Genomic DNA, 72,089 nt, shown 5'->3' with positions numbered 1-72,089 from the left:
GCCAGAAATGCCCAATTTTCTTTTCAGTCCTTAAATCTGCGATTTAGATACGTCTGAGGGAAATTCTGTCCAAGAATCTTGTGGAGACTCAGCTGGAGATGGGAAGACTCATCAGCAGTAACTGACCCTTCAGCACCGCTTGCTGCTTGTCCTACACACGCACCCTCCCATGGGATAGACAGACAGCAGGTTACTCAAGGCCGGGAGGGAGAGACACACCTCACTCATTCCCTGCCTCGGTCACTCATCTAACTGGGGTTTACTGAGCCCCTCCCATGGGCCAGACCATACCATGTATTGAGAATCTGGGGATGGGCCAGACAGTCGTGGCCTTTTCCTCCGAGGACTCAAACCAGCGTCTCTCTGGCAGAGATTTGCATAGAGACTGTCAGACATGGAAACAAACCAGAGAGCTCATTTCACTAACAGGTCTCACCCAGACTGAAGCGGATCAGAAAAGGCAAGGCAAAGGCACATTCGGTGAGCACCAACATCAGCCAGAACCAGAACCATGTGGAATCGCTGATGGATGTAGACACCTACAAGGAACATTCCCAGCATCCTGGCCAAAGGGCTGGTTCTACTGGTGAAATCCCTCTACCTGGATTTCAGGGGGACTTTTCCCTGATGAGAACCAGTAGCAATTATTTCTGTGGTGATTACTTCCGTTTATTCACAGTACCAGCTGACCTTAGGTGATTATATCATACAATATTCTTAGGGCTTTTCTTGGTGGGAAATGACAGGACACGAGGAAAGCCATTTGCAGACAAAATTCTGACACTTAGGTAGACCTTCCCAGTGAAGTAGTCAGTACCAAAGCAGCAGAGGCCCTGCGAGTCCAGTGAGGCCCCTGCTCTGTCACTGCAGGCACCTCGTCCTCAACCTTGCATTGAAGTCCACATGATCCCATAGATAGCCTTCGGCTCACAGGGTGGCCCTCTTCAGGCGAGGGAAACCTCTGGATTTCTCACTGCCTGTAGAAGCAGGGAAAGATCCACGCTTGGGTAGGGCCCCTCAGGACACTGAATACTCTGTCCATGCAGGGTCTCCAGGATAGGTTAGCCAATCCACCCCTCTTGACGTCCTCAGTTTCTCCAAATGAGAACACATTTCCACAGGTAGCAACTTATTAACAAGCCTCAAGCATCACTCCAAATACACATACTCATTAGCCAAGACCTGGTGGTTGTGACATGAATGAGAGAAGCTCCTAGAATCGCAGAATCAGGAGAGGGTTGCCTGTCTGATGGGAGGCAGAGATACAGCTGGATGGCCAGGAGTGATGGATCTGTATCGGCGACTGATCTCAGAGTGTCTGGGCTGACACACTGAAGGTACAGTGCAGGTGCCTGCTCTTCATGTTTTTAATAATTCGCTCACACAACCACTGAGAATTTGGGGGAAATGAATTTTTTTCAAGTGGAAGTGAAAAGGTGAAGCATAGCAGTAACCAAATGCAAAAAAAAAACCAACAACCTTTAAATCCCCTGAAACACCCACACAGATAGACGACAGGGAGAGAGAGTTGACAGATGATGATATATAGATAAACAGACAGCCAAAGGGATAGATAGATGCTAAAGAGATGATAGATGCTAAAGAGATGATAGAGAAATCAGCTATGGTGAATAAGTTAGGTCCTAGACAGAGCAGCTTGCAGTGCTCATTTCTGAAATGTGCGCAGCATGGACTGTCAGCAAAGGCTTCATCTTCACAGAACCAGTGAACCACAGTGAAATCTGAACCCAGAGTATCTGCGGGTGCTCCATCGACTGCTCTACAGCCAAAGCTGCAAAGCAGAGACAGAGCCGTGATGTGGTGGCTGCTTGTTCGCACTAAATGCTTTCTGCCTCCTACTCCCATGAGTCCTCTCCACAAGCCTACATGGTGAGGACTGTCGGGTCCACACCTGGCATCACAGGAGACGGGCAGATACTCAGCCCTCTGGCCAATGTCCTCCAGGTGTGGATGGCTGAGCTGGATGCTAGCCCCGCCTGGGTGACTCGAAGCCCACAGTCTTTCCATGCCACTCCATGGAGCTTCTTGTTGCCTGCAAGCAAAGGGACAACCAGGTCACCCAGCTCCTTTGAAGTCACGTGTGGACATTTGCCAAGATGCACGTGCTTTGACAATGTTCATCTGATCCTTGATCTTGGTCTAGATGTGCCTGCGAGTCTTCACCATGTGAGCTGATCCCAGCTGGATGCTGCTCAGACAACTGGAGGTTCTAACAAGAAGATTTATAAATGCTCAGTATTTTGTCAGATCATTAACAAGACCCATTACAGTCTGCCATGGGTCCTATTTTCCCCTCTCCCTGAGTCCCCATTTCTAAGCCTTTTCTCACAGAGGATGATCTCATTACTTCTAGGAAGCTTGGAATTTTTATTAAGACCTTTGTGAACTTCGCTTATTTCCAGTTCAGATTCTGTCATCATTGATTCCTTCATTCTCTGCCATAGTCAAAGAGTAAAGATCTCTTCCCTGTCAAAAAGAATCCTTTGAACTCAGCTGTCCTTCCTCCTTAAGACCACAACCCATTCTTTAACAGTATTTATTCTTTTTTTCCTTTGAGTCTTTCTCCCCTACCAGGAAAACATGACGCACTCTGATAGAAAGCAAAATTTCTTCTACCCTCACGACTCTTTTCTCCTGCTTTTCCTCCCTCCTAATTTTTCACTCACCCGATTTTTTACTCATCCTGAAGAAGGAAGTGACATGGGCTTTAGGAAGCATTACTACAAACAAAACTGGTGGAGGTGACAGAGTTCCAGGCAAGCTATTTAAAATCCTAAAAGATGATGCTGTTAAAATGCTGCACTCAATATGTCACCAGTGGCCACAAGACTGGGAAAAGTCAGTTTTCATTCCAATGCAAAAGAAGGGCAATGCCAAAGAAAATTCAAGCTACAGCACAATTGCACTCATTTCACATGCTAGCAGGGTAATGCTCAAAAGCCTTCAAGCTAGACTTCAACAGTATGTGAACTAAGAGCTTCCAGATGTACAAGCTGGATTTAGAAAAGGCAGAGGAACCAGAGACCAAACTGCCAACATAGAAAAAGCAAGGGAATTCCAGAAAAACATCTACTTCTCCTTCTTTGACTACGCTAAAGCCTTTGACTGTGTGGATCATAACAAACCATGGAAAATTCTTAGAAATGGGAATACCAGACCATCTTCCTGTCTCCTGAGAAACCTGTATGCATGTTAAGAGGAAACAGAACTGGACATGAAAAAACAGAGTGGTTCAAAATTGAGAAAGGAGTACATCAAGGCTATATATTGTCATCCTGCTTATTTAACTCTATGCAGAGTACATCATGCTAAATGCCAGGCTGGATGAAGCACAAACTGGAATCAAAATTGCTGGGAGAAATATCAATAACCTCAGATACGCAGGTGACACCACCCTTATGGCAGAAAGAGAAGAGGAACCAAACAGCTTCTTGAAGAAAGTGAAAGAGGAGAGTGAAAAAGCTGGCTTAAAACTCAACATTCAAAAAACTAATATCATGGCATCCAGTCCCATCACTTCCTGGCAAATAGATGAGAAAACAATGGGAACCAGTGACAGACTTTTATTTCTTGGGCTTCAAAATCACTGTGAATGGTGACTACAGCCGCAAAATTAAAAGACGCTTGTTCCTTGGAAGAAAAGCTATGACAAACCTAGACAACATATTAAAAAGCAGAGACATCACCTTGAAGACAACAGTCTGTACAGTCAAAGCTGTGGTTTTTCTAGTAGTCATGTACAGATGTGAGAGTTGGACCTTATTAAAGAAGGCTGAGCACCAAAGAATTGATGCTTTTGAGCTGTGGTGCAGAAGACTCTTGAATGTCCCTTGGACAGCCAGGAGCTCAAACCAGTCAATCCTAAAGGAAATCAATCCTTAATATTCATTGGAAGGATTGATGCTGAAGCTGAAGCTCTAATACTTTGTCCACCTGGTTTGAAGAGCTGACTCATTAGAAAAGATCCTGATCCTGGGAAAGATTGAAGGCAGAGGATGAGATGATTGATAGCATCACTGACTCAATGAACATGAATTTGAGCAAACTCTGGGAGATAGTGGAGGACAGAGGGGCCTGGCTTGCTGCAGTCCGTGGGGTCTCAAAGAGTTGGACACGACTTAGCAACTGATAAACAAGTAGAATAAAAGCCACTGTGACTCAGAGGCATCTGGCATTTAATAGACACACACACATTACAGAGTGTGAAATCACCACAATAAGACTCTGGTTTGCGATCTTGGTAACGTACTAATTAATGTTCTAGGGTACTGGTATTTATGGCAGGCTGTGAGGTACTACCATAATTTCTGAAATATAGATATCCCCTTGGTGACCTCCAAAGCCTCTGAATGTCTTTTCTGCGTTCAGAAAAGTTTGTAAAAATGATCAGAAAAGAGTCCTGCTCCTGGAGGTGAAAAGGTATGAACCATGTAGACTCTACCCTGGGCAGCAGATAATACCAACCTCAACACCTATGAAGTTGGCAGTGGGCATTCCATATTCACATCCCCCTGAACTCCCCCCACCTCTCCACCCCATTCGTTCAGTATATGATATCCAGTTCCTTGGGGGTCTCTCTCCAGTTCTTATTCTACTGACCCACCACAGAGCTGGGGCAAGATCTGACCCTTCAGAGATTTTTGAGTTGTTGTATTTCATACCTGGATAACCCACCTTCTTGAACTCTAAATGTGGGAGACCCTTGCCACTCAGTCCTGGGCTGCCTTCTCTCTTTCTGTTTCTCTTTCTAGGTGACTCATCCACGCGCATGGCTTTAGTTACCAGCTATGTGACTCTTTCCAATATTCTATGCTAACTGCAAACCTGATATTTCCACTTTTCTCATGCTGCTTCAATTTAAAATGTTCCTTTACGGGGGCAGCTGCAGATCTTTGTGCAGAGAGGTTGTGGTTTGTAGCCACAGTGAACGTTCTAGGAACATCTGTGAGTGCTCTTGGTCCTAAAGAAGAATAACAGGATCTTGGGGGAAATATCACGCATGAAAATGCTCGTGGCCTTGGGGGCTCTGATGATGAACCCATCAGCCCAGAGTTAACTTCTGTCTTCCAATCAAGCTGGGTTTGGGAGCTCATGAAAACACCAGGGTATCCCAAGACACTCCCTGCCCAACATCCTCCCCTTCTATTTATCTGTTCACATAATCTGAAGAAACAGCAATGAAAGTGAAAGCACAGAGGCATAAAGAAGAAAAAACTCTGGCCAGCATTCCAGGTACCTTCTGTGGAAACAGCTGAATAAGCAGTGGTCTTGAGGCATTTTCCCATCTCATTTGGACAGCAGTGAGAGTTTTGAAAGAATTCATCTTTCGCACTCAGAGTGGAGCCAGATACAACACGGGTAAGGAGCAGAGTCTAGCGCAAAGTGGAGACGCACGGTATCTCGCCCAAAGTCCACGCAGGGCCATGTGTCCCCTCAACTGTCTCTTCACCAACATCTCAAAGAACATTCCAGCTTGTCTAATACGAGTGAAAGACCATCTCTTTGTTCTGGAAACTCCTTTCTTTCCAGATAGTTGACATCACGGAGACATAAATTTCAGATTCAAATGTCCTGATTTCATTCTACAGATGGAGTTATGATCCATATCAACACATTCATAAATCTTGACAAGCTTGATTTTTCTAGGGCATGTCTTTGAGCGTGGACTCCACCCAGAGCTCAGTTCTAAGGGGTCCCGTGTTTTTAGTTAGGAAGCTGTGTAAAAAAGACAAAGGTGCTATTTTTCTTTGGTGCCGCCTCGGGAAAGATGCTGGTGGTTCTGGGAAGAGTGAGTGAGGGCTGGCAGGCAGGGGAGGCAGGGCCAGGATGGTATTGGGAAGAATTTTATTTGGAAATGAATTGCAGCCAAGCGACAGGACGCTGAACTATTTGAAGATCTTTTTTTTTTTTTTTCCTTCACCCTCCATGCACATTAAACAAACAACATTTTTTCTGTTCTTGTCTTTTTTTATGCTTTTTGTGCCCAGAAAAGCTGTGCCTGGTGCCTTCCATCTTAAATATTTTACCCAAAATAAGAATATGTTCGTATTTTCTCCTTCAATGAGTGAGGTGTTTCCATCAGATCCAGAAAACAAGATGTAACTTTGGGATACAAAGGTAGTGTCTAAAGATGTGCTATTCTCTTTTTCTCGAAAGGGATAGTCTCATCCTGACCCCACTTGGGCCACCTTCTACTCACCAGGCAAAACTTTTCCCAGGAGCCAGACTTTTTTTTCATGACTCCAGGGCACTCTGGTGACCAGTGGACCTGCGTCACGTGTTTCTCAGAGAGCCAAGAATGGCTCCATCCTCACATTCAACATTCACTGAAACCTATGAGGCAGGAGCCACATAATCGTCACTTTTCAGATGTGTGGACCAAAATCAGAGGCTCCAGAAGCCGTCCCTGGTGTCAAGGCCACGCAATCAATAAGGGGCAAAACTGGGTCTGAAGCCCCCGACTAGGGGGGTCAGCTGTTCAGCTCTCTCCAGCACCCCCACCCTCCACGCCACCTCGCTCACGACTCCTTTCAGGCTTACTCTTTTATCTCCAACTAGACCGTGAAGCCCTCGATGACAGCTCTCGTCTTGGGCTTTCTTTACATCCTGATGTTGCGTCACAAAAGGAGATGTGCAGGAATGTACCAGAAACGCCAGCTGACGGAGATGAAAGGTAGTGTAGCGACAGAGAAAACCAGAGAGTAAAAACATAGGAAGATCAACTTTGAGATAAAGGGGGTCATTTTATATCTTGTTCATACTAGTTTATATTCATGGTCGTGAAAATCATGTGGCTTCCAGGTAAGTTATCAAAATAAGAAAATAAAACAACTCAGAAACACACATTAGCTTTGATGAATGTACTGGGATCCTTAGTGTGTGTGTGTGTGTGTGTGTGTGTGTGTGTGTTTTATGACCACACTGCTATAGGGCATGGGGGGATTAGGGGAGCCATTCAGACACTCCAACTCAGATCATGTCAAAACCCAGCCTCCCCTCCAAGCTGAGTGTCTGTCCTGGATGCCACCCCAGCAAGGACCGCACACTCCAGCATCTGAGGATGCAGGGTGCCCTTTTCCTAGAACCCACCTGTCCCTGTGAGGCCCTTGGGTCTCCCACAGGGTCTGTTGGTCTGGACTATCCTGGGGCCTGGCCAGCTCCCAGGATAGGCAGAGAGGGCTTAAAGATGGGGTGGGAAATGAGGCCACTATTTGTTTACGCAAATGGCCACTGTCCATCTGGGGAACTTCTGGAACGATCTGAAAGAGCCTCTTGGACCCAACGAGTACCCCCTACTCACTCAGGCAAACTGGCCTTAGATTAGTGTCCTGGACCAACCAAGTAAGTGTCACAAAGAAAGGACCAGAGAGACGGCACAGAAGGGAAGTGGGCTTTGTCTGGGCCTGGGGCAAGTGAGCAGGCTGATGCGAAGGAGAGTGGCGTGTGGAGTGGGGGCAGGTGGAGAGAAAAGGCGAGGGCCCGGAGGAGAGCGGAGGCCGCGCCAAACCACACAGCCCGTTTGGACCCCACCCGGGGCCCAGGCGAGCAGGAGCTGTGGGCAGAGGAGTCAGAGCCCAGCTTGTAGGAAGGCCGCCTTGACAGGTAGGGAATGTCAGCTTTCCATAGAGTAACTCTCTGGTCACCACTTGTCCAAATAGTCATAAATCACCAGTGAATTCCTGGTGCTGTTGGGAAGCTTTGGACTTCAAAGCCTACAATTCACAAACAGGAACCTTTCATTAACTCTGGAAAAAGAATTTCACTTTATTTCAATTTGTGTATTTTGGTTATTTAGTGGAAGCAGGGATTTGCTGACCAACACGACACACTGTTTTGAATCAAATGCCTTTTATTGTATAACCATCAGACACCAAAATGATTTGCTTACATGCTTGACCAGCTTTCATCTATAACAAATGTTTGAAGTTGCTTTCTTAAAAGATGAGACAACTTTGCTTGTTAGTTAAAAAAAAAAAAATGCTGGTTTTATTCACTAGGTACCGTGAGACCAAAATAAAAAAATAAAAACCTCAAAGCTGTAACATTTTGATTTTCCCGGAGTTCAAAGTGCTACCTCTCTCCATTAAATAATCTAAAGCATCCATCTTGAGAGAACAGAATACAGGCAAGAAAGAGTCTGGAGTTAAGTGCCTGCTGGCGTGTTGTTCTGCTGAGGGAATAAGTCTCCTCCATCTCAGCTGTGCTTGGATGTTTAAGTCAGAATCATTTATTTCATCAGACACATGTAATGGAATACTATTCTCTCCACTGAACATCACTGCTGCCTGGACCTCTTAAAGTTCAGGTCAAGCACCTCTTTTTGTTTTTATTGAGAGGCACTGCATCACACAAAGAAAATATTAGACATTGATTTTGAGTAAGTGCCTTGAAAAGCGAACTGAGATCCAGGCTACTTTCAGCTGGGACAACCATTTCCTTCAGGCTTGACCTGAGTGTCAGATGTTTGACTCTTCCGGGAATCAAGGTGAAGAAGGATAAACATGCAACTTTGGGGGTGGAGAGGGAGGCAATCCAACTTGCATTCCTTGTAAGCTGGCAGCAGGACATTTAACTGCTAGCCGTGGACAGAGTTTGGGAAATTCATCAGGAGCAAAGTAGCCCAAACGCTATTCAAGCAGGGTGGTCACCAGTAGCAGGAGAGGAGACAGAGAGAATGAAAGAAAGTCTTGGCACAAAGGCTACCTGTTTTTCCATGTGGCTAAGACAGCAGAACTGTCACCCTTCTGCCGGAAGCTCAGATGAAGATGTAGCAAAGAGGAAGCATCTCATATAAACTAAATGAAACACAGAGGACACTGTCATTAATGCAGGCTGGGTGGCTGGCGGGCACCCTGCATCCTGACTCCTACAACAAACTTGTTGAATTGCATCATATACCATCTCCCCAAAAACTCATGGTCACATGGATTTAACTATCAACCTGGGGTAAAAGTCCCTTCCACCACTGCAGTCTGTTTTACTATTGAGTCTGGCTGCGCACTGACAGGGAGACAGAGACACTGATAAACAGTACACATGTCAGTGAGCTCCATGATGAAAACAACTCAGCCTGCCGTCCTTCAGAAGCACGCACATATGGAGCAGTTTGAGACGTTTGTTAGAAATACAAAGTACAGGGACTTCCCTAGTGCTCCAGTAGCTAAGACTCCATGCTCCCAACGGAGGGGCCTGGGTTCCGTCTCTGATCAAGGAACTAGATCCTGCATGCTACAACTAAGACCAGGCCCAGACAAATGATGGAATAAATTAGAATATTAAAAAAAAAAATACATTCTTTAGGTAAGAATTCCTGTTAAGTTAATCATGATAATAGTATTTATAGACATTGGGACTCTCATTTTGTTTTTTTAGACTACATTGCTTGCAAATACTTTTCTGTTTGTTTGGTTATTTTATTAGTGAGATGTTGTTTACCTTTCTGGGGAGAAGGCCGGAAGGCCCTGGTAAGGCCTGCAGCCTCAGTGTGGCCTTAGTTTCTGACTTGCACACATAAGGTGGCCGCTGTATGGTGGGCGTGTCAGAAGCCCATGCTATGATGGAGTGAAAGCATCCAAAATAAAGTTTGAAAGTCATATCCCCCCAGTGAACATTTTCATTTGTACTGGAAAAAACTAAAAGACTACTATTTTTTGTTTTTGATTTTTGGGAGGCTGCTGCAAGGGCCATTTTTTAATGAAGTTCTCCGCTACCTTTACCTCTTGGACCAAAAATCAAGGATTTTCTGATGAGCCCCATGCTTATAATGTTTTTGTGCCTGTTTTAAAAAACAGATTTATATACTTGGCTGTGTCAGGTCTTGGTTGCGTCATGCAGGAGCCTCACTGCTTTGCAGCATGAGCATGTGTGGGCTCAGTAGCTGCAGTGCTCGGGTTTAGCTGCCTGGCAGTATGTGGGATCTCTGCTCTCCCACTAGAGATTGACCCCAGGTACCCCACTTTGGAAGCAAAGTCTTAATCCCTGGATGACCAGGGAAGTCCTTCTGTTCACTCTTTAGTAAGTCTGTGATTTGGTAACCTAGCCCTCACCTCTCACTGGACCTAATGAAGCAGCCCTGGGTCCTGCCTCTCCACTTTGAGAGAGCAGGGTAACACACAGCTCCAGGCCAAGGGCAGTATGTCATCCTCATGCTGTGACGTCGTCCGTGACCAACACTGGGAAGGCTCAAGACGGATTCCCTGATGATGCTTCTCCTGTTTCCTTTGTCTGCAAAGGCACAATATCCAACTTGAAAAGTGGCAATAGCCCACATTTTTTAATGCTCTACAGTAACGTCAGGAAAGCTACCTTGATTGCGTTACACAATTGCTTAAAGTAGTGAATGAAATAATCCACATTAACCTTTAGCTCAGTGAAAATATTAAGAGATAACTACTGTTAAGAAGTGTTACCTCATTATTTTGGTTTTTATAAACAGTTCTTTTTCTTGTATCTGGATGTGCATAATTCCAAATGTACTGAAAAACCATATCTACAGGCAAACTTCTTTGGCGGGGTATAATTTAGGGATTCTTTGGAAGGAAAAAAACACATTAAGCCAAAATACCTTGCTTCTCTGTCTTCTGGCAATTTTTATGCAACAAAAAAATATGAATGAAAACCAATTATAAGTTTTCCTCAACACATCCTCTACCAAAATAATAAAATTACTCATTAAACACTTTGATAATCTTTAAATGGAGTGAGACTGATATTCTTGTCAAGGAAAGAGACAGGAACAGCACTGTGTGTCACAGACGAAAGCACCCTGCTTAAAAACGAGAAGAACTGAGTGCAAGTCTTTCGTTTGCCCTAAACTAGCTGAGTGATCCAAGGCAAATTAATTCTCCATTATTTTCCTTTCTCTGCAAAATAAGGGAAAAGATGCTCCTATCTTGGAATTGCTGTGTGGGCTGAGATAAGAGTTGCACAATTACCCTTCCCATGAGATGGAGAAAAAGAATTGTTGAAATCAAAGACAATTTCAGATAGTTTATTCCAAAAGCATTTGTGTGACAGCCTCATCTTTTCAGTGACACACGCTGCCCCAGGACAGTAACACAGAATGGATGTCAGGGTGGCTGGACCGGAGCTGAAATTCTTCCAGGGAAACCTCGCCTGATACTATTACTTTCACGGCTTCTACTCCTCAAATCCCAGGCCAGCTGCGAGTAACCATTAAACCTTACACCTTCTTTTTACCTTTTTGGATTTCAAAAATACAAATATTTAATATTATGATTTGTAGTCAAAGCTCTTTGGGTTACAAAACAGCAGATTTAGTGGCAGGGGGTGGGGGTGGAGGCTTTGGGGATTAAAAGGAAGAGGGATGAGTTATCAAGAGGCAGGGGCTCTTGGAAACTGTGAGCACAGATGCCCTGAGTCTCTGGACGGTAATAAACCATAGTTCAGAGCTTTCACAAGACCCCAGGACATTTTCTGTGTGTCTCTCAGTCATGCTTCCCTCTCTGGGGCTGCTCACTCTTATTTCTGTGCAGTTCAGCCTTTGATTTTCCACTTCCCAATGAACAAAGCCATTCCTAGCAACTTCTGGACTACACAGGCCAGCAGTCAAGACTGAGCCAGTTCAAGGATGTGTTCTTCTCCAGATGTTTGTGACTTTCATAGGGAAGAGGCTCATTGGCCCAGCTTGGGTCATGTGCTTCTGCCTGGTCCAATCAGAGTGGCTGGAAAGGGGAGAGTCTCATTTGATAAACAGGCTGCTCTCCTTATAACCACAGTGGCTGAGGACTGGGATTTGGAGCTTAGTATTTAACCATCCCCACTTGGAGTAGAAATGTATCACGCACACTGTGGCCGTGAAAGTCCCAGAACAAACAAAAAACAAAACCCTCCTGTGATTCTTGCATTTTGTCGTTCCAGAGTGAAACCCCATATTTAGCACAGAGATGGAAAAGTTTAAGTTTTGCCTCTTACCACCATGTGTGCTGGAGTTAATTATATTTCATACCAAAGTTTATTCTTTCTGTTTCAAAGCAATGCACTGGGGTCACTGCTGAAAATGACAGGAGAAAGCACAATTTGATTTTTCCAAGACAGAAAATTTTTTGTTCATTCACAAATTTAAAGAGATTGTACATATAAAAGTTCTTTCTAGGTGGTGCAGTGGTAAATAATCCACCTGCCAGTGCAGGAGATACAGGAGACATAGGTTCGATCCCTAGGTTGGGAAGATCCTCTGGAGCAGGAATTGGCAACCTACTCCAGTATTCTTGCCTGGGAAATCCCATGAAACAGGAGAGGAGCCTGATGGGCTACCGTCCATGGGTCACAAAGAGTTAACACAAATAAGCTACTGAACTGAACTGAACTGAGAGTGAATGCTAGAAGTCAGTAGAAAATCATAATTTTGGATAAAGAGAAATAGGAAGTACAAATATGGGGTAACAAGAAATGGAAAGCATAAAATATGAAATCATATGATTAAAAGTTACATGGATATCAGTGAAACTGCTACATAATAAATAGAAAATTAAACTCCACATCTTACTCGCAGTATTTGAAAAGCAAACAAATCAACATACAGTAAAGTTGACTAGTTATTTTCTGAACATAATATATATTTTATGCCATGTATTAAGGCCATCTATCAAGCAATTATGTCACTTCGCTCAGTTTGTAGTGATTGAATTAAGTCAACTACATCATATTTTGATTAAATACTGATGAATATTTTCTAGTTCTTTGTTCAAAGGAAAAATGAATCCTCTGACCCAAGTGAGAATGCATACAGGTATTTATTTTTAGCTTAAAATCCCACAGAGAAGATGAGATGGCATCCATAAACTTGGTACCTCGTTCTCAGAGCTGTTTCCAAAAAAACACCATTAACTTTATCCTCTCTCCCATGGCTATGGAAATTCTGTACAAGATTGTTGTCAGAAAAAGAACAGAAAACCCCTCCTCCAGCCCTGCTCCCACCTCTGCCCCTGCCTCCCATCCTCCTCCTCTTCCACCCCATCCCCCTTCTTCACCCTGCTCCCCTCCTCCACCGCTGTTCCCTCCTCCACTCCCGATCCCCACCTCTGCCCCTGCCCCCCTCTCCCCCTCCTTCCCCTCTTCCATTGATCCCCTTTATTCACCCCGACCCCCCTCAACTCCTGCTCCCACTCCTTCACTCCTCCCCCTCCCCTCAGAGGTGCTGACTCCAAGGAGGCTCCACCAACATCCTACACACTAGATCCCATCTCTGCTCTGCTCCTGGAACCCTTTCTTTGCCACGGGTCTTCATAATCCTTACCTGGCAAATAAAGACTAACAGCATTCTCCTTTCATTCTGGGAGGATGTCTGAATTGTGGAAAGGCCCCCTTTCACCCAGGCTTTCCTCACAACCTCAAGCGACTGTGGCCCTCTCAGTTCAGGACCAGCAGGGATGCAAGACATTGTCTGGGAGCAGACAGACACAGAGGCCTTGCCCACTTTCCTAAGTCCTATCTTATTGATCAGTTTTGAAATGTTTTTTTTTTGTAAACCGCTTGTACTGTTACTCAAAGTACCTTAGGAAAGTCATTCATCACCTTTGAACTCAAACATCTTCATCTGTTGACTGAAGACCAGGGATGTCCTTTTAGCCTTTGCTTATTCAGTTATCAGAATTATTAATAAATTGTAAAATGTACAGGTAAACAAAGGAAATCTTACTAGATGTCCGTTACAGCCTCATTTTCAGTAATAAAGCAATAAAAATGCCTTAAACGTTAGCCGCTGAGTCATATCCGACTCTTTGCAACACCATGGACTGTAGCTCGCCAGGCTCCTCTGTCCACGGGATTCTCCAGGCAAAAATATTGGAGTAGGTTGCCATTCCCTTCTCCAGGGGATCTTCCCAACACAGGGATCGAACCCAGGTCTCCTGCCCTGCAGGCAGATTATTTACCATCTGAGCCATCAGGGAAGCCCCACAAATAGCTTAAACACTAGGACAATTGTGGTAGACTCATGAGGGAATATTATATATCCCTTCAAGTCACATTTCATAAGAATACATAGTAACCATTTCTATCATTTTTAACCAAAATAAACCATTTTTGCAAAACACTATGAATGATTTGACTCCCAACTCTGTAGATACAGATATGGATAAAGAACCAGAGATGGGGAAATAAATATAAATAAATTTTTTAAGAGTTCTAAGAACACACAATAAAATACTGGATGTTGCTCTTGCTGTGTAGTAGAACCCAGTGACTCAATTATTCCTCCCTATTTTTTATGTACTCCATAAGTTTTCTACAGTGAACATATATGCCAGCACACATACAGGTCATTTAAAAGTATGGCAGTCCTAGACCATGAAGGATTTATCTTATGTATTTTCAAACATCGGCCTTAATTTTTTGTTACATCACAGCCAGGCCCTCCTTTTCCAAGGGCAGGAAAAGATGCTGTGGGGTTAAGGGAACTCACGGAAGTTGGAGAAAGAGATCGTGTCAGCCTCAGCATCTCAGCCACAGAAAGTGGAGCTTATTATATGTCATCCTCTGGAGGCCAAATGAAACACATAGGGCTGAAAAAGCGAAACCCATCCAGTTTTCCCCCTGCTGATGATAAAAAAAAAATAATAAATAAAATCATGCAGGCACTCAGAATACTAACTCAGGTGGTCTCACTCTGAAGTTTTGGAGCAGAAAACATAAGTGAATTCACACATCGCTAAAATGTCATCACATTTTATGAAAATGCACCATTGTTGGCCTGCTTTTCCCACCTACACAGTTTCTCTTGGCTGCATTTCAGGATAGCATCGTCTTGTTTCTCCACCTTCCTTTGGTTCCTCGGCCCCCCTCCCCCTTCCACTGAAGACCCCCACAGTTCCAAGCTTTGCCCACCTCCACTGGCCCTGCATCTCCAGACAAGTGTTCGAGTCCCGACCCCACAAATGGTCAACATCATCCTTGGTGTAAGATAAACACAATCCAAAGACAAACATTTGGTTGCTTTCTGGACTCACTCTTTTCCTACAAAAGTAGTCAGCAAAGGACTTTACAGCTAGGCTGAGGCCAGTAAGGTAATGACTTTACAGTCATTCAGCATTGTGAGCTTGTTGCTGGCTTCTTTGCAAATGGATGGCCTCCACCCAATCAGGATGAGAGTTTCTTGGGCTTTTGAGCCTGGAAAAGGGCAGCCAGGATGCCCAGCTCCAGGTATCAGTTGACTAGGAGCTAAAGCTCTCCTGGGGTGGGGCCTCCCCACCAGAATGAAAATGAGTCCAGCAATAATGAGAGGTCACAGGCAGTTATGGACTGAAGCCAGGAACACCTAGAAGACAGGGGGAGCATTAGAAACATAGAGGGAGCGTGATGCCTGATACATAACTAGAGAGTGAGCTCAGGTGGGCTTTCAGCGCTATGCATCATGGTGCTACAAACATTACAGATCCAAGAAAACGGTCAGCATTGGCTCCAGCCAGAAGTCGGCACTGCAGTTGGAGGCGTGACTCGCTGGATCTATGCCATCCACTCTGTTAAGTTTCCTCTAATCATGAGAAAATTGGCACCTTTTCCGAGACCCCAAGGTTTCACAACTTCTGTTGGATCAACCACAAATAACACAACTAGTTTCTGGGTTTCCAAGTTCTTTTTGGTGTAATACCTGGAGTTTCCATTAGAGGTCAGCAGTCGCCAATTCCCTGAGAGGTGGTGCCCACTTGACCAACTTCAAAGTCTAGATAGAACATTCTTCAGGAAAGTTTCTCTGGCTTTCACGTCTTCACCAACAGCATTAGTATCAGTAACTTGAGCTTTCCTGATATTTACATTCCATGTTTGCTTCTAAAATAATATGTACAGCAATTCAACAATCTATTAAGATGCAAGGTTTTCATTAAGATACAAATAGATGCTGATACGGAGAAGGCAATGGTACCCCACTCTAGTACTCTAAAATCCCATGGGTGGAGGAGCCTGGTGGGCATGGGCTATTAACAGGGGACCTATGCCCCAGGAGGTGGGGTATCCAACAGGTCAGGAGCAGAGCCTGGCCATAAAACCCATAATACAATACTGACTGGAAACAAGGGTGTGGGCCATAGGCACCACCTGTAACATAGACAATCTTACGGCCGGGAAAACAATTCTAAAAAGAGGTCATCGGTGTATAGACATGAGAAGGTGCCCAAGTCATATTGCTGAGTGGAAGAACCAGTTTAATGAAAAAATCCTGGGAAGTATGACCTCCCTCTGTACATTCATACATACATAACTTTTTAATATGCAATTTCAGAGCCCAGAACCTAATAGTAGCTATGTCAGAGGAGTGAGGCAGTGATGGGTTTCTAAGATTGTTCTGTGCTTCTCTGTGACTTAGATAACTGTGTGTTCCTTTCATAGTTAAAGAAGTTTCCCCTGGAGATAACAAAGAAAATGTCATCTTCCTGGTGACTTTCCTGTGGCCTCCAGGAGGTCCTGGCTTCTTCCCTATCTCCTTCATCTCCAATTTTGTCTCTCTAGCTGGAATGCAAGGAACCCAAGGCTGGGACTGAGTCCCATCCCAGACTGTGGTCCCAGCACCTGGCGCAACTGGCCACCCAGGTGGGAGTTCTCAGTGTTGCTGAATGGAAGAGAGGAAGAGGGGTCTGTAACATCAACCTGCTTGAGTCCCAAGTGGAGTGTGAGCTGTGTCACTCCCAGCACTCCTGTGAGAGCGGGCAGCTCTCCTCCCCAACGTGGCCCCTTCCCAAGCCCTCCTCATGGAGAATCGTTCACAGACAGCCACCTGGAGAACTGTGGGAGTGGCCAGGTAGGAGCATCTCTGGGCAGGGCAGGCGGGGAAGCTGCAGGACCACCCAGGTGGGCAGGGCAGGGTCCAGGTCAAGGTAGGGCACTGGTTGAGCTGGCTCCACAGCTGCCACTTGGCACTCTCATCTCAGCACCTCCAGCTGCTTCTGAATATAGCAATGACCCCATCATCCAGCAATCCCACTTCCAGGAATTTGTCCAAAGAAAACACTATTTAATGTCACACATGCTTTGATACATGTGACATCATGAAGAAAAATGAGCTTGCCCAAGTGTCCATCAGCAGGGCACTAAGTAACCCAGACTCTAGAGTAGTATGTATGAGCGTGACAAAGGCGATGGCTGTCAATGTGAAGTGCAGACAACAGCTGTGCCAGAAGTTTTGTTAAGAACAGATTCTTCCTTCCATAACCTGCAAGGTTTGGATTCAGTAGAACAAAAGGCCTAGGGATCCGCATTTGCACATGCACTTCAGGTAATTCACTGCACACCTGGTGGGGGCCCATCTTTGAGAAACACTAAAGCAGCTGTGTGTTAATTGGACTGAAAAACAGGCATGCAAAAGCAGAGATCCACAGAACACACGGAAAATCGTCCGAAGGATTTCCGACCCGAAAGTCTCTGTGCTGAGGTATTAGTGGAAAATTTTTATGATGACTCCATTGGAAGTTTTTCTTGGTTTACCTGTATTTTCTGAATTTCTCACAAGATGTTTAGGTGACTTGTATAAAAAGGAAATGACAAAATCTAAAGAGTTGGACCATAAAGAAAACTGAGCTCTGAAGAATTGATGCTTTTGAACTGTGGTATTGGAGAAGACTCTTGAGAGTCCCTTGGACTGCAAGGAAACCCAATCAGTCCATCTTAAAGGAAATTAGTCCTGAATATTCGTTGGAAGGACTGATGCTGAAGCTGAAACTCCAATACTTTGGCCATCTGATGAGAAGAACTGACTCATTGGAAAAGACCCTGATGCTGGGAAAGATTGAAGGCAGGAGGAGAAGGGGGTGACAGAGGATGAGATGGTTGGATGGCATCACTGACTCAATGGACATGAGTTTGAGCAAGCTCCGGGATTTGGTGATGGACAGGGGAGTCTGGGGTGCTGAAGTCCATGGGGTCACAAAGAGTCAGACACGAATGAGTGACTAAACTGAGCTGAAAACCAAATCACTGTCTTGCTTCTCTGGTGGGCATTTGTAACCCCAGGAGACCTGATGGGTGTCCTGGAGAGGAGCAGGGGGGCTGGGATTCTCTGCTCCCTCTTTCTGAGAACTGCAGTCCACAGGCTGGGCATGGGGCTATTTCATCCTTCAGTTTTAGAGCTGATCTTTTTTCCCTGGGTCACAAGACAATCAAATGAATCAATTTTTTTCACTTCATGTTGTTCTGTTTGTCTCCTGTATATTTTCAAAACTCATTGAGCACTTGCTAAATAGCATCTAGGTTAGGTGGATGGTATCTGATGTGATATGGATGTATGCTTAGCTATTCTAGGGTTGACCTACCACAATTTCCAAGAGATCCACACAGTAGGAAAGAAGTAGATATACCTGAACAGTTTGAGAGGCACAGTAGGATTGCAGACTTTGGAAGCCAAAAACAAATGTCAGTTTCAGTCTCCATTTTGTCTGGGAAATGTGGGGGCAAAGTGACGCAACCTTTCTGAGCATCCCTTGCTATCCAAGGACTATGATGAATGAAAGGGTGTTTATCAGCTTAGAATGGAATGATGGGAACCTGGGGTGGTGTCTAGTCCTGAGGGGGAGCTCCGTCACCATCCACTTCTTGTCGTCCTGGTCAAGTCCTCTCCCCACAAGGACAAGGCTCTGCTGCATTAAAGCTTGCCTCAGCCACATGTGTACACGGGCCCCATGCTCTGCTCAGCCACATCATTGCCACATTTTTCTCGCCAGCCAGAGTACGCATCTTCGTTATCATACTTACCTGCTTTGTTTTCATTCCACTCCATCCTGCTTATCCAGCCTGGGTGGGCTTCCACTGGGAAGATGTAGCTCTCCACACCACCTCTCTTTAGGACTCAGAATGTTATTTATTGAACAGGGAAAGGAAAGAGGACATCTCCATATGGGTCTCTCTGGGATCCTTAAGGCTAAGTGGAGGAAAGATTCTGGGAGAAAAACCCAGCTTTCCTTGTTTCCTCAGAGAATTGGCCTGCCTGGACCTGGTGTCCCCAGCTCCGTGTCCTGGACTGGGAGGCTGTGGCCCTCCTCTCAGTGGACTTGAGGGTGGGATAAGAGATGCTAAGCGTACAACGGTGGAAAGTGCAGGACGGACTCTGACTTACACTGATTACCAAGGAAGTTTTTCTCTTCATACCAAGGAACCTTCGGTTGCCAGAGAATGTCAGCAAAGAAAGGAGTCATAATCCCTGCTCTCATGGTATCTCAAAGCATTTGAGTGTCGTTGCCCACAAAGCTGGCAGAGAAAGAAGGCAAGGACCTCAGAGCAGCCAGCAGGATTTCAAAGAAGAGGTCTGGCTGGAGAAGGTTCAGAAATGGGGCTGGATGATGGGGTTGAACAAGAACACAGATGTGGCAGATATGAGGCTGCTCCACAGACACCAGGGTGGGAGTTGGCCTCAGTGTGGAAGGTCACGGAGAGCTGGCGAAGGCTGCAGCAAAGCAGGAAAGTATGGACATTGGTAGAAAACATGGAAGCAAGGTTATTCAACCTTGAGATCTCCTGCGTACAGTTCAGTTCAGTTCAGTTGCTCAGTCGTGTCTGACTCTTTGCAACCCCATGGACTGCAGGACACCAGGCTTCCCTGTTTATCACCAACTCCTGGAGCTTGCTCAAACTCATGTCCATCGTGTCAGCGATGCCATCCAACCATCTCATCCCCTTCTCCTCCTGCCCTCAATCTTTCCCAGCGTCAGAGTCTTTTCCAGACCTGAGTCAGTTCTTCTCATCAGATGGCCAAAGTATTGGAGTTTCAGCTTCAGCATCAGTCCTTCCAATGAATATTCAGGACTGATTTCCTTTAGGATGGACTGGTTGGATCTCCTTGCAGTCCAAGGGACTCTCAAGAGTCTTCTCCAACACCACAGTTCAAAAGCATCATTCTTCGGCGCTCAACTTTCTTTATAGTCCAACTCTCACATTCATACATGACTACTGGAAAAACCATAGCTTTGACTAGACGGACGTTTGTTGGCAAAGTAATGTCTCTGCTTTCTAATATGCTGGCTAGGTTGGTCATAGCTTTCCTTCCAAGGTGAAGTCAGCCTTATGAAAGTAGATGACAACGCTGATAACGACGACGAGGGGCCTTGTAACTGGTACTCGGGGGAAGGAGCAAGACCCCAATCTTCATGCCCCATCCGGGGCTCAGCTCACATCTCCCTCCAAATATCCACATCATTTTATTCCATACTAATTCCTTCCTCACAGTGTCTCAAACATGAAACACTGTTTGTGTGTGTTAGTCGCTCAGTCATGTCCGACTCTTTGCGACCCCATGGACTGTGGCTGCCGAAACACTGTTTAAGTCTCTTCTGATGTACAAGTTCCTTTCCCACCTTTTTTTTTAAAAAAAAAAAAAAACAAAACAAAACAAAACTTTTTGTTCTGTATTTCAGTATAGCTGATTAACAATGTTGTGATAGTTTCAGCTGAACAGCGAAGGGACTCAACCATACAAGTATGTGTATCCATTCTCCCCCATGGGGCTTCCCTGGTGGCTCAGACAGTAAAGAATCTGTTTGACAATGCAGGAAACCAGAGTTTGATCCCTGGGTGAGGAAGACACCCTGGAGAAGGGAATGGAAACCCACTCCAGTATTCTTGTTGGAGAATCCCACGGACAGAGGAGCCTGACGGGCTACAGCCTATGGTGTTGCAGAGTTGGACACAACTGACTAACACACATACGTGTTCTCCCCCATACTCTCCTTCTCTTGTTATTTCAATTTATCCATCAAATACCCAGGCTGTCTGACCCGTAGTTTCCAAGGTCTGACTTTTGCAGGATGCCCCCTCGTTTCACATTCAACGCCTTCTTTCACATTTCTTGGAAATCATTCACTGATCAATCTTGTGATAGGTCCCTTGGCAAGATTTGTGATGTTGTTGTAAGGAAAAGTTTCCAAAGATTATTACCAAGACTCTACCTTGACTCATCAAACAATAATTGTGTGGCTATAGGAATCCATGAGAGATTTTGGTGCATATTCATGGTAGAAAGCCACCATCAAGATGCTCCAAAAGCTTGTTTCTCTCCTCCTAAAAGGACGTCCAAAATGGAGGTGATGAGGCAGAAAAAGCCCCCTCTCCTCCCACTTCCTTTCCCCTTGGGATTCTACAGCACAAGAAAGAATTTCACGATTGCCACAATTTTCCTCCTAATATTTCCCGCCCCAGATAGTTTATGACTCTCCTAGTTCATACTGGGGCTTTTGAATCAAATTAAAAATTAGTGTGATAAAACCTGACTCTACAGAAGAACTCTATAAGCCAGCAGTCGGCACACGAGACCTGAACTCTCTGCGATGCGTCTGCCATCCGACTCCCAAAAGGAAACATGGGCTGTTGGGGCAAAGCGTGGGTCCAGGGCCCAGCGGAGACCTGCGTTCAAGTCCAGCTTTGCCATTTCACGCTCTCTCTTTTCCTTTTTAGTGGAATATGGAGGCTAAAAGCTCTTACTTCTGAATTCTCTTCCACTTCAAACGTTCTATAAATCCAGAGTTCTGTTTCTTTTTAACACGAGGCAGTTAATACAGTGCCAGCAGGGGCTCAGTCCATAAACTGAGCAGGATAGAAACTCAGCAGGCCCACTGAGATCCCCTCACCCCAGCGCTGTGTCTGTCACCCTCCAAATTCAATAAAGGATGACTGAATGAACTAATTTCCTCATGTGCACTCAATTATACAGATACACTTGGTTTCATGGCTGGAAATCACAAGATGATTTTTGATTGTTTTGGTTCAGTTGAGACATCAAAGTTTTCCTGGTGGCTTAGTGGTAAAGAAACCACCTGCCAATGCAGGACACGCAGGTTCCATCCCTGGGTCGGGAAGATCCCCTGGAGAAGGAAATGGCAACCCACTCCAGTATTCTTGCCCAGGAAATCCCTCGGACAGAGGAGCCTGGTGGGCCACAGTCCATGGGATCACAAGAGTCAGACACGACTGAGCGACTGACACTTCCTCCTCATCAGCGTGTCGTTTCTGTTTCCCAAGCCCTCTTTCCCTCATCTTTTCTCCTTCCTGACATAGTCCCACCTTCTTGTCTTCCTCTCCCACACTCACAATGAAAACCCTACCCACCCTTCGCTGTGGTTCCCTGAAAGAACTTCCCTCTGGGGATGAGCATCGCTCAGAGGAATCATATTTTCCTCAGATCTGTTCAGTTCTTCTTCGGTGCAACAATAATTCTATGCTCCTGCCTTAACAGCGAGTATTCTAGGTCCTCAACTACTGTGTACACTCTTCATTTAAGTCTCCCTAAAAGCAGGATCCTGAAGGGATATGGAGGCAGGTGGTCCATGTGGAGGGGATGCCAGTAGGTGGGGGAAGGAGTGAGGAGATGAAGCAGAACAGGCAGAAAACCTGACAAGGTGTCAGTGGGCATTACCACCTGGGTGCCTGGAGCTCGGTCGCATACAGGACCCTCTGAGGAAGCACAGAGCCCAGCTAGGAATCACTCGCTGGAGAAGAGGGAGCCTGGGGCTCTGACCAGTGAAGCCTAGAGGGTTGACCCTGCTGCTCCTGGGAGCGTTGACGCCCCTGATTCCCAGGTTGCGGTTGCCTGTGAAGGAGCAAATCAGGGGACACCTTCAGGAAGATGCTTCAAGCAAGAAGATGTAGGTGCTGGGACTGTGGTCACTCCACTCTCCACCTAGATGATAACCAGTGAATTGTTCATACCGATAAATGGAATGTGTTAGTTGCTGAGTCGTGTCTGAGTCTTTGCAACCCAATCAGCCTGCTCGGCTCCTCTGTCCATGGAATTCTCCAGGCAAGAATACTGGAGTGGGTTGCCATTCCCTTCTCCAGGGGATCTTCCTCACCCAGGGACTGAACTCAGGTCTCCTTCATTGCAGACAGATTCTTTACCGTCTGAGCCACCACCACAGCCTGATAAATGGAATGTTTCCTGCCATATCAGTAAACAAAGGCAATCACGTTCATCAGCAATTAGAGCCACCAGCTTGTGAGCCCTGAGGGAACTCAGGAAGGGAAAGAATACCTGCCATCTAGCAGCCATCAGAGGGCAGCCACTTCCCACCTTGAGCCCTGAGGATGTGAAGACACAGAATATCAGGCCCCAGATAGGTGCCTATCAAAGGAAATATTTCAGGGAGTCCAGACTCTTGCATCTTCCCATACATAGAAAAGTGCTAAATTCTTAAACTTGAGATGTCTGGTTTTCTTTGATTAGCAGTGATCTCAGACTACCTGCCCATTTGTTGCAAAACTCTTCTATATTCTGGTTCCCCTCTCACCTCTTTGGAGCAGTTCTCTCAGAGTTACTTGAGATGATGTCTGCTGGATTGAAGTCCCAAACATTCCCACCAAATGAAATACAACTCTCAACTTTTAGACTGTGAATGATTTTTAGTCGACCTTTCTAGGTTCCCCATGGCCCTTGATGTTATATCTAAAGGGCACTTGGCCAGTACATCCTGATGTTGCACAGGGTCTGGGAAAGGCACTCATATTTTTTTTACATGCTCACGTAGGACATTTCCACCACCAGGGGATGACAGGTGGGGCAGTAAGCTTTGAATCATGGCTTGGTCTTCTTGGCAATCAGCCCCCATGCTAAAGCTCTCCAGGAGCCCATGAAGAGATGCCTCATTAAAACAAAAGATGCTCCTATTACACAGGAAATTCTGAGGGATTTAGGAGCTCTGAGTCAAAAACCAAGGTCAAAGGCCAAATATAAAACAAAACATGCTCCCAGAAGCCCTTATCACTTGGGAAATTAAAAGGGTTTTAGGAACTCTGTGCCAGAACCAGGGGCAGAGACCAGTATGTAGATTCTCTGTAATTTCACAGACAGACACCTGAAGGATGGAGTAGGACTCAACTCAGCCATCTCCTAACTGACTGTGACCTTGGTCCTGCCTCAGTTTCCCCCCATTCCGTTTGCTCTGCTGACTTATCTCCCAACTCTCTAGCCAGACTTAAACTTGTCCATTGCAAGCTTTTATTCCTCTTCCAACCACTGCTTTGTTTGGTCACTAAGTCCTGTCTGTCTCTTTGCAACCTCATGAATTGCAGCACACCAGGCTTCCTTGTCCTTCACTATCTCCCAGAGCTTGCTCAAACTCATGTCCATCGAGTCTGTGATGCCATCCAACCATCTCATCCTCTGTCATCCCCTTCTCTTCAGTCTTCCCCAGCATCAGGGTCTTTTCCAATGAGTCAGGCTCTTCGCATCAGGTGGCCAAAGTATTGGAGTTTCAGCTTCAGCATCAGTCCTTCCAGTGAATATTCAGGGTTGATTTCCTTTAGGACTGACTGTTGTGATCTCCTGGCAATCTAGGGAACTCTCAAGAGTCTTCTCCAGCACCACAATTTGAAAGCATCAGTTCTTTGGTGCTCAGCCGTCTTTCGGAGAAGGTAATGGCACCCCACTCCAGTACTTTTGCCTGGAAAATCCCATGGATGGAGGAGCCTGGTAGGCTGCAGTCCATGGGGTCGCTAGGAGTTGGACACGACTGAGCGACTTCACTTTCACTTTTCACATTCATGCATTGAAGAAGGAAATGGCAACCCACTCCAGTGTTCTTGCCTGGAGAATCCCAGGGGCGGGGGAGCCTGGTGGGCTGCCGTCTATGGGGTTGCACAGAGTCGGACACGACTAAAGCAACTTAGCAGCTGCAGCAGCAGCCTTCTTTGCAGTTCAACTCTCACATCCTGAGAGTTGAAAAACCATATTGGAAAAACCATAGCTTTGACCATATGGACGTTTCCCAGCAACATGATGTCTCTGCTTTTTAATATGCTGTCCAGGTTTGTCAGAGATTTTCTTCTAAGGAGCAAGTGTCTTTTCATTTCATGGCTGCAGTCACGATCCTCAGTGATTTTGGAGTTCAAGAAAATTTCCAGCCATATACACTGCCATTCTCTAAATATATCTCTTTCTTTCCTCTAAATATGGCCAGCAGTTGACTAATAATAATTCAACCATTAAACTGGCTCTTGTCAAATTTAGGCCTTATTCCAGAGATGGGAATGTGGTATCCCCAGGGTTTATCCTCTGTTTTTAACAAATCAACACACAGAAATACAGTACACTGTCAGTGGATAAAAAGAAAACAGATTAAGAAAAAAATTTTTAAATAGAGGCCTAGGGTTATCATTGATCAGGTTCCTGGGTCAGGGGTCTCCAAGGGAATGAAATGTGATTGGAGACCTGTCTCCACTATCAGTTGAGAAAACTGAGGTTTAAGGAGTGACTCATCCAAGGTCACATTTCTAGGAAGTGTGATCATTGGACCTTGCTTCTAGGCTTTCACCAAAGCCCCAAGTTTTAAAAGTTGGGATGGGGGTGGGAGTGGACACGGACAGATCTGCAGAGGTTCACGTTATCTTTTATGACGAAGGGAAAGGAGACATTTCTCCTCTCCTTGTCTTTGGAAAATAATCTCTCTTAATAATCTACTGTGCTATGCTGTGCCGTGCTCAGTTGCTTCAGTCGTGTCCGACTCTTTGAGACCCTATGGCCTGTAGCTCACCAGGCTCCTCTGTCCATGGGATTCTCCAGGCAAGAATCCTGGGGTGGGCTGCTAGGCCCTCCTCCAGAGGATCCTCCCAACCTAGGAACTGAACCCTTGGCTCCTGCATCTCCTGCATTGCAGGTGGATTCTTTACTGCTGAGCCACTGGGGGAAGCCCCCTATTAATTAACTACTCATGTTTAAGCAGGATAGAGATGGATTGAGATCATTTGGATTGATAGAGATAGAGATCATTTGGACTGACCCATTCCAAATGATAAAAGAACTAACCATTTCTCATGGAGTCTGAAGTGAAGTCACTCAGTCGTATTTAACTCTTTGCGACCCTATGGACTGTAGCTTACCAGGCTCCTCCATCCATGGAATTTTCCAGGCAAGAGTACTGGAGTGGGTTGCCATTCCCTTTTCCAGGGGATCTTCCTGACCCAGGGATTGAACCTGGGTTTCCCTCATTGAAGGCAGATGCTTTAGTGTCTGAGCCACCAAGGAAGCCTACCCGCCGTTAAAAAATAAGGACACAGATGAGAAGGAGTAGGGCAGGAGTCGTCCACGTCTGGGAAGTCAGGCTCCTGGAAGAACCTGGGCTGATTAAGAGCTCTGACTTCCTCTGCATGTGCCCTGTCCTGGCTTTGGCAGTCTTGAGCAGCACATATGAGCTTTCCCTTCAATTTCCAAGCTTCCTGGATATATGATATTGATTAGGCCTCTTCTATATTATGCCCTATAACTTTATTTTCAGGCTCATAAACTCTATAGCACCAAACACAGGCTGTTTTTGAATATAACGAGACTTTTCAAAACCTTAAACATGCTTCTGGTTTTCTTCAGCTTCATTTTACAATAACAAGACCATCTTATATTTAGATCCTTTTTAGGGTGCTTGGGTTGGGCGATTTCTCCAGAGGGGACACAGAGTGTGTGTTTCTAGCTGCAATTCAGGCATCCCATCCTGTTCACCCACTGTGGATCAGGACAAGTTTTAGTTGACAAAGATGAGGTTGTGTGCAGTGGTGAGTCTAACTCATGAACAGATATGTTGAGTTTTGTCTTAATGTCACAGCAGTTGGCTGTGACATTTAACTGTCCCCACCAGGTAGCACCTAAAAAAGGTGAGGGAGGAGAGGGGAAGAGGACTCAGCCTCTGGAGGTCAGCTTTGCCCACTGATCACAGGCCCCACCCACAGATTTCAGGCTCCACCCACAGTTCACAGACTCCACCCACAGGTCACAGGCTCTGCCTTTCAGCAAGGCATTTACCAACCCTGGGGTTTGGGGGCTTTTTTTTTTTTTTCATTTAAAATTTTTAAAATTTATTTTTAGTTGAAGGATAATTCCTCTACAGTATTGCACTGGTTTCTACCAAACATCAACATGAATCACTCTTAGTTTAGACATGTCCCCTCCCACTTGAACCTCCCTCCAACCTCTCTCCCCATCCCACCCTTCTAGGTTGTTACTGAGATCCATTTTGAGTTCCCTGAGTCATACAGTAAATTCCCATTGGCTATCTATTATACATATGGTAATATCTATTTCCACATTTTGCTGCAAGCCCTTGTAAGTAGGAAGATCCCTGGAGAAGGGAAAGGCTGCCCACTCCAGTATTCTGGCCTGGAGAATTCCATGGATTCTATAGTCCATGGGGTCACAAAGAGTCCGACAGGAGTGAGCCACTTTCACTTCATTTTCACTTGTAAGTAGGAACCTGCAGGTAGGCTGACAGGGAGAATTAGTTTAGGAGAGGCTGCTGCCCCGGGAGGAACGGAAGTTACCTGTTTCCTGCCTGTGCTTTTGTCTGTTGTCGGCCCCTGTGTCCACACTGCTCAGGGCTAATAGCTCAGTTTCTCCCAGGTTGGCTGTCAGCAGGGACCATCCATGCACCCAGACGGGGAGGGGACGACAGGCCTGGGCCCAACGGCTGGGTCCCTGAACTGGGACCTGAGGCAGAGATCCACGCTGAAGTTTTGCTTCCCACAGTCGAGGAGGCCCTGGTCTTTAAGTTTTCACAAATCAAGGAGGTTCCAACCTCGGGGGAAGGCGGTAGAGGCAGCTGCGGGCGGGCACAGGGAGCCTCCTTGGGCTCCTCGTGACATACGAGCTGCTGACAGTCCTGCCAACATCTGAATTAAAGTTTATGTACTGACTCACGGGGCGAGGAGAGAAGTTTAGAGTCAGGATGTGAACGTTCTTTTTCTTTCCACTCTGGAGGTCAGTACAGGAGAGCCCTGTACCCCCCTGGCTGGGCCAGCCTGCAGAGCAGGGCTGTTGATTGCTACTCAGGTGAGTTTCCTGCTGATGGCGCACGGTTTTATCCTGAATGGCATGACGTTAAATCAATTAGCCCACAGAACACAAATCACCCCTGTGACTCCTTCTGAGCTGTCTAGCAGGGTCCTGACTAACCCATCCTTCAACTGCTCTGGGTCCATGCTGGCCCCAGGGTGACGTCACCTTTGAGCTGGCTTCCCCACATGGTTGACTTCTCTTGGTCCTCCCCTCATCTCGGGACTGGATACTGTGGATGCCTCCCGCCCACTCTGCCTGTGTTCAGTACACTCCTCCTGCCCACCTGCCCACTCCCCTGTTCACCGTACCCCAGGGAACACTGGCCATGCCAGCCCCAGGTCCCTGCACCCAGCTCTGCTCCAGCTCAAGCCTTCTCCAACTCAGTTAAACCTTAGAGCACCTGGGAAGCTTAAAAATACAGATGCCCAAGTACTCCTCAGTGTCTCAGATGTAGCGTGTCTTGAGGGCAGCCCGGGCAGCAATCTGATTTCAAAGGTCCCAAGGAGTGTGTAGCCAGGGCCAAGAACCACAGGTCCTGTTGGCATCCAAGTCGGGAGCCAAGCCTTAGGGTCTTGTTCAATGTCACTTCCTCCAGGAAGCCTTCCAAGTTTGCCTAATCAAATCTGTTTCTTAGTCTCTCATTGCACATGAGAAAGACAATAGCTTTCCTTTTGAAATTAACATATAGAAGAATAGGCCATTTTGGAGAATATATTTCTATGAGTGCTAACACGTGTATAGACACCTGTGACTCCAGGACATGACTGGGATGGCACATCACTGCTTCTCAATCCTTCCTCCATCTCCATCTCAGGAAGACATTGCTTATTTTTCCTCCTCATTTATTTCACCATATCAGGAAAAGAGCTAACTAGCCTAAGACATCTGTGTTTGTCCTGGTGTTATCACCTGAGAGCCAGAAGTTGATATGTAAGTCATAAAAATCCACTTAGAAAATAAGAAGGGAAGGTGATGCATTACTTACACATGCAGAAGTTTGGGGGTTTGGAGAGACAAGGCTGAACCCTTGGGAATGCTGTTCTCTCTGCTGTGTCTAACCTCAGAATGATGTGCAGGGGGTGGTCCAGGGTGAAGTTCAGGGAGGAGAGCCATTGCCATCCGGGGTGCTGGGAGTTTGATTTCAGAGCCAGACTGCTTATCAAGTCTGGGTGCTCTGTGTACCAGCCTCGATTTCGGAGGAAGCCAGGGAAGCTGAGGACACAAAGTCCTGCAGAATCAGGCCCAGCTGCTGACAATAACTGCTTCACCAGAGCCTCTCATGCAAGACCAGGTTTTAATGTAACTTGAAAAGCATGACATTAACCGAAAGGATCATTCATCTTGCAAGTTATGGTTGGCTGTAAAATAGAATGGAGAATTCTTTCCCTATGAAAGACAAAATGTTTGTCTTCTACTTCCTTGGTATTCTTTCTTTGGCTATGTTAAATTTGAATCCCCATCTTTACCTTGGCCTTATCTTTAAATTTTTAATTTAAAAGAAGAAGAAAGCTGTAGTTTTCTCTTTTAATTTTCTTTGGGTAAAATGGGCATTGAGCCTCACTCCTTCAGGCTGTGCTTTGCTGCGCTAAGTTGCTTCAGCCTTGTCTGACCCTTTTCAATCCCATGGACTGTAGCCCTCCAGGCTCCTCTGTCCACGGGGATTCTCCAAGCAAGAACACTGGAGTGGGTTGCCATTCCCCCTCCAGGGGATCTTCCCGATCCAGAGATGGAACCCGTGTCTCTTATGTGTCTTGTATTGGCAGGTAGGTTCTTTACCACTAGCGCCACCTCAGGCTGTGATATTAAAAAAAAATTTCAGGTAGCCAAACGTCATTTGTGGTTGCTCCATGACTTGGAAGAATATCTGCAAAGTAAACTGAGGAAGCTTTGGACCAAAAGACAGAGGACTATGCTCAACCCAGCTTCACCATCAAACTCTTTCTCCACCCTCAGGAAAGTCTGTGTCAAAATTTTGCTTCTTTTGTTTGCAGAACAAGGGGTTTGGGCTAGATAATCTGTTCAGGTCTTTTCAGTCTGTAAACACACATAATGCTTTGTGCTTCTCAACCACCACACTTCCTCCCTCTCTTCTTAGAAAACAAGCCTTACATGGAGGATCTCATTTGATCCTCAAGCTTAGTTGGCCAATGATGTATTCTTTTCCCCAGGTCCAAAGGGGGAAACTGAGGCCCCTGCAGATTACATCTTGAGCTCTACATCATCAAGGGCATGAAAACGGAAAGAGTGAATGGAATTGAAGCTGGGGAGTATTCACACCCACTCTGCTTTCTTGACACCACTTGCCTTTCAAAAACAAATATCAGAAAGGAAATTACATTCCAAGACTAGCAACCTCAGGATCGTTTATTTTCCTAAGGTGCCTTGGGCAATGAAGATACTTTAGGGATTAGAATGAACTCTCTGATAGTAGCCCCCACCTGTGGGAATTCTTCCAGCGAGTTCAGTGTCCCCCCACCCTGCCCGGTGCAAACCTCACATCCACAGCCCCTTCCCAAGGGGGCATCTCTGACCACTGCAGAGCCAGTGGAGTAGCTGGCAGTGGGGGCTTCAGTCTGGGGTGTGGGCAAAGGGAGAGCAGACCTGGCATCGATTCACAGATCAAAAGCACTCAGCCAGGGGGAATATTCATTCCCTGGGACACCCTGTTAGGGGCTAACAGAGGATGCAGCTGGACCCTGCAACCCTTCTGTCAGTTTGCCCCTGGCTTGCTGACCGGCGCCATAGGAGACAGATTTGCGGTAACTCTCAGCAGAGAAATGAAGAATAAGAGTGTGTAGTGTCCTGGAGGGCTGCACCTTCTGGTGAATGAATTTAGCCAGAAACATTTTGCTGTTGTTTTAACACCTGCTGTTCATTTGACTCAACTCAAAAAGTGCTTGGTCAGCATTAAAAAAAAACAGGTTATAAGAAATGTAATTCCACTTTTTCCAAACAAGAATGTGTATGTGCCTATTTTATTGACTATAAAATGTCATCAATTATTAAAAGCTTTAAAATCTTACATGTCATCAAATAAAATATGTTACCAATTAAATTTGACACAATTATTTCTTATCATTCAGAATTTAATTTTACAATTAATGAGCTTTTTAAGACATGAATGTATATTTTCATCGTATATCACCCTTTAATGGATGAAAAGGGACAGTATAAGTTACACAAATGGGTTTACAGTTTTTCCTAAAATCTGTTCATGTTCTGATTTTGCCTCTTTTGGGTCACTTTTCTTTCTTCCCTTTAAAATTTTTCTTGGAATATAGTTGATTTACAATGTTGTGTTGGTTTCTACTGTACAGCAAAGTGAATCAGCCACACATATACATATATCCCCTCTTTTTTTGGATTTCCTTCCCATTTAGGTCACCACAGAGCATTGAGTGGAGTTCTCTGTGCTTTATAGAAGGTTCTCATTAGTTATCCATTTTATGCATTTTTTATACGTAGTAACATATACATAGGGGCTCACCTGGTGGCTCAGATGGTAAAGCATCTGCCTGCAATGCAGGAGACCCAGGTTCCATCTCTGGGTTGGGAAAATCCCTCTGGAGAAGGAAATGGCAACCCACTTCAGTATTCTTGCCTGAAAAATTCCATAGACAGAGGAGCCTGGCAGGCTACTGTCCATGGGGTCACAAAGAGTCGAACACAACTGAGCAACTAATGTGTCCACTTCCAGTGGATACGTGAGGAGTTCCCAAGTTGCACTAACTGGTAAAGAACCCATCTGCCAATGCAGGAAACACAAGAGGTGTGGGTTTGATCCCTGAGTTGGGAAGATGCCCTGGAGGAGGGCATGTCAACCCACTCCAGTATTCTTGCCTGGAAAATCCCCATGGACAGCAAAGCCTGGCGGGCTACAGTCCATGGGGTCGCAAAGAGTTGGAAAGGACTGAAGTGACTTAGCACAGCACAGTGTACCGTTGTCAATCCCGGTCTCCCAATCTCTCAGTTCATCCCAGCTGTTTCCTCCCTTGGTGTCCATACATTTTTTTTCTACATCTGTGTCTCTATTTCTGGTTTGCAAATAGGTTCATCTATCCTATTGTTCTAGATTCTCCTCATGTGCATTAATATATGATATGTTTTTCTTTCTGACTTGCGTCACTCTCTGTGACAGGCTCTAGGTCCACCCACGTCTCTGCAGATGGCACAGTCTCATTTCAGTTCAGAGACACTGATGCTCCTGTGGGGTTGCTGTGCGTTTGTTTTACCACCACACAGAGTCATCCTCTAGGCCACTGAGAACTTTGAGGATACAGCACATCTTAAAAGGATGTTCTGCTATTGTCTTCAATATTTTCCTCCAGGCTCATGAAATTCATTCTACAAATTCTGAGAAATTTGTGCAGGGAATGACAATTAGATCATTACTATTGCCTGGCCAACCCGAATTGTAAAATGCATTCCAAATTTCAATGTGGAAAATGGGGGCGGGGGGAAGAAAAGGAAAGAAGAGGTAGGGAAGGGCACTCACCCAGCAGATGGGAGTGTAAATAAATTGGCAGAACCTTTCTGAATGATAGTCTGGCACCATTAAATGCCCTAAGCATGTCCAGAGCCCGTGTTGGCCCTTGACCTCACCACTCATATGTTAAACATAATCACCCTGATTGATTCACTGTTCCCTTCAGCCATCTTTTTCTTGCCTCCGGACGTTTGCACATGCCATCTCTTGCTAGGCTAGAATCCTTCTCTCCCTCCGAGCTCCCGGTACTCACTTGTCACTCATCTTGTCATCTTCCCCAAGACCTAGTGTAAGTGTTGCCCCTAGTACTCCAGTCCCCGACCCCCCACTATGGTGTAGTTGGCTAAGGATTTGTCGACATCCACCGGTGTGGGCTCTGTGGGAGAAAGTCTCCTAAGATATTCACCATCACACATAAATGGGTGCTTCATATGTGGCAGCCTCTAAAATACATTTATTGATGACTTTTAAAAGTCTCTGAAGATTTTTTAAACTATTTGTTTTAAAAATATAGTATAAGTAAATATACAAAATAATATAATACATAAATATAAGGATAAGAAACAAAATACATTATATATATTATGTACATATGTATAATGCTTTTTACATACATTATATATACTACAAAATATTATAATACAGAAATATAAGGATAACAAACATAACACATTATATTATATAATGTATTATATATATGTATGACTTTATATATATATATATATATATATATATATACATTAAGTAAAATTTATCCTAAAATAAAATCCAAATGGTTTTTCTTTTCCTTCATTCCATTGGTTGTATGACTTTTTTATTTCACTTTTGTTTGTTTTTCCTGGAGTGTTTCATTGCTTTTCTTTTTTCTTGTTAAATAGAGAATAATGTGTCTCCCTCATATTTTCAAGTTGCTCTACCTTCTCATCTCAGTCAGAGGGCCCAGTCCATGGCATTTTGTCCTCGAATAATTTTTTAACCAAGATGCTCCCCCAACCAGAGCTTCTGTCCTTCACATCCCACCTGGAACATCTCCCTGAGTCACTACCCAGTCGTCATCTCTGGACTTCTCTTCCCTTCTCACGGCTGGAGTCTGCTTTCTTCCCATTGTTCCATGCATCATTTACTAAATTCTGGAGAAAAGTTATGTCTAAGATAAGCTCCAGAGATTCTCACGGCTCATTATTTTGAGTTTGCCAGTCTCCTTGCCTGGGAGTTTTCTGAATGTAGAATTCCACAACCAGAATGACTTTTCTTTGCAGTATGGAGGGCATCAATCCACTGTCATCTCACAGTCAGATCCACAAATGAGAAGTCTTTTCAGTGTTATTTTCATTCCTTTCCTCTGTCTTTATTCTTGGTGTTCTGTAACATCCTGAGGTAGTATCTTGTATTTAGGAAGGTTCTCAAAGGGTCTTTACATCAGCATAGACATCTGCCCTTTTGTAAGGTCCCAATTCGGAGAATATGAGCTGAGTACAACAAAGACTGCTTTGAATGATTTACTTGTCCACCTTAGCAGACATATTTTGGAATGTTTTGCCCTGGTTTGCAACTTAGTTCTGGTTTATTTTTTTTTTTCCCTTTACCTATTTTGCTGAGATGTAAACTTCACTCTGAAAAAAACCTTCAGTATCTCAAAATGTGACTGTATTTTGAGAGAGCAGCTTAAAAGAGGCAATTAAGGTAAAATAAAGTCATTAGGATTTTGAACTTTTGAATGGCGGTGTTAGAGAAGACTCTTGAGATTGAGAGTCCCTGGACAGCAAGGAGATCAAACTAGTCCATCCTAAAGGAAAGCAACCCTGAATATTCATTGAAAGGACTGATGCTGAGGCTGAAGCTCCAATACTTTGGCCACCTGATGCAAAGAGCAACTCACTGGAAAAGACCCTGATGCTGAGAAAGATTGAGGGCAGGAGGAGAAGGGGACAACAGAGGATAAGATGGTTGGATGGCATCATCGACTCAGTGGACATGAATTTGAGCAAACTCTGGGAGATAATGAAGGACAGGGAAGCCTGGTGTGCTGCAGACCATGGGGTTGCAGTGACTGAGTGACTGAACAACAATGACAAGGTCATTGGGATAGGCTCTAGTCCAATACGATTGACCTCTTTATAAGAAGAGGAGATTAAGACACAGACACATGTGAAGACACAGGGAAGAGACAGCCAAGGAGAGAGGACTCAGAAGAAATCAACCCTGACAACACTTTGATCTTGGACTTCTCATCTCCAGAATTATGACAAAATAAATACTGTGGAAGTGACCCAGATGATGGTACTTTGTTATGGCATCCAAAGAAAACTCCTGCAGAACTATCATAAATAGTGCTGCTGTGAGCATTTCGCATGTGTCTTTTAGTGAACCTCTGTACAGACATTTGCTAGAAATGTACCAGTTGTGGAACTATTGAGTCCTGAAGCTGTGTATAAGTAGATATGGTCAGAGGTTTCCAAAGTGGATTCATCGATTCACATTCTCTCCACAACATGTGAAGGTTCTCACAGGTCCTTCAGCCAGTTTAGCCTCTGGCCTCCCTTTCACCTTGGCCTAGAACCTTGTCCTTTGTTAAGACTCCCTCCTCCCCTGTCACTCACTGCCAGGTTCTCTTGCAACTTCTTCTGAATTGTCATATCTTACACAGACTTGTTCTGTTTTCAGAAGTCTAAAGTTTTCCCCTTTGATTCACTGATTGTCTTCCTTATACACTTTCCCCTCTTGCGTCAAAGCTTAGCTATCCTAATGTTGCCTGGGTGATAGTGGATAATTATGAATTAATCCGGCAAATTATTCAGGTGTTTACGGTCATATCCTTTGCTAATGGTCACATTCTGTGAAGGTTTAGAAATACTGGGCAGTCCGACAGGGGCCCTCGCACATCAGACACTGTGTTTCTCAAAATCATGGTCAATAGCAGCTGATTGTCCTCTGCATGAGGTCACTTCTGGACATGGAAGGTAAGCTCATGGATTTCTTTTTTTACTTCTCCCAGCTCTGAATTTTCTGTTCACATAGATGGATGCATTTGTTTTACTATGCTTCATGCCAGTGTTTATTCAGATGTCCAAGAACCTTAAGATAGAGTATAAAGCCATGAACATCCCCCCAAATAAACCTAGCTTCAGTAGGGCAACATGATCCCTGGGATGAAGAAGGGAAGCGTTCAGGGGAAGAGACAGCTCCCCTTAAAAGCCTGCTGCTTCTGGGAGCAGTTTAATTGATGGATGACTCAAAAGCTGCAGAACAACAGTCTACTGTGTGCGAGAAGCTCAGATAACACAGCTGGAAGAGCTGGTTGATGTGTGGACCAGGAGACCGGAAGCCAACATCGGGGCTGGCCCCACGTGTAAAGTGCAGGGTGCCATGTTTTACAGGTGGATTTCTCTCAGCCCTCACACGGCTCTACACAGGCACTCTTCGTTTACTAAGGAGGAAAACTAGCACTCAGAAAAGTTAAATAACTTGCCCATCATTACACTTCCCTGAACTGCAGACTGCGGTTTGAACCTAGGCTTGTCTTGCTCTGGTGTCCATGTTCTTCTCACTCAAAACATTCACTGATATTTAGAAGATTTGAACAAAGGAGCACTGAAATAAAAGTGACACTATTCAAAGGAAGTAAATGTGAAATCCTGTAGTTTGGTTTTAAAATACATAAGTGCAGGGGAAGATTTGAAACAGCCAACATTCTTAATATAAGCCTGCAAGGTATCACAACTGCCAAGAAAAATTAGTCTTGCTTTCCTGGACAGTTTTGTGAAATGTATTAATAAATGGTACCCTTCCTTGAGGAGCAAAGAAAAGTGGGTTAGCCTGGAAGATATGGTGTCAGAACACTTGGTCCAACACTTATTAGTTAGGTGAGCTTGGATGAATACTTTTCCTTTCTGAGCCTCAGTTTATAAATCTATAGAATGGGAACAATCGTAGTTCCTAATGTACTGTGTTGTTGTGAGGACTACAGAGTTCCAGAATGCATGATACAATCAGTGTGAGCTGGCTGGTGCTGTAACCCCATCTGGGGTTTCTCTCCTACTTTCAAAGTCCACAAATTAAGAATGGGCCCTCCAGAAGAAGGTTAGTGGAGGTTGTCACCTGGATTCCATCTCAGTGGCACTATGGAGCAACACAGAGACAGGTTTAAGGTAAAGAACAAGAAAGAAGAAAGATTATTTCTTTTATTTCTCCTCTCATTTAATAAATATCTCTTGAGCAGTCAATACACACAAGGCATGTTCAAGAAACTGTAGATGAAACAGGGAACATCTTTGTCCCTGCCCTCAGGGGACTTCCATTCTAATGAAGGAGACAGGCTTGGAGAATACATGGGTGTGTGGGTGCTAAGTCACTTCAGCTGTATCTGACTCTTTGTGACACTATGGATAGTAGCCCGCCAGGCTTCTCTGTCCATGGGATTCTCCAGGCCAGAATACTGGAGTGGGTTGCCTTGCCCTCCTCCAGGGGATATTCCCGACCCAGGGATTGAACCCACATCTCTTATGTGTCTTGCATTGGCAGGTGGATTCTTTATCACTAGCACCTCCTGGGAAGTCCAGGACTTTCATTTGAAATGGAGGAGACAGACTTGGAACAGGAGCTAAACAGACAAAACGCAATGGAAGTTTGCAAACTTGAAATGTTATAAAGGAGTGAAAAAACAGGCTGAGACAGAGGGTGATAAAAACTGAAACAGAGGCAGAAAGCACGCCTGGGGGAAGCAGCAGGTTGGGGAAAGTCTCCCAGTGAGAAAGAAGTGAGAGAACACATGATGGGTGAGGTCAGAGAGCGCAGTCTTTGTGTTTGAGAGGACCCGGTGGTGCCTGTAGCCTGGTGAGGAGTCCGGATTTTGTTTTCCGTGCCATGAAAAGGCATGAAGGGCTTTAAGTGGATGTCAATGGGAGGTGGTGACATAGCTCACGTGGAGACCAGGTTTGGAGAGAGATGTAGAAGATCCTTGTATACTTTGCTCTGGAGTCCACAGTTGCCTGGGTAGGTGGTGTCAGCAGTGGAAACGGGGTGGGGAGAATGTATAGATTTCAGGCATGTTTTGGAAAGGAAATTGACAGAGAAGATCATGTTGTCCAACCATGAACAGGTCCAGCTAAAATCCAGGGCTCTCTGCTTAATTCAAAGATCGATAGCCATCCAAGAAGACTGTTGTTCAGTCAGAAGTAACATGTAGAGAGGTCCTCAGAATTTTTCTAGCATCAGTCCAGGTTTATTTACTCTCTGAAATTTTACATTAATTGCTCATTTGGGACAAAAGTCCATTTAGAATATTGATGATAATAGAATCACATATTAAATCATCACACAAAGAAATTTTAGGTTGAATTAATCAGGTATCTCAATCTATCTTGTCTACTCTGGGGAGTAGACAAATGTTCAGTTCAGTTCAGTTCAGTTCAGTCACTCACTCAGTCATGTCCAACTCTTTGTGACCCCATGAATTGCAGCACGCCAGGCCTCTCTGTCCATCACCAACTCCCGGAGACCTCACCCAGACTCACATCCATCGAGTCAGTGATGCCATCCAGCCATCTCATCCTCTGTTTTCCCCTTCTCCTGCTCCCAATCCCTCCCAGCATCAGCCTTTTCAAATGAGTCAGCTCATCTCATGAGGTGGCCAAAGTACTGGAGTTTCAGCTTTAGCATCATTCCTTCCAAAGAACACCCAGGGCTGATCTTCAGAATGGACTGGTTGAATCTCCTTGCAGTCCAAGGGACTCTCAAGTGTTAATTACTTTCAAAACTTCTATGAAAGGTCACTTTTTCACCATTCTCTAATCTTTGAGTCAGAATTAGCATTGGTACTTGGGTCAGAGGTTTGTGACCTGAACTGCATATTAGCAGCTGGGGATTCTCTAAGGAAAATGAACAACAACAACAACAAAAAAAAAACATGTTCCAACAGCACTTGGGGAGGACTTTTTTATATTTTTAAAGGTTTCTCAGATGATTCTAATGCAGTCGAGGTCAACAAAAGTACTGCAAACCTTTTGAAACTATCTCATGCTATTGTTTTAAGAACTTTCTCTTCCCCAGAAGGCAGATATTCACTTGAAAAAAAATATGCACATACGTTAAGGACAAGAGAAGTATCCCAGAATGAACAAAGTAGGTAAAAGGAGAGGGCTGGGCCATGGAAGGGAAGGTGGTGAGGATCCACACCAGCTGGTGGCTGCAAATTTCTCTCTCCTGATGAGCCTGGAGTAACCGCCCAGCAGCTGGACTCAGCCAGCCAGGTCGTGGACAGACGCCCCATTCACTGTACTTCTGGCTGGCTCTGGCCTGGCTCAGTCCAGCTTTTATTTATCATCTTAAAAATTTCCATTTCAACTTTTGGTCAATGGACCCTTCAACTTAACTCTTCTCAGCTGAGGACAGTAATGAAGAAGAAAAATACATACCTGACCTTCGCAGATGTTTTCAGCAAACACACACACACACACACACACACACACACACACACGTGGTGTGTACAGTCTGGGGTGCACAGCTTAGCACTCGTCAATACAAGGCTTCATTCCAACGGTGCATGGCTTGGCCCCTGGTCAAGATGGCTTCATCTTATTAGAAATCTCCAAGGCTCACAGAGTCAAAACTTGGACGTTTACTGTACACATTAACAGAACTTATTCCACAGGCTCATAATAAATCTTTATAACAGCATATGGGCTGAGTTATAAATATCAGCTGGGAAGAGCAGTAAAAGCGTAGCATACCGAAAGGCGTCTGCCCAGCTTGGAAGCACTTTAGATTTTATTAATTTACTTATTTTATCGAACTGTAACATTTCAGATGTCAGAGTGGACTTAAATCACTAGTGATGTGAAGTAGAAAAACTAATAAAACACTAAAATTGCTGTAAGAAAAATAACTCAGCAATTAGTTCACTAGTACTTTCATGGGGTGGGGACTTAGTCCTTCAGACAAAACAAAACAAAATGAAACAGAAAATGACCTGGGAATTATTGCTTCATGCCAGGCAGGTGGAGCAGGCGGGCTCTTTCTGTTTGCTGTGATTTTGACATCTCCCTCTTGAAATGAATGAGAGACTGAATTGAATCTTCACCCACTTGTAGAAAACATAATAAAGAAAGAGAAAGAATGGACATGTCCCCAGCTTCCCCCTGACACCTCGCATACCCCTTCTCTGTTTTCCTGTGTCAACTACTAACTGGCACTTGCCAAGAGCATTCACCAGCCACTGAACAACAGCAAGAAGGGCATTCGCCATCTGCCTGTGCCATTGCAGCTGCTGACCTTCAAGACTCCCTGAAGGGAATTAAGGGTGGATAGTGAGGCCCTCTGTTCTCTAGGGAAACTGATGGAACAGGTCTTTCAGTCCAGTCACTCAGTCATGTTTGACTCCTTGTGACCTGATGGACTGCAGCACCCCAGGCTTCCCTGTCCAACTCCTGGAGCTTGCTCAAACTCGTGTCCATCGTGTCGGTGATGCTATCTAATCATCTCATCCTCTGTCATCCCCTTCTCTTCCTGCCTTCAATCTTCCCCAGCATCAGGGTCTTTTCCAATGAGTCAGTTCTTCATATCAGGTGGCCAAAGTACTAGAGCTTCAGCTTCAGCATCAATCCTTCCAATGAATATTCAGGACAGATTTCCTTTAGGATTGATGGGTTGGATCTCCTCCGAGGAACTCTCAAGAGTCTTCTGCAACATCATAGTTCAAAAGCATCAATTCTCTGGCACTCAGGTTGCTTTATGGTCCAACTCTCACATCCATACATGACTCCTAGAAAAACTATAGCTTTGACTAGATGGACCTTTGTTGGTTAAGTGTCTCTGCTTTTTAATATGCTGTCTAGGTTTGTCATAGCTTTTCTTCCAAGGAGCGATTGTCTTTTAATTTCATGGCTGCAGCCACCATCTGCAGTGACTTTGGAGCCCAAGAAAATAAAGAAACAGGTCTTTAGATAGTTAGATATTTTCAGAGACTGATATCATGATCCCAGTCCTTGTGTTTCTTCATATCTAGAAAAGCACTAAATCCCTGGATGGTGACATCAGCTCCTCATGACTATCAGAAAACCTTTTGCAAAGTAAGCACTGATTGCATTGAACTCCTCCTTCATGGAAACCTTATAGATTGGCCTTCCCCCACTACCCCTTTGGAGCAGTCTCTCTGAGCTCCCTGAGGTGCTGTCTCCCAGGCTGCAGCCCTCATTTTGTCCCAGAGAGAATTTAACTCTCAGCTCTCATGTCATGCATCTTGTTAGTCGACACCTGTAACCTGCGTCCCTGAGCCATGCTGGGATGCTGACTTATGGTGGTCCAGGTCCCATGCGTGAGCCTGCTCGTCTATTTACACACGAGAAACTGAAGACTGGGCAAGGCAGCCTGATTGTACACACAGCCTGAACTCGAAAGGCCCCTCTCAATTCTAAAATGCTGTTTTGAAACACTATCATTGCTCAAGTGGCAGGACTAACTGTTGCACTCTTTTGAGGGGAAACGGCTGCATTTTGTATTCACCTCTTTCTACAGCCTTAACTCTCTCTCCCACACTACAGGGTATTCCCACACCACAGGGTATGGCATCCGCAGGACCGGAATAGATTTTGAGTCAGGCATCTTTTAGAGACACAGGAGGAAAAACTGCTCAGACATCAAGAGATCAAAATTTAAATCAAGCCTGTTAGAGTTCAGAATCAATGTTCTACTTTCACTTTCTACCGCCTTTTAACTAGAGAAACACATACGTGAATGATTCTCTGATGCGATTGTTTTCAAGATGACTGAATGCTTTAAAGAACTTTGCTTTTCCTTTTTTATTTTCAGTCTCAGACTTCCAGGGTCTTGTTTCCTTGGGCGTGTTTGAGGCCAGAAGTTGAAGGCAGGACTTCGGGTTTGGGAAAGGGCAGAACTTAAAACATGGTATGCATAGTGAAATCCACAGAGTTACTTGGTTACAAAAACCACATTCATTCTAGATATTTTATATCTTTTTTTTCTATTTACACTAAAAATCTATTTATTAATTAGATAACAATAAGATAAAATTTAAAAGCATTTTCCATGTAGTATGCATGAGTTTCCCAAAATTACATTGCCCATAAAGTGAGCTCAGAACCATAAAAAATATATAGAAATATAATATATATTTAGGCTTAGAGTATTTTGGTAGCACATAAATGTTTATATTGCTTTAAAAATCTAGAAGGAAATGGCTTCTCAAAAATGTAAATGACTACGGAAAACTTTAAAGAGTTTAAGGAAAAGATTTCTTTGGTTTTTCCCCTCAGACAAGTAAAAAATTAATTTCTTTGTAAGCTGTGAATGTTATGGTATTTTTAAACTATCTCTGAGTAGTTAAAAGCTAATAAATGAATATGTAATATGTGTTCTGTTTTGGCGGGGGGAGGGGGTGTTTTACCAGTGTTAGGTATATGCTTGCATACTGCCTGTTTCTTACGTACAGAAGAGGGACTCTCAATGCCGAAATAATGAAGTTTGCAGAGAAACAGAATTATTTAGATAAGTGTTAAACTAATGATCCAAATACTGTCCTGTAAATCCTCTTCTGTTGCAGTGGTTCTGTTACCACGATGTCTTGCCAAGAAAAGTGACTCATATTTTTCCCCCCTGTGGCATAGCTAACATTTCAGGAAATACGAAGAGTACTAAAACAACAGTAAAATACAATACTACATATTATTTTTAATTATGGCTTATAAAAATTGATACAAGCATGCATTTTAAAAAACCTCATGCCTAAACTTTGAGACAGACGGACTATTATTAGGAAAATAAAAATTATTACTAGATAATTACATAAGACAAAATTATTAAAGGCACTTTTGCCATCTTTGAACTTCCTTCGCTTTTGGTCACTTGTCATATATGGTCTGTGCACACACTTATTCAAAGGGCCCTCCACAGTGGATCAGACAAGCACCAATAATTCTAGTTTTTCCATGTCAGATTGGCAGAGATTACAATTATCATGAACCATAATGGCGTGTATTATAAACTATATAACATGTTGCATATGTGTGTGTGTATATATATACACACACACACACACACACACACACACGTATATATAGAGAGAGAAAATCAAAAGTTCAACACTGATCATCTAATCTTCAAGTTATATCACTATTTTTTAAGTGACCTAATTACAGTTTCAATTGGTAGACTTTCTTAGAAGTTAAATGTCGCTCACTTCCCACCTCATCACGTTTCAGGACACTCCTTACTACTTTGACCCCAAACTTGGAGTTTCCTGGATGGACTGCTTCAAGTCAGGGACCAAGATCTGTGATAACATAAAGGAGTTTTACGCTAGGTGACTTTTCCTCATTAGGGAAGATGAGATGGAATTAAACCCAAGCCTTTGCTGACTGGACTCTCCTTTCGGCATCACAGAGCTGGTGTCATTTCGTTTGTCTCTGCTGTCAGGGGGGTCAGGTCATAAATGAGATTCAGGGATTTCTGGCACAGCCATTCCTTCAAAGCTATTGTCAGGCAAATCTTGGACCATCCTGCGATTCTTCAGAGCAAATCTGGATCGAGTCCTTTTGGAAATTCTCCCTCAAATAAGAATCCTTCTGTTCTCAAAGAAAGCACCTGCAGAATTGTGACAAAAGTTCTCTTAAGAAACGACAAGGTCTGTAATCTGCAGGGGGAGAAGGGGCTCTGTGATACCCTGTGAAGGAACCACAGCTTCTGCACGTGGTATACCAATCCAGGCAGCAATTTCGTAGATTTTCTTTTTTTTGGCTCTGGAGAAATAAAACCTAAGTACACAGTACCAGGCTTATATGAAGGGCACAGAAGTAGTTGCTGGCTGAATGATTTAGGGCAAAAGTTTGAACATGTTTTCCATCCAATCTCAAAATTAATTGGAAGGCAATTCTGTGAGTTTAGATATTGAATCAGCCAGTTTTATAGACAATCTGAGACCAGGCTTTCGTCTTTCGTGTTGGTTCGTTTTGGGGGGCAAGGAATGTTTATATTAAATTCTATTCCTCTCTGAGTAAGTACTCTCCTCTCAAAGGACAGCCCAGTTGGAGAGGCTTCTGAAGGGAACCCTATGTAAAACTTGTGCTGAAATAAGCAACCTTTCAGCACCCACTGGCAAGACCTGGTCCATCCTTACCACACTTCACTTCTCTGTATCCGCAGTCTTCATCAGAGAAGCAAGTCAGAGGCAAAGAGAGAGGGCATGAGAAAAATTGAAGAAAGAATAGGAACTTAGCAGAGTTGTTATAGGACAGACGAGGACCCTGACCATGGAGGGATCCTTGGGGAAACTACAGGTCTCCATCCATTGGCAAGCCTCTCTCTTGGTTAGAGTTATAGCCTCAAAGCCTACTCTAGGCTATAATCTTCCTGCATTTTCCAAGAAAAGCCAAACAGCTTATACTTTCTGTCGCTTTTTCAGGGATGCAGAAAGGATTTAGGAAGGATGAAAGTGTTTAAAACACTTTGTGTATTGGGATTACTATTCAGTCATGTCCAGCTCTTTGTGATCCCATGGACTATTACCTGCCAGGCTCTTCTGGGGGGGATTCTCCAGGCAAGAATATTGGAGTGGGTTTCCATACCTTTCTCCAGGGGATCTTCCAACCTAGGGATCGAACCAGGTGTCCTGCATTGCAAGCAGATTCTTTACTGTCTGCGGTTAATAGTCTGCCTATGTAATTTGCTGTTTAATCCTTTATCTCCCAGACTGACTGCTGGGCCTCAGGTTCTAATCAGCTCTTCTGACCACTCTTGAAGTTGTTTATAAAAGAAGATGCAACTGTCGTGTAAGTGGGTCTTAAAATGTAAATCCATAGCTTGGAATTGCCAGCCAACTCACTCTAGAAAACACAACTGAACATTTATTTTTTCCACCAGCCAGCAGATCCCTATGAAATGCCCCTTCCCCATGGGGTTCAAAAGGCACAGAACCTCGGCTAGACTCCTGGGCTAGGGATCCCCACCATGTGGCAGCTGAGGTCTGGAGGGACAGCTGCCAGCACCGCCATGTAGACAGAATAGAGATTTGCTCAGTGGAAGATTACGTTTGGAAAAACTGCTGTGTTTTGGCTGCCAGGCCTCTGGACACGGCTCAGTCAATCCTGGGTGCAGAGGAACCACCTCCTGGAACACAGGTGATGTCTGGCCACCTGGCCCGCTCGGGAAAGAAGGTACCAGGCTTTCAGTGGTGGAAATGATGCTGGCTCTGCATCATTAGCCCCTACACCTGGCGCTGAAAGATCCTGTCTTGAGTGGTGTCGACACCAACTCCACTCTCCTTCCAGTGTTGGAGGCACAATTCCATGGCCACCTACTGAACCTGAGGTTTGACAGCCACACAGCAGGATAGAAAAAGGCACGTAAGGCATGAATTAACGTGGTATGAAAAGCAAAGTCAGGAAAAAGTCCAGGGAGTGAGGAGGCAGAGAGACACATCCTGTAGGGAAGGGGTGTGACCTGCTGATAGACGGGTGCTGGGCAGGTCGACACCCCCAGTTTTTTTCTGGACTCTGTCGTTTACAGAAGCCCACAGGCAGTCAGTTCCTGCTGGCAGCTTTCAGCTGAGAGGAAGGGAACTTGCAGCTGTTAGAAGCAGCAAGTGTTCAAATACAAACATCAGGGTTAAATTTTTCAGCAAATCCCATCACAGTGATGGTCAAGTCCATCTCACCTTCAGACCTGGATGCTGCCAGCAACACTTAACAGAAACCCTAGTCGCAGAACATGGAAACATGGTACCATTCTCCATCCGGGAACTTCTCCTGGGGTCACGGTTTCCAGGGTTTGGCTCTAAACATTCTTCTGGTGACGTCCATCTGAGCCAGAGCACTCCTACAGCTCTGCCGGGCACAGCCTGTCTCTGTTTCCCTTGAGGAATCAACCTTCAACCACACCTGCGGGATGTGATGGAGACATCCATCACAAGACATAGATGCATAGACAAGGGGCCCCTCCTCCTAAGGCTGCACTCACCTCCTCCTGGAAATTTACACAAGACACAAACAGAAGTGGGATGGCACCTGTAGAATTTAAGCCAGAGATGCAAGTTGATGAAATGGTTTGTCCCCACATGCAGTTTGAACAAACTCCAGGAGATAGCAGAGGACAGAGGGGATTGGCGTGCTGCAGTCCGTGGGGCTGCAGAGTCAGACACTGCTTAGCAACTGAACAACAGCAACCACAGGCAGTAAAAACACTCAGAATTTTGCCTGCAGGGAGCAGAAAGCAGAGTCCTTGAGACCTACCTTTATATAAAAGTGCATTGTTTATTTTTTTTCTTATTAGAAAAAGGAAATAAAATAGTTTATATTTTGAAAAGCATAAAAATCAGTGAAAAGAAAATGGAAAAGTTCCTGTAATACATTCCCTCAGATCATTACCATGATTTTTTTTTTTTGGATGTATTTACTTCTATGTATGGGTAGATAAGTGAAAATTATGATCGTGGAATCATGTTTGATATGTAATCTTAAACCAAACTTTTCCTTTTAGTATTTTCTCCTTTTCTCATGATAAACATGGTTTGTTTTCACTATACAAAATAAAATATTGCCGAAATTTAAAAACAAGTAAAATAAAAAACAAAATAAGGATCAGCCCACTGTGTCTCATCGCCACCTTTGGATGTTTAATGCATAATCTGACAATTATTTTTCTCTTTTCTAGGTATAGACATAGTTTCAAACTTTTGTCCTCAGATCTTCCCACGTCTCTGTGTTTTTCATAGAGATGGACAAGAATTAGTTAACTCCTTCTCCTATTGAATGTGTTTTCTTTACATTATGTTGTAGCTTTTGCTAGGACAAAGTTTGTTTCTGGGAAGATCTTTTCAGTTTTGGCTTCGTTATTGATGGTTTTCCTTAGCATAAAGTTTTTGTTTTTGTTTTACTTTTTTTAATATAAATTTATTTATTTTAATTGGAGGTTAATTACTTTACAATATTGTATTGGTTTTGCCATACATCAACATGAATACACCACAGGTATACATGTGTTCCCCATCCTGAACACCCCTCCCTCCTCCCTTCCCTTACCATCCCTTTGGGTCATCCCAGTGCACCAGCCCCAAGCATCCAGTATCATGCATTGAACCTGGACTGGCGATTTGTTTCATATATGATATTATACATGTTTCAATGCCATTCTCCCAAATCATCCCACCCTCTCCCTCTCCCTCTCCCAGAGTCCAAAAGACTGTTCTACACATCTGTGTCTCTTTTGCTATCTCACATACAGGGTTATCGTTACCATCTTTCTAAATTCCATATATATGCGTTAGTACACTGTATTGGCGTTTTTCTTTCTGGCTTACTTCACTCTGTATAATAGGCTCCAGTGGAGCATAAAGTCTTTGAACTAGAATTAGGAAACTATAGAACAGGATCTTTTTATCAGCTCAAGATACATTATAAGCTCCCTTCACAAAATATTATGAGCTCTTTCTATACTAGTATAGACATTTCATGGCAATTTTAACCAATTTAAGATGTTCTGATTTAGTTCCAATATTTTTGACATTTTAGGTAGTTAAATCTTTCTATTTTGTTTCCCTTTTGTTTTCTTTCATATATATTAATAGAAAGCCCTTCTCCAACATTAGGACATCTGGACTTACACATATTTTTCCATATTGTAAAAAAAAATAATAATTTTTACTTTTTCCATTCAGTTCCTTAATCCAAGTAGAATTTACTTTAGTAAGTCCTGCAATGTGAGATTGTTTTTTTTCTGTTTCCAAAGCAGATAAGTTAGTGTTCAGCACCAATTTTTGAAGAATATTGTATTCCATGATAAGTGATATTTCTTCCATCACATACTCAATCCAAGTCACCCATTTCTGGTCCATTGGCCCATTGTTGACTTCACACCATTGCTACCTCTGACTTTTTGTAGCTCAGAGCATAGCAGGTAAGCAAGTGGATGCTAAAAAAAAAAACAAAAACAAAAAAACAAAACAAAAAAAAACACTGCATGGTGCTATGCAGATGCCTGCTATTGATTCTGCGACTTTGTGAATAGGCACTAAAAGCCTTCTGACTTCTACTGAAAGGGGATATCGTGGTTCTTTGAAGTTTTTGGAAGCAGGGAACTGTGACAGCTCAGGAAAGATAACATAGGGTGTTTATAGGGGTTCATTACAAGGGCTAGTTGTGTGTGTATGTTTTGCTAAATCGTCTCCAACTCTTTGCAACCCCATGGACTGTAACCCTTCAGGATCCTCTGTCCATGGGATTTCCCAGGTGAGAATACTGGAGTAGATTGCCATTTCCTTCTCCAGGGGATCTTCTTGACCCAGGAATCAAACCAACGTCTCCTACATTGCAGGCAGATTCTTTACCACTGAGCTACCAGGGAAGCCCAAGGACTAGTTACAAGAGTTAGTTACGAGGGCTAGTTACAAGTCGTTGCTACTATAATAGTCTCCACTCTAGCTGGTAGCAGGTGCAATGCTCAGTGATTCTCTTCTTCTGCCTTTGTAAAAATCTTGGCTATTTTTGCCTGGTTATCTTTCCAGAAAAATCTCTCTGATCTTCCAAGAAAATTCCATCAAAATTTTGATGAAGAGTATGAAGCTGCCGCAATCCTTTGGGGAAAACTGACTTTGTGCCATGACCCATCACCTTCTGTACCACATGGTATATTTTTCCAGCCTAAGATTTTATGGTCTTCAAGTAATTCTAATGGTGCGTATGAGATGCTTTTGAACATTTGTTCCTAATGTCATTTCTATGGGTTTTTTGGGGGAAGTGGGGAACTGACTTTTCTTTTTATTTTTGCTCACATGACTCATTTTTCTCATGTTTTCAAATAACATGGCTTATAGTCAGAAAGATATAACTGTGGTGTGTTTGTTTTTATATTTGAACAGCATTGCCTGATTAGGGTATTAGTACTAAAATTTTGACTGCTTTTTCAGGCTTTCTAAAAATTCAGATCAGTTCAGTCACTCAGTCATGTCCCACTCTTTGCAACCCCATGGACTGCAGCACACCAGGCTTCCCTGTCCATTACCAACTCCCGGAGCTTGCTCAAACTCATGTCCATCATGTCAGTGATGCCATGCAGCCATCTCATCCTCTGTCATTCCCTTCTCCTCCCGCCTTCAATCTTTCCCAGCATCAGGGTCTTTTCCAGTGAGTCAGTTCTTCACATCAGGTGGCCAAAGTATTGGAGTTTCAGTTTCAGCATCAGTCCTTCCAATGAATATTCAGGACTGATATCCTTTAGGACTGACAGGTTGGATCTCCTTGCAGTCCAAGGGACTCTCAAGAGTCTTCTCCAACACCACAGTTCAAAAGCATCAATTCTTCCACACTCAGCTTTCTTCATAGTCCAAATCTCACATGCATACATGACTACTGGAAAAACCATAGTTTTGACTAGATGGACCTTTGACAGCAAAGTAATATTTCTGCTTTTTAATATGGTGTCTAGATTGGTTATAGCTTTTCTTCAAAGGAGCAAGCAACTTTTAATTTCATGGCTGCAGTCACCACTGCAGTGATTTTGGAGCCCAAGAAAATAAAGTCTCTCACTGTTTCCATTGCTTCCCCATCTATTTGCCATGAAGTGATGAGACTGGATGCCATGATCTTAGTTTTTTTTAATGTTGAGTTTTAAGCCAAGTTTCTCACTCTTCTCTTTCACTTTCACCAAGAAGCTCTTTAGGTCCTCTTCACTTTCTGCCATAGGGGTTGTATCATCTGCTTATCTGAGGTTATTGATATTTCTCCCAGCAATCTTGATTCCAGCTTGTGTTTCTTCCAGCCCAGCGTTTCTCATGATGTACTCTGCATATAAGTTAAATAAGCAGGGTGACAATATACAGCCTTGACCTACTCCTTTCCCAATTTGGAACCAGTCCGTTGTTCCATGTCCAGTTCTAACTGTTGCTTCCTGATCTGTATACAGATTTCTTAAGAGGTAGGTCAGGTGGTCTGGTATTCCCATGTCTTTAAGAATTTTCCACCCTTTGTGGTGATCTACACAGTCAAAGGCTTTGGCATAATCAATAAAGCAGATGTAGATGTTTTTCTGGAATTCTCTTGCTTTTTCTATGATCCCACGGATGTTGGCAATTTGATCTCTGGTTCCTCTGACTTTTCTAAAACCAGCTTGAACATCTGGAAGTTCATAGTTCACATACTGTTGAAGCCTGGCTTGGAGAATTTTGAGTGTTACTTTGCTACCGTGTGAGATGAGTGCAATTGTGCGGTAGTTTGAACATTCTTTGGCATTGCCTTTCTTTGGGATTGAAATGAAAACTGACCTTTTCCAGTCTTGTGGCCTCTGCTAAGTTTTCCAAACTTGCTGGCATATTGAGTGCAGTACTTTCTCAGCATAATCTTTTAGGGTTTGAAATAGCTCAAGTGGAATTCCATCACCTCCACTAGCTTTGTTCCTTTGATGCTTTCTAAGGGCCACTTGATTTCACATTCCAGGATGTCTGGCTCTAGGCGAGTGATCACACCATTGTGGTTATCTGGATCATAGAGATTTTTTTGTATAGTTCTTCTGTGTATTCTTGTTATCTCTTCTTAATATCTTCTGCTTCTGTTAGGTCCATACCATTTCTGTCCTTTATCGAGCCCATCTTTGCATGAAATATTCTCTTGGTATCTCTAATTTTCTTGAAGAGATCTCTTGTCTTTCCCATTCTATTGTTTCCCTCTATTTCTTTGCATTAATCACTGAGGAAGACTTTCTTATCTCTCCTTGCTATTCTTTGGAGCTTTGCATTCAAATGGGTATATCTTTCCTTTTCTCCTTTGCCTTTAAGCTTCTCTTCTTTTCTCAGCTATTTGTAAGGCCTCCTCAGAAAATCATTTTGCCTTTTTGCATTTCTTTTTCTTGGGGGTGGTTTTTATCACTGCCTCTTGTACAATGTCACTAACCTCTGTCTATAGTTCTTCAGGCACTCTATCAGATCTAATCCCTTGAATCTATCTGTCAGTTGCACTGTATAACTGTAAGGGATTTGATTTAGGTCATACCTGAATGGTCTAGTGGCTTTCCCTACTTTCTTCAATTTAAGTCTGAATTTTTCCAATTAGGTGTTCATGATCTGAGCCACAGTCAGCTCCTGGTCTTGTTTTTGCTGACTGTATAGAGCTTCTCCATCTTTGGCTGCAAAGAATATAATCCATCTGATTTCAGTATTGACTATCTGGTGATGGCCATTAGGAGGTTGCCATTAACCCCACCATAGAGCTGCCAAGTAGATGACCCACAAACTGCCGAACAATTATACCAAAGAAATTCTCGCACTGTTAAGAAAGTTCTAGGACCCACAAGAGATTCCCAACCTGGGGATCTTGCAAAGGGACTGAGAACCCCAGGCAACTTTACTTTGGAGGCAAGTGGGATTTGATTACAGAACTTACACAAGCATGGGGAAACAGACTTTTGAAGGGCACAAGCAAAACCTTGTGTACACCAGATCCTGGGAGAAAGGAGAAGTGACCCCACAAGAGACTGATCCAGACTTGCCTGTGAGTGTCCATGAATCTCCAGCAGAGGTGTAGGTTGGTGATGGCTTGCTGCAGGGTTGGGGACACTCAGTGCAGCAGTTTATGCATGGGACTTTTAAAAGGAGGTGGCCGTTATCTTCACTACCTCCACCATTGTTTGGTATCAGGCCAAACAACAGGGGGGGAACAGAGCCCAGCCCATCAATAGAAGATTGGATTAAAGATTTACTGAGCATGGCCCCACCCACCAAAACAAGACCCAGCTTCCCCCACAGTCAGTCTCTCCCATCAGGGAGCTTCCATGAGGCTCTTATCCTTATCAGACAGAATGAAAATCACAATCACAGAAAACTAATCAAACTGATCACATGGAGCACAGTTCAGTTGCTCAGTTCTGTCTGACTCTTTGTGACCCCATGAATTGCAGCATACCAGGCCTCCCTGTCCATCACCAACTCCCAGAGTTCACTCAAACTCACGTCCATCGAGTCAGTGATGCCATCCAGCCATCTCATCCTCTGTCGTCCCCTTCTCCTACTGCCCCCAATCCCTCCCAGCAAGGTGGCCAAAGTATTGGAGTTTCAGCTTTAGCATCATTCCTTCCAAAGAACACCCAGGACTGATCTCCTTTAGAATGGACTGGTTGGATCTCCTTGCAGTACAAGGGACTCTCAAGAGTCTTCTCCAACACCACAGTTCAAAAGCATCAGTTCTTCGGCGCTCAGCCTTCTTCACAGCCCAACTCTCACATCCATACATGACCACTGGAAAAACCATAGCCTTGACTAGATGGACCTTTGTTGGCAAAGTAATGTCTCTGCTTTTGAAAATGCAGTCTAGGTTGGTCGTAACTTTCCTTCCAAGGAGTAAGTGTCTTTTAATTTCATGGCTGCAATCACCATCTGCCGTGATTTTGAAGCCCCCAAAAATAAAGTCTGACACTGTTTCCACTGTTTCTCCATCTATTTCCCATGAAGTGATGGGACAGATGCCATGATCTTCATTTTCTGAATGTTGAGCTTTAAGCCAACTTTTTAACTCTTCTCTTTCACTTTCATCAAGAGGCTTTTTAGTTCCTCTTCACTTTCTGCCATAAGGGTGCTGTCATCTGCATATCTGAAGTTATTGATATTTCTCCTGGCAATCTTGATTCCAGCTTGTGATTCTTCCAGCCCAGTGTTTCTCATGATGTACTCTGCATAGAAGTTAAATAAGCAGGGTGGCAGTATTCAGCTTTGACGTACTCCTTTTCCTATTTGGAACCAGTCTGTTGTTCCATGTCCAGTTCTAACTGTTGCTTCCTGACCTGCATATAGGTTTCTCAAGAGGCAGTTCAGATGGTCTGGTATTCCCATCTCTTTCAGAATTTTCCACAGTTTATTGTGATCCACATAGTCAAAGGCTTTGCTGTAGTCAATAAAGCAGAAATAGATGTTTTTCTGGAACTCTCTTGCTTTTTCCATGATCCAGCAGATGTTGGCAATTTGATCTCTTGTTTCCTCTGCCTTTTCTAAAACCAGCTTGAACATCTGGAAGTTCACAGTTCACGTATTGCTGAAGCCTGGCTTGGAGAATTTTGAGCATTACTATACTAGCGTGTGAGATGAGTGCAATTGTGCGGTAGTTTGAGCATTTTTTGGCATTGCCTTTCTTTGGGATTGGAATGAAAATTGACCTTTTCCAGTCCAGTGGCCACTGTTGAGTTTTCCAAATTTGCCAGCATATTGAGTGCAGCACTTTCACAGCATCGTCTTCCAGGATTTGAAATAGCTCAACTGGAATTCCATCACCTCCACTAGCTTTGTTCCTTTGATGCTTTCTAAGGGCCACTTGAGTTCACATTCCAGGATGTCTGGCTCTAGGTGAGTGATCACACCATTGTGATTATCTTGGTCATGAAGATCTTTTTTTGTACAGTTCTTCCATGTATTCTTGCCACCTCTTCTTAATATCTTCTGCTTCTGTTAGGTCCATACCATTTCTGTCCTTTATTGAGCCCATCTTTGCATGAAATGTTCCCTTGATATCTCTAATTTTCTTGAAGAGATCTCTAGTCTTTCCCATTCAGTTGTTTTCCTCTACTTCTTTGCATTGATTGTTGAGGAAGACTTTCTTATCTCTTCTTGCTATTCTTTGGAACTCTGCATTCAGATGCTTATATCTTTCCTTTTCTCCTTTGCTTTTCGCTTCTCTTCTTTTCACAGCTATTTGTAAGGCCTCCCCAGACAGCCATTTTGCTTTTTGGCATTTCTTTTCCATGGTGATGGCCTTGATCCCTGTCTCCTGTACAATGTCACCAACCTCTGTCCATAATTCATCAGGCACTCTGTCTATCAGATCTAGTCTTTTAAATCTATTTCTCACTTCCACTGTATAATCATAAGGGATTTGATTTAGGTTGTACCTAAATGGTCTAGTGGTTTTCCCTGCTTTCTTTAATTTAGTCTGAATTTGGCAATAAGGAGTTCATGATCTAAGCCACAGTCAGCTCCCAGTCTTGTTTTTGTTGACTGTATAGAGCTTTTCCATCTTTGGCTGCAAAGAATATAATCAGTCTGATTTTGCTGTTGACCATCTGGTGATGTCCATGTGTAGAGTCTTCTCTTGTGTTGTTGGAAGAGGGTGTTTGCTATGACCATTGCATTTTCTTGGCAAAACTCTATGAGTCTTTGCCCTGCTTCATTCCGCATTCCAAGGCCAAATTTGCCTGTTACTCCAGGTGTTTCTTGACTTCCTACTTTTGCATTCCAGTCCACTATAATGAAAAGGACATCTTTTTGTGGTGTTAGTTCTAAAAGGTCTTGTAAATCTTCATAGAACCATTCAGCTTCTTGAGCATTACTGGTTGGGGCATAGACTTGGATTACCGTGATATTGAATGGTTTGCCCTGGAAACGAACAGAGATCATTTTGTCATTTTTGAGACTGCATCCAAGTACTGCATTTCGGACTCTTTTGTTGACCATGACTCCATTTCTTCTGAGGGATTCCTGCCCGCAATAGTAGATATAATGGTAATCTGAGTTAAATTCACCCATTCCGGTCCATTTTAGTTCACTGATTCCTAAAATGTCAACGTTCACTCTTGCCATCTCCTGTTTGACCACTTCCAATTTGCCTTGATTCATGGACTTAACATTCCAGGTTCCTATGCAATATTGCTCTTTACAGCATCGGATCTTGCTTCTATCACCAGCCACATCCACAGCTGGGTATTGTTTTTGCTTTGGCTCCATCCCTTCATTCTTTCTGGAGTTATTTCTCCACTGATCTACAGTAGTATATTGGCACCTACTGACCTGGGGAGTTCCTCTTTCAATATCCTATCATTTTGCCTTTTCATACTGTTCATGGGGTTCTCAAGGCAAGAATACTGAAGTGGTTTGCCGTTTCCTTCTCCAGCGGACCACATTCTGTCAGACCTCTCCACCATGACCTGCCCATCCTGGGTGGCCCCACATGGCATGGCTTAGTTTCATTGAATTAGACAAGGCTGTGGTCCATGTGATCAGTTTGACTAGTTTTCTGTAATTATGGTTTCAGTGTGTCTGCCCTCTGATGCCTTCTCGCAACACCTACCCAATCTTACTTGGGTTTCTCTTACCTTGGACTTGGGGTATCTCTTCAGGGCTGCTCCAGCAAAGCGCAGCCACTGCTCCTCACCTTAGACGAAAGGTATCTCCTCATCGCCACCCCTCCTGACCTTGAACGTGGAGTAGCTCCTTTCGGCCCTCCTGCACCCGCACAGCCACCACTCCTTGGACATGGGGTTGCTCCTCTCAGCTGCCACCCCTGACCTCGGGATGGGGTAGCTCCTCTCCGCTGCCCCTGACCTCCGGTGTGGGGTTGCTCCTCTCGGCCGCCGCCCTGACCTCGGAGGTGGGGTAGCTCCTCTCGGCCATGCTTCTGCGAGGTCCATCGCAGCCGGTGTGCTTCTTCACATGGACCACAGCCTTGTCTAACTCAGTGAAACTATGAGTCATACTGTGTAGGGCCACCCAAGATGGATGAGTCGTGGTGGAGAGTTCTGACAAAATGTGGTCCACTGGAGAAGGGAATGGCAAACCACCTCAATATTCTTGCCTTGAGAACACCATGAACAGTATAAAAAGGCAAAAAAAAAAATGACACTGAAAGATGAACTCCCCAGGTCGATAGGTGCCCAATATGCTACTGTTGATTGGTAGAGAAACAAATCAAGAAAGAATGAAGATATGAAGTCAAAAAGAAAACAACACCCAGATGTGGATGTGACTGGTGATGGAAGTAAAGTCCGATGCTGTAAAGAGCAATATTGCATAGGAAAAAGGAATGTTAGGACCATGAATCAAAGTAAATTGAAAGTGGTCAAACAGGAGATGGCAAAAGTGAACATTGGCATTTTAAGAATCAGTGAACTAAAATGGACCAGAATGGGTGAATTTAATTCAGATGACCATTATATCTACTACTGTGGGCAAGAATCCCTTAGAAGAAATGGAGTAGCCCTCATAGTCAACAAAAGAGTTCAAAATGCAGTACTTGGATGCACTCTCAAAAATGACAGAATGATCTCTGTTCGTTTCCAAGACAAGCCATTCAATATCAGAGTAACCCAACTCTATGCCCTGACCAGTAATGCTGAAGAAGCTGACGTTGAATAGTTCTATGAAGACCTACAAGACCTTCTAGAACTAACACTCAAAAAAGATGCCCTTTTCATCATGGGGGCCTGGAATGCAAAAGCAGGAAATCAAGAGATACCTGGAGTAAACAGGCAAATTTGGCCTTGGAGTACAAACCAAATAGAGCAAAGGCTAACAGAGTTTTGCCAAGAGAACACACTGGTCATAGGAAACACCCCCTTCCAACAACACAAGAGAAGACTCTACACATGGACATCACCAGATGGTCAATATGAAAAAATTCAGATGTCATCTTTAAATAAATAATACCTGTGTGGTTCCCTGTCTGTAGTCTAAGCCCCTCCTCTTTGTTATCATTTGAGAGAATCAGCTAACACACTCAGAAGGGCACTGAAAACAGTAGTGTGGGTAGTCGTTCCGGATATGTGTCACAAGAGCCCTTCCTTTACCTCTGTCCCTGCCACCTGCCAAATGATCATGTATCCCTGATACCCTGTGCCAGTTTTTTCACTGGTTTAAGGCAAATATTAGTAGCACTTACCTTGGAGGTAAGCCTTTGTCCAGTGGCTGATTAGTCGTCCTGTAATTCATTGCTCCATCCGTCTACACCTGCTCTCCTTCCTTCCCACCTATACCCACTGGATCTTTTCTTTCCACCTAGACTCCTCCTTGTCTTTTTTACAGCTGGGTCCCTCAGGGGAGGCCCTTATTTCTGGAGCCAGTTTTTATCTTTCCATAACTTTTCACTTTTTCCCTCTCTCAACAAAGGACAGAGGTTGCATATCCACATGGCTGAGCTGGGAGCCTGCCCTGAGGTTCAACTTGCAGTTGAGGGTTGAGAGGAAGAATTGAAATCCTTCTGTGGTCTGAGAAATTCAGAATGGTGACATCTTATAAAGATCTTCAGTACTGGAAATTCTGGGAAAACGTGGCCTGACTTTGGACCCAGTGATTTTAGGGAATCTTAAATATAAGCCATGATGAATTAGCAGAGGATTTTTGGCCATATTATTGCCACATACTAATATTCCAGATCCTGACCAAAAGCTGGGATGATTGTATTAGCCACAAATGTTTCTCCTCTTTGCTTCTTTTTACTTACTTCTATCTAAAAACTAGGTAAGTTGAAGTTCAGTTGAGCACTTTGGTCTTGGTCTGCAGACACATATGGTCATCTTCATGCTTTATCTTTGTGATTCTCAGCTCATAGGAAACAAGAGGTATACAGCCCTCGAATGCAAGATTAATTTGACCCTGATCTCATTTCCCTTTGATTTAGCAGTTCCTTGATGGTGTGTCAGTCCATCAATTAGGACTATGAGCAAGAGAGATGACAGTAAGTTGGATGAAGCTGAGAGATGGATCTAATAATATCCTTCATGTTTTCTCTTTGAACCTAAAACTATATTCTTAGATAAAAGACTCAAAACTCGGAGTACTTCCTCCTGATGACTTGCTAATGGGGTTGGGTGGCAGGTGTTGAGACTGGGAGGGAGATGGATCTGGAGCCCTCAGGGCCAAGCAAATCCCAAGGCTGCCTGCAGCTGCTGTTAAGAATTCACGCATCACAATCTCCTAATTCGTTCCCACCTTAGTGTCCATACGTTTGTTCTCTACATCTGTGTGTCTATTTCTGCTCTGCAAATAGGTTCATCTGTACCATTTTTCTAGACTCCACATATATGTGTTAATATATGATATTTGTTTTTCTTATTCTTACTTCGCTGTGATGTATACACACTACTATGTGTAAGGTAACTAATCAGAACCTACTGCATAGCATAGAAAAGTTTACTCAATTCCCTGTGGTGACCTAAGCGGGAAGAAAAGCCAAAAAAAAAGAGATTTATGTATTCATATAGCTGATTCACTTGATGTGCAACAGAAACTAACACAACATTGCAAAACAATTACACTCCAACAAATTAAAAAAAAATTTTTTTAATTCATGGAACCTGGGATTCCTGGCTCCCTCCACCTACTGCTGTGTGACCACAGGCAATTTTCTTACCTTCTCTGTCCCTCATTTCCACACCCGTAACATAGGGATGATAAGACGACACACAGGATTAGTACAAGAATTAAATGAGTTAAGGTGTACAGAATGCTGAGAACAACGCCGGTTCTCATTCCTGTTTGTTAAAATGTTCCAGGAAGTCGCTGGGGCTCTGGGCAGCAACAAGGCAAGGGCTATGTTTTTCATTTTATGGAGGTGACAGTGAGGATGGGTCCAGGTGTTTGCAGGAGCTGCTGAGGGGGCCTGGGGTCAACCCAGCCCTGAGAAGTGACGTCAGAAGTATTTGAGGAAGAGAAGCTCAGAAAGAGTGTCAGTGATCAGTCCAGGGCATAGCAACAGAATCCAGCAGACGCAAGAAGCCCATGAACCGGAGTGGTTTACGGTCCATCATGCCCAGGCCAGGTTGGCAGGTGCATTTCCCAAGCAAACAGAGAAGATTTTGTTGCTGGTAACACTACTGTGTCACAGCAAGGACAAATGAGCCAACAGAAAGCAGGAAAACACTTTTTTCTCATCTTTGTTCTCCAATTGTGGAAGTCCAAAAGCAACACCTGTGGAAAAGGGGAATTCCACTAAATATAGAAGTACACTATTCCTATGGAGTTACATGAAAAATAAATCTCCCTTAGTCAATGAAAATGTATCGTATTCAATGATCATTTCAACAATGAAGTAAAATGTGACCCATTGCAATATTTCTGGTTTTTTTCTCTTACAGTTTTTGAAGTGACAATTAAAATTCATCATGTGCCGTGCTGTGCTAAGTCTCTTCAGTCACGTCCGACTCTTTGAGACCCCATGGACTGTAACCCTCAAGGCTCCTCTGTCCATGGAACACTGGAGTGGGTTGCCACGACCTCCTCCAGGGGATCTTCCTGACCCGGGGATTGAACCTGTGTCTCTATGTCTCCTGCTTTGGCAAGTGAGCTCTTTACCACTAGAGCTACCTGGAAAGCCCCCACTGATCTCAGATCCCCATAATAATGGAAAAGTTTGAGATATTGCAAGAAGTGCCACAATGTGGCACAGAGCCACGAAGCAAGAAGATGCTGTTGGGAAAATGGAGCCAATAGCTTTGTTCAAGGCAGGGCTGCCACAAGACCTTCAATTTGTCAAAAAACGCAGTATTTGCAAAGTGCAGTAAAGCAAAGCACATTAAAATTAAGTCTGCCTATGTGAGAAGGAATAACGGGAAATGATGGGGAATTTCAGTTCATGGTAAGGAACATTTAAAAAGATCTAAAAAGAATCGATGTGATTAGGTACATTTGGAAGTATAAGCCAACTTTTAAGCCATTTTGAAAGTTGTCAAAGCATGTTTATGGATCGTGCTATAAGAAAAATAGCATTTTTACCAGCAAAATTTTCTTCCTCAAAAATGCAAAATGTTGCGCTTCAGTGGAGCTTGAAATCTAGTCTTGACTTAAATACTACCCCAAAGAGCAATCGTAGGTACATTTCCTTCTCTGGCACAATGAACAGGTCTTGAAAAGTTATGGAGCTAACCAGGGATCTTTGGGGAAATGCCTCAAAAGTCCCCAGGAAAAGCCAGAAGAGATTTTGCCATTTTTGCCTATTTCACCTTTTAAAAGATCATTTCCTTTCCAACACTTGAAGCTAAGTAGTCCTAGCCTGATCAGAGAAGCTCTATTTCATACTTAGAAAGGATGAAACTCCCCATGGAGTTCCCAGATCCTAATTGTCTTGTACATTTTAATTGAAACAGAAATTGCTCCTTTGGGCTGAGCTGATGGTTTGCAGAAATGTGAAGTCCTGGGGACCAGCTGGGGCAGTAGGGAAAGGTGGCTCTCTGCTGATGCAGAGAAGGTCTGACAGTATCAGTTGTCACTGTCTTCCAGCTCATATTTAGAGTGAGGATGTGGGGCTGCTGTTGGTGGGGAAAAGAGTGGAGATTAAGACACTTTGAAGTCAGTAATACGAACAAGGTATTGGGAATCGAGGCAGATGAATTCACCAAAAAACGGCACAACAAAATGCTACAGAGATTTGCCCCTAAATAATCTGTCCTCTGATTAAAATCAAGTTGTTCTGGATTCTGTAGCTCTATTCTTTTCCTACTCCCAATTTTTCTAAACAACATTTTATAGAAATATACCTTTAAACAACAATAATATTGGCTATCATTGGCTGACTTCATGCTCTGTTTAGCATAATATAGCTTATGCTAAAACTGTCATATAGTTCAATTAATCCTCACTAGATTTCTATGCTGTGGCTACTAGCATGACCCCAAGTTCACCAGCAGAGGCATTAAGTCCCAGAGAACATACATGAATTTCTCAAAGTCCCTGAGCTCTGAAGTGGCAGAGCTAGGGTTTAAATTTAAGGCTCTTGTTATTTCAAAGCCCCTGCTCTTGATCTCCAAATTACACCATCTATATTAATGAAGGTTACCATCCTATAAAGCCATAGATGTTGTTAAGTGGTGTGAAGACAGGATGATTGTAATCCTAGCCCTGTCTGCATTTGAAAAGACAACATAGTGTTAAAAAAAAAAAAAGGCCATGCTAAAAATTGTATTTTGATACAATGCTTCCTTAAAACACAGAAGTTTAGGGCTAATCAACGTTGGGATCCACAGTGATCATAAGCAGAGTGAATGTCACTAAAAGTCTGGCAGTGAAACAATGTTTAACGTGAGTAAATGTAATTAACTTTACCATCAATACTTTGGGAAGAATTGATCCACAAGGTAAAAATTACATACAGTGATAATCACTATCTCATGAAGACAGTGGAAAACTATAACTTACATTCAACAAGAAGAGGCTAAATTTATTTATATATTGACATATTATATAACCATTATAAAGTATGCTTACAAGACCTAAAAAACAGGCTTTATAATAATAAAATAATATGCAATTGCTTTAGAAAATATAGAATAAATGTAAGAAATTTAAAATCAGTAAACCCAATACCCAAAGGTAAAAACTTAACTTTTGGGTGGTTTTCATTTTTTTTTAGTGTTTGTTACATTATTTTCTACACCCACAGACAATACACAAGCAAACATAGAAGCAAAATTGATTTTGTATGTGGATAATATGTTTTTAACCCTGTTTTTCCCGTTATTATTTTGTGAACCTTTTCTTGTCTGTATGAATCCATGGCCAAAAGCTGTTGTTCAGCAACAAAATATGCTTGTTTTAATCAATATTTCCATTTCTCATTGTTACCAAGTCCACGCTCACTCTGCTCACCACACAACAGGCCAGTATGTCGGCAAACAGGTATGGAGTCAAGGAATAATGACTGTATGTGGAAAGCCAGCAGACTGAGAAGATGGCAGACTAGTGTCTTGAAAAATAATCTAATGGGATCTGGATGCCAGTTTCTTTTACAAAACACAGAGGAGGAGTAGGTGAGGAAGTAAAAAGGCCATTAATCTTGCCAAATGTCGCTTGGCTTGGCCAGCATGGAGGAGTTCAGTTCAGTTCAGTTCAGTTGCTCAGTCGTGTCTGACTCTTTGCAACCCCATGAATTGCAGCACACCAGGCCTCCCTGTCCATCACCAACTCCCAGAGTTCACTCAAACTCATGTCCATCGAGTTGGTGATGCCATCCAGCCATCTCATCCTCTGTCATCCCCTTCTCCTCCTGCCCCCAATCCCTCTCAGCATCAGGGTCTTTACCAATGAGTCAACTCTTCATGTGAGGTGGCCAAAGTACTGGAGTTTCAGCTTCAGCATCAGTCCTTCCAATGAACACTCAGGACTGATTTCCTTTAGAATGGATTGGTTGGATCTCCTTGCAGTCCAAGGGACTCTCAAGAGTCTTCTCCAACACCACAGTTCAAGAGCATCAATTCTTCGGTGCTAAGCTTTCTTCACAGTCCAACTCTCATGTCCATACATGACTACTGGAAAAACCATAACCTTGACTAGACAGACCTTTGTTGACAAAGTAATGTCTCTGCTTTTCAATATGCTGTCTAGGTTGGTCATAACTTTCCTTTCAAGGAGTGTCTTTTAATTTCATGGCTGCAATCACCATCTGCAGTGATTTTGGAGCCCCCCAAAATAAAGTCTGACACTGTTTCTACTGTTTCCCCATCTATTTCCCATGAAGTGATGGGACCAGATACCATGATCTTCATTTTCTGAATGTTGAGCTTTAAGCCAACTTTTTCACTCTCCTCTTTCACTTTCATCAAGAGGCTTTCTAGTTCCTCTTCACTTTCTGCCATAAGGGTGCTGTTATCTGCATATCTGAGGTTATTGATATTTCTCCCGGCAATCTTGATTCCAGCTTGTGATTCTTCCAGTCCAGCGTTTCTCATGATGTACTCTGCATAGAAGTTAAATAAGCAGGTGACAGTATACAGCCTTGACGTACTCCTTTTCCTATTTGGAACCAGTCTGTTGTTCCACATCCAGTTCTAACTGTTGCTTCCTGACCTGCATATAGGTTTCTCAAGAGGCAAGTCAGGTGGTCTGGTATTCCCATCTCTTTCAGAGGGGGTGTGTTAATTTGTCCTCTCTTGCAGCCATTTACAAGTGGACAGGGTCAGGGTGTCTCCTTGAACAAAGGCACTTTTCATTTAGCCTTCAAGCCGAGGGGCAGGGTTCCCCAAGGAAAGCCATTATGTCTTTTAATGAACAAAGCAATAGGAAGCAAAGGTTAAAGTAAAAGAAACAGGACTTCCCTGGTGGTCCAGTGGTTGGAAATCCACCTGCCAGTACCAGTGACATGGGTTCGAACCCTGGTCCGGAAGGATTCTACATGCTGCTGGGCAGCTGAGCCCATGCACCACAACTACTGAACCCACATCCTAGAGCTTGCGCTCCCTAAGGGGAGAAGTCACCACAATGGGAAGCCTGTGCACCTTCACTCGAGAGTGGCTCACAGCAACTAGAGAAGGTTGGCATAGCAACGGAGAGACAGAGCAGCCAAAATTAAATAAATAAAATTTCTAAAAGACTTAGTGATTTAAAAAAATAAAAATAAAGTAAAAGAAACAAATCTAACATCTAGTCAGATTTGTTTGTTCTTCCTGTAACATGGCTAGCAGAAGTTGTTTCCTTATTATCATCTCTCAGCATGTTGCTTCAAACATTGCTGGTCTCCTTGCTAACCCTGGAGTGTTTCCTTTTGGCACTGGAAGTGCCAAATATTCTGGCCTGGAAGTGACTCGTGTCACTCGTGCTGATGACTCATCGTGAGGCAGCCAGAGCCCCAGTCAGACACTAGGGCTCCAGACAGTGCCAGCCTCCCTCGTGTCAGGGAGGTGGGAGCTGATAGCATGTGGCAGAGGGTACCAATGGCCACCCGATCAGGCCCACTGCACTCACTGCCTTGAGTCAATGCACCTCGGCTAACCATCCTCCTTGTTGGACAATTTAGGGTTTTCATTATTTTTAGTCTTACAAAAATACCTGCAACAGATTACATATTAATCTTTGATTCCATCTCTGCTTAGTCCCTTTGGACACATATCTTGCAAGTAAACTATTAGATCAGGGCACACGAGTACTGCAATACTCTTCAATTATTTTATCTTTTTTTTTTTTTCCAGAGCATTTGCACAAAAAGTTGCTAACAGCAGCATTGTCAAGTCCAATAAGCATTGTCAAGTCCAATCAATCTCCAGTTTCACCACCTCTAAGTATTGTGCTTTTAGAAATCTCTGCTAATTTGATACCAGACATAGTATTCCACTGTTGTTTTAATTACTTAGTTAATGATATATGAAAATGTTTACTATATGGTAAGAAGTGACAGGGTAAAAGTCAGCTATACAAAGTAATAACCAACACCAATACAGTATATTAACCCATATATATGGAATTAGAAAGATGGTAACAATAACCCTGTATGCGAGACAGCAAAAGAGACACAGATGTATAGAACAGTCTTTTGGACTCTGTGGGAGAGAGGGAGGGTGGGATGATTTGGGAGAATGGCATTGAAACACGTATAATATCATATACGAAACGAATCGCCAGTCCAGGTTCGATGCATAATACTGGATGCTTGGGGCTGGTGCACTGAGACGACCCAGAGGGATGGTACGGGGAGGGAGGAGGGAGAGGGGTTCAGGATGGGGAACACATGTATACCTGTGGCGGATTCATGTTGATGTATAACAAAACCAATACAGTATTGTAAAGTAATTAACCTCCAATTTAAATAAATAAATTTATATTTTAAAAAAAGTAATAATCAGGTTGGGGAGAAATCATCGAAAAACTACACAATAGTTTAATATACTATGATAATTTTTGTCTCCTCTGTACTTTTTATTTGCTAATTTTACTACAATTATCAGAATAGAAGTAATGTTTATTAAATGAATGGTAAAATAGTATTCCAAATCAGTGAAAAGCAAAAGAATTATTCAATAAATAAGATTGGAAAATTGAATAGCCTAAAGCATAGTATACCTTTACTATAAACATTAATAAATTCCAGAATAACACCTGCATATAAATAAGTAAGTAAATAAATAAATCTCAATGCAATTGTGTTATAATAAAATGTCCAATTAAAACCAGTAAGAAAGAATTCCTTAAGCAGTATAAAAAACACAGAAAAGATCTGTTCTCATAAACCTTTAAAACAGTGTGGGGACTTCCGTGTGGTCCAGTGGTGAGAACCCCATGCTTCCACTGCAGGAGGCAGAGTTCAGTTCCTGGGGAACTAAGATTCTGTGTGCCTCACAGCATGGCCAAAGTAAATAAATAAAATTAAAACAGTAGATTAATAAAAGTCAACAGGTTAACAGATATCTGTTAATGAGAAACAGATAACAGAATAAGAAACAGAATAACAGAATGAGAAAATGTGTTAATATATGTTACATGTATAGAATTAGTGTCCAGAATATATCTAGAGTCTCTACAAATCAATAGACAAATGGTAAAAATGAATCCTGATATAATTAGCACAATGCAAATTAAAACTATCAACTATTGCTTTGGGATCTTTCCTACTCTTTTCAAAAAAAAGAAGATAACAAATAATGTTGGTTGCTGGAAATGCTGGCAAAGTCTTCCAGAAATTTAGCAGCATTTATTAAAATGTCATACACCTTCCCCAGCCCAACATTTCGCTTTTAGGTATGTCAATTAGAGATGCTGCCACATTACACACAAAAAAGTATACAAGAATATTTGTTGTAAGTTTATAATAATAAAAGACTGGAATCAACCTAAACATCCATGGATGTCGAATGGCAAAGTAAATTAGCATTCATTGATGCTATGGAATATTAGCTTGTAATTTTATTTTTTTTTATTTATTTTTTTTAAATTTTTTATTTATTTTTTATTTTTTAGTTTTTTATTTTTTAAATTTTAAAATCTTTAATTCTTACATGCGTTCCCAAACATGAACCCCCCTCCTACCTCCCTCCCCACAACATCTCTCTGGGTCATCCCCATGCACCAGCCCCAAGTATGCTGCACCCTGCGTCAGACATAGACTGGCGATTAAAAGTGAGTTATATCTCTAGGTAAGGAAATGAAAAAATATCCAAGACATATCATGAAATGGAAAAAAAAAAGTTACAAAGTGGTCTATCAGGTTTGTTCTCCTTTTCAATGTGTCAGAGCACAGAGGTGAGAGTGTGGGCTCTGGACCCAAACTGCCTGCGCTCCTATCCTCTGAGCATCAGTCACTGCTTTGGGCACATTCTTCAGCCTCCCTAGTCTTGGTCTTAATGTTTCTAGGACTGGTGCCATGACAGTGCCTATCGCCTAAGGCTGCTCTGATGATCAGATGAACGAAACACAGTCAGGCAGTTCAGTTGCTCAGTCATCCCCAACTCCATGGACTGCAGCCCGCCAAGCTTCCCTGTCCATCACCAACTCCTGGAGACTGCGCAGACTCATGTCCATCGAGTCAGTGATGCCATCCAACCATCTAGTCCTCTGTCGTCCCCTTCTCCTTCTGCCTTCAAACTTTCCCAGCATCAGGGTCTTTTCCAGTGAGTCAGTTCTTTGCATCAGGTGGCCAAACTACTGGAGTTTCAGCTTCAGCATCAGTCCTTCCAACGAATATTCATGACTGATTTCCTTTAGGATAGACTAGTTGGATCTCCTTGCAGTCCAAGGGACTCTCAAGAGTCTTCTCCAGCACCACAGTTCAAAAGTATCAATTCTTCAGAACTCAGCTTTCTTTATGGTCCAACATTCACACCCATACATGACAACTGGAAAAACCATAGTTTTGACTAGACAGACATTTGTCGGCAAAGTAATGTCTGTGCTTTTCAATACGCTGTCTAGGTTGGTCATAACTTTTCTTCCAAGGAGCAAGCACCTTTTAACTTCATGGCTGCAGTCATCATCTGCAGTGATTTTGGAGCCCAAGAAAATAAAGTCTCTCACTGTTCAGTGCTTACAAAAATCTCAGGCACGTTGCAAGTGTGTTAGCTACCCATTTAGTTAAAAATAAAAACATACAAACCAAGATAGAATGGTTTGCCCACATATACCATATACGTTTTTATAAATAGAAAGAAGAAAGTATGAGAGATTTAGAAATTGTGAACCTTGGTACCTTCAGAGCCAGAAAGTGAGCAGAGGATGAAGCCAAGAAATTGGCTTTTATTTTGTGTGAATTGTCAGCAAGGCTACCCAAAGGGGTGTATGTATCTGTTATCTGAGCCATCAAAAAATGCCAGTGATGGTTAAAATGTTTTAATTTAATGCATAGAATTGGTCTCCTCACCTATAGTTCTTTTTTTTTTTAACTTTTATTTTCACTTTATTTTGCTTTACAATACTGTATTGGTTTTGCCATACATTGACATGAATCAGCCACGGGTGTACATGAGTTCCTATAGTTCTTACTTCTCTGAAATCCTTTTATAACTATGTATATGTTATAGATATACCATTAATTTATTGCATGATCTACAGCATCCTGACTGATGTCTATCATTATGCAGTTGACTTAAGGAGCATATTCCTTTCAACATATTCAACTTTCCACTAATTTTTATTGAACAGCTCCTATGTTCCAGACACTGAAGTAGGTCATGGAATTAAAAAAAATTTTTTTGGAATAATAATAAAATTTTTGCAATATTATTAATAATAATAATAGTTGCTTTACAATGTTGTGTTAGTTTCTACTGTCCAGTAAAGTTGATCAGCTATACCTATACATATATCCCCTCCTTTTTGAATTTCCTTCCCATTTAGGTCAACACAAAGCATTGAGTAAAGTTCCCTGTGCTATAAGTAGGTTCTTGTTAGTTATCTATTTACTACATAGTATCAGTAGTGTATATAAGTCAATCCCAATTCATCTCACCACCCCTCTTTCCCCCTTGGTATCCATGTTTGTTCTCTACCTCTGTATCTCTATTTCTGCTTTGTAAACAAGATCATCTATACCAATTTTTTCAGATGCCTCATATATGCATTAATATACAGTGTTTGGTTTTCTCTTTCAGTAAAGGAATTTTAAAAGTTAATATAATCAAGTCAGGTTCTCAGCAAAATAGAAGGGTCTTGAGCTACCAACCTCTTGAAAGTGGGGTGCTTGGGACAGAGATGCACAGGGAACTCAGGGAAAGCCAGGAGAGTTCAGGCAAAAGCAGAGTCCTGAGCTCTTGCCCACCATCCAGTCCCAGCCCCAGACTCTGCTGAGGGCATGAAGATGTTGGGTAGGAGGCAGAGGTCTGGAAGACGAAAGAAAGTGAGGAGCAGATGGAGACAGGTGTGGGTATGAAGGCTGACAGCAGGGCTGGCCTCCATGGGGCAACCAGTCACTGCCTCCTTTCCTTTCACAGGGCTCAGGGGTCCAGATATGGCCCTTTCCAGGCAATTAACCTGAATAGATAAATAAAACTCACCATAACCACTCCAAAAAGTACATGATCAAAGGAAGTGCCTGGTATTAATACCTGTTTTGATGTCATGTGATCCTGTGAATAAGCCTGTTCTTATGTCAACAGTCTGAACCCTGGACAAAAATTAAAATTTGGGCCAAGTCAGTAAGATCAGATGTTGCCCTTTGTCATTTCACAGAGTTTCATGTGTGACTCTTGCTAGTATCTTCTGAGAAAGCCACCCCTACATGACTCAACAAAGAGATGGTGGTAGCTTCTGCCCAAAATGAAAACGGCAGGACTTCCCTGGTGGTCCCGTGGCTCCCAGGGCAGTAGGCCTAATTTTGATCCTTGGTCAGGGAACTAGATTCCACATGCCACAACTAAGAGTTTGCGTTCTGCAACGAAGATCAAATTTCCTACACATGCCGCAAGTAAGAATTCGTGCAGTCAAATTAATTAATTAATCAATTTTTAAAAAATGAAAATAGCATCTCCAGCCTACAGCTTCAGGAAGTAAAGTGTGGAAAAAATCCACACACATGGGTTTCTTTCTATAGTTAAAAAGGAGCTTACAGCCAAGTAGTGTTATATCCTCATTCGTGTACAACTCTGTGTGACCCCATGGACTGTAGCCCACCAGGCTCCTCTGTCCATGGAATTCTCCAGGCAAAAACACTAGAGCGGGTAGCCATTCCTTTCTCCAGGGAATCTTCCCAACATAGGGGTTGAACCCTGGTCTCCTGCATTGCAGGCAGATTCTTCACCATCTGAGCCACCAGGGAAGCCCCATGGTCAGGTAGACCACAGCCTTAAGAAAATACTCATCTGGTGTGTTTGTTGTTGTGTTTTTTTTTCAGATGCCAATTAAAATTAGTTTTCAGTCACTTAAAATTTTCTCTTCCTGGGGTAAGTGTACAAAGGTTGAAATGTCAAATGAGGTTAAATACAGCTGTCTTCATAGCACCATGTGAAGCTGCAAATACCCTGCTGATTGGACCAGCATGAATCATGTTGTGTTGGTTAAGCCTCCGGTGTAGCCGTTAGACTGGTTCACATGTAATTTTAAAATGGAATAATAAAAAAAAATACAGCAATATTTTAACACTGTGCAACACTATGTATTTTGACTTTTATTGTCAAAATACTAATTTGGTCAAGACTAAAACAGTCTTTAATTATATCTGGATTTTGTAGTCTTATTTAGGGATCAGCAATCTGTGTTTCCACTTTACAAAAGGAAGTGGAATTAAACACAACTTTATCTTCTGAACTACAATGAATGATTTCTTTAATTTTAATACTGAAATTAAAACTGAAATTATAAAATGAAGATAATAATATTATAATAACTGGACAAGAAAATCAATAACAAATTATATATATAATTTGTTAACATTGTATTTGTTAACAGATGGCAAGTACCAGTTCAACTAAAATTCACAGTGGATTTACCTTGTTACTATAGGTCTAAAATGCCTTTCTTTCTTCAAAAAGAGGCATGATCACTGTTGTTACCTCTTTGGTGAAGTCATTTAATAGCCAAAAATATATTAAAAATTTTTAGTATCAATGGAGTAACTTTACTCAATAACCTATTTATTTTCTAAAAGTGCAAAGTGATTTGTAAGGTAGAAATTTGCTTATGTAAAATACGTTTCTCACAAAAATGCTTGCTCGTCCCCAACTTGAAGCATTTCCTTTGAAAGTCCCCAACCGATGATTTTCAATCAATCATTCTCTTAAAACAAATTTGTCAATTGAAATGAAAACATTCAACGACGCCTCTACATGCTATTGCATGTTGGGCTAATAAGGACAATAGTCCACGAAGCATAGAAAAGTCCTTTCTCATGTAAAAAGAAAGAAAAGAGAAGAATCCCACACGTGCAGAAGGCACAGAATGACTCTTGGAAAACCAAGGTTAGAAATGTTCTCCAAATTTCACTTTTGCCGACTTACTCAGGAAAGGAAAGAACGGTGCAGCATGCTCTATGGAGTCTGGCCGACCGGCGTAGACCTCACCCAGAGAGATTGGACGCATATGGACGCCATTTGTAACCAGGGGAGAGAACCCAGGGGTCAGCCTAACCTTTGGTGTCTGCCTATCCATCTGTTTTCACATTAGTTGCAAATTATAGAATCCTCCAGACCCAAATGACCATAAATCAGTACTATGAGCATGTACACTTTTCCCGTCTGTCATAAAACAATGAATTAAATTCATGCCTGTCAAAATAGGCTGCAGCAAAATGGCCTTCTCCTGCAGCCCGAGAAGCACAAAGCTTCGCCTCATCGCTGTAATTTATGGTCTCCGTGGGGCTTCAGGGTGATTAGGCCTCGGCCCACCAACACGCAGAAAAACAGTAGGAACTCCAATAACTGCAAATGGAAATCTTGGGTCAAATTTATCAAACAAATCAGAGAGAAATCTCTTTCTGTTTGGAAAAGGAGGAGATATATTGCATGTTTAGCGTTCATGCACCGCTTTGGAACTTTTGGCTATTCGGTATTTGTGAGTTTTGGAATTTCTCGCTTAAAGAGTATCACCAAAGGACATGTAATGTATTAGACATGAGCCATTTTTAGCCAAATAAAATATACAACCGCAAGCAAAGAGGTTTTTCAATGTTAACATCAACATAGTTTTGCAAATGATGTAACTGAAAATCTTCTAGGTAGACCTAAAAAAAGCAGAGCTTTAGTGCTGGAAAAATACACCAGAAGAAAATGAAATATGTTTGCCATAGGAACCCAACAAAGGTAATAAAAAGGTGGGGGAAGTTACAGCGATAAGGTGGATGGACTTTAACTATCCCATGCTTCGGTTTATATCAATCCCACCACACAGCAAATGTTTCTTTGAAACTCGCCTTCTATTAAACTGCCTTCAAGTCAGATTTAGCTAGCGTCTGAACGTGAAGAGTCAGAGAAAAATCAGCACCGTGCAAGGCAGGCAAGAAACACTGATGTTTGCTGTACACAAATTATTGGTCACAGTCAGATGTGATGAAAAGTAAACGGAGATAATTTGGTTAGGAGGGGGAGCTGTGGGGAAGGGGTTGCTGCTAACTCATCTAAAGGATCTGGCTCTTGTCCTCCGCTTAGAAGCTGCAGTGCGCTTGGGCTGGTGTTTATCACGGAGGCCCGCAGGCATTCATTCAATCAGAAAGTCGTATTTCACCCAACACCCCTGCTGTATTAGAAACGTTCGGCAGGGTTAGAGCCAGTGAAATGAGAAGATGTGGCAGCCCCGTATGTCACAGATCTGGTTAATATCCAGCCGTGAATTATTGCGTCTTTAAGAGAAATTCCCCGGCCGGGCAGTATCATTTCCAGGGGACTGGAACCCGCGTCCAACAAGAGTTCTCAGGTCGGTGACAAAATATGATTCCTGCCATGGGTAATGATGTTCTGTCTTCATCTCTGATCCAAGGGCCGTGTCACCCCGTGGGTTCCCAGCCAGCCGAACCTGCAGAGATGGGGCGCGGCCCCGACACCCAGCACTCAGCAACCCTTTCTGGTTGAAATACCTTTGCTTTCTTTACTGCCTCTGCATGCTGAAGGGCTGGGGAAGAATATTGTGTTTCAGGCTGGCGGTAAGGTGCAACACAGGGCATTTTGGAAACAAGCTTTGGAAATGCTTTACTAGGAGTGCTGTGGTTTACTTGCCTTAAAAAGATAACTGAAGTTAGAAATACCTATTTGATACAGGTATTCTGAAAAGTCAACTTAAAGAGCTTGACAGAATCTTAAAATGGTAGGTTCCCAATAATTTAGAGCCTTCTTTCATTTGCTCCTTTGTCTTTCTCTTTTCTACTTTCTTTTTTCTTTTTTTTTTTTCTTTGTGTTTCTTTCTTGGTCTCTGTCTTTCTTTTCTTTTTTTTTCCCCCCAGTTACCGTTTTCTCTTTATTTTTTCCTTTATTCCTTCTCTCTCTTTTTTTTCTTCCTGCTCTCCTCTGCTTTCTTTCCATTCTTTTTGCCTTGCTTCTGTAATGGATACTAATTACCATGCATGCCTGCAGTAATTCAGCTGCCCAAACTGAACAGCTCTTGCCCTTAGGTAGAGTTTTATGGAAGACTGAGATATTAAACACCACATTATGCACTCAATTTTGGCTATGATCATCGCTGAGAGTAAAACCTTCTAGTTTCTGTAAGAACACAGAGAAGTGGAATTTCACTGCATACTGGTTTTCTGTACTACTAGGCTAAGAAGTCCCACCCCAAACCAAACACAGCAATCAAGGTCTTTTTCCTGTAAGGCACATCACAGGAGTTATCATTATAACCACTAGTTTATTACTTCATACCCAATAAAGTGACTCACGGTTTGTTTTATTGCAGCCTTGTATTTTTCTTTAATGGGAAACTGTAGTAGCTCCTATTATGTGAAACTGACCACCAATAACTATGGGCTTATTTTATTTGAGAGGGAATTTATTAAATAAGAACATATGTTTGAAAGAGAAGAGAAAGTGCCACTGAGTTTCTGCTCTCCTCCCATTTACTTCTCAAACCAAAGGTTATGGAAGCCGCTTGCAATTGATTAAACCAGGGCCCTGCCATCTGAATCCATTGCCAACAGCACTCATCAAAGTCAAGTGGCAAAATTAAAAAAAATTATTAAAACTTCTAAAGATAAAGTTGCAGATGGAAATAGTTTCAGGAAGGCTAGTGCAAAAAAAAAATTACTAAATGGGGAGAAGTCATTTCATTCTGTTTACTTTAAAATTAGTATACTATTTTTTCCAGTTCTAAAAATGCACACAGCCTCATGTCAAAAATCAGATCAGAGACATCAAACAAATGCATATCAACAGCTTCTAAGAACTTGAAGGAAATGACCTAATGTATCTAGATAGAATTTATATTGGATTCACAATAAGCCTGTTTTTCTTTTTAATCTCTGTCTTGGT

Source organism: Ovis canadensis, chromosome 13 (genome assembly GCF_042477335.2).
Source record: "Ovis canadensis isolate MfBH-ARS-UI-01 breed Bighorn chromosome 13, ARS-UI_OviCan_v2, whole genome shotgun sequence".
Classification (NCBI taxonomy): domain Eukaryota; kingdom Metazoa; phylum Chordata; class Mammalia; order Artiodactyla; family Bovidae; genus Ovis; species Ovis canadensis.
The sequence above is the reverse complement of the archived record's forward strand: the minus strand, read 5'-3'. Positions refer to the sequence as shown.